Consider the following 72,089-nt stretch of genomic DNA (forward strand, 5'->3'; position numbering starts at 1 on the left):
CGGACAACTCGTGGAAATCCTTGTCGCATTTATCTGCTAAAGCAAAACTTCCTTTGACTTTATTGGGCCCTTGGGTCCAGGGATCCTCCATAACAGGTATGTATAATGCGACACATCCATGAATCTAGCATATGCGGGTCGTCCTAAGAGGGCATGATATTGCGACGGCCAGTCGATAACCTCGAACTCCAGCTTCTCCTTCCCGAAGTTTTCTCGTGTTCCAAACTGTACATCTAGTGCAATCTTACCCAAAGGGTAGTTTGGTTTCTCAGGTGCAATGCCATGAAAACGCGTGTCTGTTGGTGTCAAGTTTGCTAAAGAAATATTCATCTTCCTCAGCGTATCTACGTATATCAGATTTAGATTGCTTCCTCCATCTATGAATATGCGGGAGACCTCAAATCCCGCGATGACTGATACGCGTGAAGCACACGTCCGTTGGGAACCCCAAGAGGAAGGTGTGATGCGTACATCAGCAAGTTTTCCCTCAGAAAGAAACCAAGGTTATCGAACCAGTAGGAGCCAAGAAGCACGTGAAGGTTGTTGGTGGAGGAGTGTAGTGCGGCGCAACACCAGTGAAACCGGCGCCAACGTGGAACCTGCACAACACAATCAAGATACTTTGCCCCAACGTAACGGTGAGGTTGTCAATCTCACCGGCTTGCTGAAAACAAAGGATTAAACGTATCGAGTGGAAGATGGTGTTTGTTTGCAAAGAACGATAAAGAACAATGATTGCAATAGATTGTATTCAGATGTAAAAGAATGGACCGGGGTCCACAGTTCACTAGTGGTGTCTCTCCAATAAGATAACTAGCATGCTGGGTGAACAAATTACAGGTGGGCAATTGACAAATAAAGATTCAATACATATCAATGATGATTACTATGAGATTTAATCGGGGCATTACGACAAAGTACATAGACCGCTATCCAGCATGCATCTATGCCTAAATAATCCACCTTCGGGTTAGCATCCGCACCCCCTCCAGTATTAAGTTGAAAAAAACAGATAATTGCATTAAGTATGGTGCGTAATGTAATCAACACAAATATCCTTAGACAAAGCATCGATGTTTTATCCCTAGTAGCAACAGCACATCCACAACCTTAGAACTTTCTGTCACTGTCCCAGATTAAATGGAGGCATGAACCCACTATCGAGCATAAATACCCCCTCTTGGAGTTACAAGTATCAACTTGGCCGAGCCTCTACTAGCAACGGAGAGCATGCAAGAACATAAACAACACATATATGATAGATTGATAATCAACTTGACATAATATTCTAGATTTATCGGATCCCACCAAACACAACATGTAGCATTACAAATAGATGATCTTGATCATGTTAGGCAGCTCACAAGATCTAAACAATGATAGCACAAGCGGAGAAGACAACCATCTAGCTACTGCTATGGACCCATAGTCCAAGGATGAACTACTCACGCATCAATCCGGAGGCGGGCATGATGATGTAGAGCCCCTCCGGTGATGATTCCCCTCTCCGGCAGGGTGCCGGAGGCGATCTCCTGAATCCCCCGAGATGGGATTGGCGGCGGCGTCGTCTCAGTAAGGTTTTCTGTATCGTGGCTCTCGGTACAGAGGGTTTCGCGACGAAGGCTTTAAGTAGGCGGAAGGGTAGGTCAGGGGGCGACACGAGGGCCCCACACGCCAGGGCCGCGCGGCCAGGGGCCAGGCCGTGCCGCCCTGTTGTGTCGGCGCCTCGTGGCCCCACTTCGTATCTCCTCCGGTCTTCTGGAAGCTTCGTGGAAAAATAAGACCCCTGGGCGTTGATTTCGTCCAATTCCGAGAATATTTCCTTTGTAGGATTTACGAAACCAAAAACAGCGAGAACAACGACAGCGGCACTTCGGCATCTTGTTAATAGGTTAGTGCTGGAAAATGTATAATAATGATGTAAAGTATGTATAAAACATTCAAGTATTGTCATATAAGTAGCATGGAACATAAGAAATTATAGATACGTTTGAGACGTATCAAGCATCCCCAAGCTTAGTTCCTACTCGCCCTCGAGTAGGTAAACGATAACACAAATAATTTCTGAAGTGACATGCTACCAACATAACCTTGATCAACATTATTGTAAATCATATGAGATGGATGGAGTGATCTGAAGCAAAATATTGCTAACAAAAGATGATGACTAAACAAATGAATCATATAGCAAAACTTTTCATGAATAGTACTTTCAAGACAAGTATCAACAAGACTTGCATAAGAGCTAACTCATAAGCAATAAATTCAAAGTAGAATACATATATTGAAGCAACACAAAGGATGATTAAGTTTCAACAATTGCTTTCAACTTGTAACATGTATATCTCATGGATATTTGTCAACATAGAGTAATATAACAGGTGCAATAAGTAAACATGTAAGAATCAATGCACACAGTTAACACAAGTGTTTGCTTCTAAGATAGAAAGAAGTAGGTAAAGCCGACTCGACATAAAGTAAAAGAATGGCCCTTCGCGAGAGGAAGCATGGATTACTATTTTTGTGCTAGAGCTTTTATTTTGAAAACATAGAAACAATTTTGTCAACGGTAGTAATAATTCATATGTGCTATGCATAATACTTCCTACAAGTTGCAAGTCTCATGCATAGAGTACTAATAGTGCTCGCACCTTGTCCTAATCAGCTCGGATAACACAGATTATCATTGCATGACATATGTTTCAACCAAGTGTCACAAAGGGGTACCTCTATGCCGCCTGTACAAAGGTCCTTGGATTTTAATTGCATTTGATTTCTCGTTTTTAACAGATCTCAACTTAGAACATCCATACCGGGACAACATAGACAACAGATAATGGACTCCACTTTTAATGCTTAAGCATTCAACAACAGATAATATTCTCATAAGAGATTGAGGTTGTATGTCCAAACTGAAAACTTCCACCATGATACATGGCTTTCGTTAGCGGCCCAATGTTCTTCTCTAACACATGCATACTCAAACCATTTGATCATGAAATCACACTTACTTCAGACAAGACGAACATGCATAGCATCTCACATGATATCCAACAAAGGTAAAAAGTTGACGGCGTCCCCAGAAACATGGTTACCGCTCAACAAGCAACTTATAAGAATTAAGACACATAACTACATATTCATCACCACAATAGTTTTTAAGCTATTTGTCCCATGAGCTATATATTGCAAAGATAAAGGAATGAAATTTAAAGGTAGCACTCAAGTAATTTACTTTGGAATGGCAGAAAAATACCACATAATAGGTAGATATGGTGGACACAAATGGCATGGGTTTTGGCTCAAAGTGTTTGGATGCACGAGAAGCATTTCCTCTCAGTACAAGGTTTGGGCTAGCAAGGTTGTTTGAAGCAAACACAAGTATGAACAGGTACAATAAAACTTACACAAGAACATATTGCAAGCAGTATAAAACTCTACATTGTCTTACTTGTTGTTCAAACACTTTACCAGAAAATATCTAGACTTAGAGAGACCAATCATGCAAACCAAATTTTAACAAGCTCTACGGTAGTTCTCCATTAATAGATTAAACTACATGATGCAAGAGCTTAAACATGATCTATGAGAGCTCAAAACAATTGCCAAGTTATTCCAAACCATATGAAGCATTTTCTGATTCCAACAAAATAGCAATCAACGAAGCAATTTTCAGCCTTCGCCATGAACATTAAAGCACAACTAAGAACACAAGTGTTCAATATGAAACAGCGGAGCGTAATATCTCCAATATAAGGATGGTGGGATCCAACTTTATTCAAACCAAAACAAAAATAAAAGCAAAAGACGCTCCAAGTAAAGAACATAAGATGTGACGGAATAAAAATATAGTTTCAGTAGAAGTGACCTGATAAGTTGTCGATGAAGAAGGGGATGCCTTGGGCATCCCCAAGCTTAGATGATTGAGTCTTCTTAAAATATGCAGGGATGAACCACCGGGGCATCCCCAAGCTTAGACTTTTCACTCTTCTTAATCATATTGTATCATCCTCTTCTCTTGACCCTTGAAAACTTCCTCCACACCAAACTTCAAGCAAACTCATTAGAGGGTTAGTGCATAATAAAAAATTCATACATTCAGAGGTGACATAATCAATCTTAACACTTCTGGACATTGCACAAAGCTTCTGAAAGTTAATGGAACAAAGAAACTCATTCAACATAGCAAAAGCGGCAATGCGAAATAAAAGGCAGAATCTGTCAAAACAGAACAGTCCGTAAAGACGAGTTTTACAGAGGCACTTAACTTGCTCAAACGGAAAAACTCAAAACTAATGAAAGTTGCGTACATATCTTAGGATCACGCACGTAAATTGGCAGATTTTTTTTATTTTTTTACAGAGAGTTCTGCGCGAATTTGTAACAGACAGCAATTTTGTTTCTGCGCAGCAATCCAAATCTAGCATCAACTTTACCATAGAGACTTTACTTGGCACAAAAACATGATAAGGAGAGTTTGCTACAGTAGTAACAACTTCCAAGACTCAACAATACAGTAGTAAAATAAAAACATGGGTTATCTCCCAAGAAGTGCTTTTCTTTAACGCCTTTTAGCTAGGCGCAGAAAGTGCAAATCAAGTAACATCAAGAGAAGAAGCATCAACATCATAATTTGTTCTAATAATAGAATCAAAAGGCAACTTCATTCTCTTTCTAGGGAAATGTTCCATACCTTTCTTGAGAAGAAATTGATACTTAATATTTCCTTCTTTCATATCAATAACAGCACCAACAGTTCGAAGAAAAGGTCTTCCCAACACAATAGGACAGGATGCATTGCATTCAATATCCAAGACAACAAAATCAATGGGGAAAGGTTTCTTTTTAGAATTTTCAGCAAGATTAACATCCAAATAACAATTTTTCAATGGTGGCAAGTCAAGCATGTCATAAATTTTCTTAGGCATAACAGAAATACTTGCACCAAGATCACATAAAGCATTACATTCAAAATCATTGAATTTCATATTAATGATGGGCTCCCAACCATTTTCTAACTTCCTAGGAATAGAAGCTTCAAGTTTTAATTTCTCTTCCCTAGCTTTAATGAGAGCATTTGTAATATGTTTTGTAAAGGCTAAATTTATAGCACTAGCATTAGGACTTCTAGCAAGTTTTTGTAAGAACTTTATAACTTCAGTAATATGACAATCATCAAAATATAAACCATTATGATCTACAGCAATGGGGTCATTGTCCCCAATATTTTGAAAAATTTCAGCAGTTTTATCACAAGCAGTTTCAGGCAATTTTGCACGCTTTGCACTAGGAGTAGAAACATTGCCAACACCAATTATTTTACCATTGATTGTAGGAGGTGTAGCAACATGTGTAGAATCATCATTACTAGTGGTGGTAATAGTCCAAACTTTAGCTACATTATTCTCTTTAGCAAGTTTTCTTTTTCTTCTCTATCCCACCTAGCATGCAATTCAGCCAACATTCTAATATTATCATTAATTTGTACTTGGATGGCATTTGTTTTAGCAAACCTAGCATCTTTAACTTCCTCAGGCATAACTTTCAGTTTTAAGAGATCAACATCAAGAGCAAGACTATCAACCTTAGAAGCAAGAACATCAATTTTACCAAGCTTTTCTTCAACAGTTTTATTAAAAGCAGTTTGTGTACTAATAAATTATTTAAGCATGACTTCAAGACCAGATGGTACACTCTTATTATTGTTGTAAGAATTACCATAAGAATTACCATAACCACTACCATTATTAGAAGGATATGGCCTATAGTTGTTGTTACCATAATTATTCCTATAATCATTATTGTTGAAATTATTATTCTTAATGAAATTCACATCAACATTTTCTTCTTGAGCAACCAATGAAGCTAAAGGAACATTATTAGGATCAATATGAGATCTACCATTTGCAAGCACAGACATAATAGCATCAATCTTATCACCCAAAGAAGAGGTTTCTTCAACAGAATTTACCTTCTTACCTTGAGGAGTTCTTTCAGTGTGCCATTCAGAGTAATTGATCATCATATCATCAAGAAGCTTCGTCGCGGCGTCCAAGGTGATGGACATAAAAGTACCTCCAGCAGACTGAATCCAATAGGTTCCTCGAGGAAAAATTCAATCCTGCATAAAAGGTTTGGATGATCATCCAAGTAGTCGATCCATGGGTAGGGCAATTCTTTACCAAAGATTTCATTCTCTCCCATGCTTGAGAAACATGTTCATTATCAAATTGTTTAAAATTCATAATGCTACTTCTCAAAGATATAATCTTAGCAGGAGGATAATATTTACCAATAAAAACATCTTTACATTTAGTCTATGAATCAATTTTATTCTTAGGCAAAGAAAGCAACCAATCTTTAGCTCTTCCTCTTAATGAGAAAGGAAACAATTTTAGTTTTATAATATCACCATCTATATCCTTATACTTTTGCATTTCACAAAGTTCAACAAAATTATTAAGATGGGCAGCAGACATCATCGGTATTAACACCGAGAAAATTGCTCTCTCATAACAAGATTCGATAAAGCAGGTTTAATCTCATAAAATTCAGCGATAGTAGCAGGTGGAGCAATAGGAGTACTTATAAAATCATTATTATTTGTGCTAGTGAAATCACACAACTTAGTATTTTCAGGAGTACCCATTGTAGCAGTAATAAAGTAACTAAGCAAATAGAATAAAGTAAAGACAAGTAACTATTTTTTTTGTATTTTTGATATAGAGCTAGTAAACAATACAGAAAGTAAAGCAACTAATTTTTTTGTTTAATATGAAGCAAACAAGACAGTAAATAAAATAAAGTAAAGCAAGACAAAAACAAAGTAAAGAGATTGGATGTGGAGACTCCCCTTGCAGCGTGTCTTGATCTCCCCGGCAACTGCGCCAGAAAAAGAGCTTGATACGCGTGAAGCACACGTCCGTTGGGAACCCAAAGAGGAAGGTGTGATGCGTACAGCAGCAAGTTTTCCCTCAGAAAGAAACCAAGGTTATCGAACCAGTAGGAGCCAAGAAGCACGTGAAGGTTGTTGGTGGAGGAGTGTAGTGCGGCGCAACACCGGTGGAAACCGGCGCCAACGTGGAACCTGCACAACACAATCAAGATACTTTGCCCCAACGTAACAGTGAGGTTGTCAATCTCACCGGCTTGCTGAAAACAAAGGATTAAACATATCGAGTGGAAGATGGTGTTTGTTTGCAAAGAACAGTAAAGAACAATGATTGGAGTAGATTGTATTCAGATGTAAAAGAATGGACCGGGGTCCAAAGTTCACTAGTGGTGTCTCTCCAATAAGATAACTAGCATGCTGGGTGAACAAATTACAGGTGGGCAATTGACAAATAAAGATTCAATACATATCAATGATGATTACTATGAGATTTAATCAGGGCATTATGACAAAGTACATAGACCGCTATCCAGCATGCATCTATGCCTAAATAATCCACCTTCGGGTTATCATCCGCACCCGCTCCAGTATTAAGTTGTAAACAACAGATAATTGCATTAAGTATGGTGTGTAATGTAATCAACACAAATATCCTTAGACAAAGCATCGATGTTTTATCCCTAGTAGCAACAGCACATCCACAACCTTAGAACTTTACATCACTTGTCCCAGATTAAATGGAGGCATGAACCCACTATCGAGCATAAATACCCCCTCTTGGAGTTACAAGTATCAACTTGGCCAGAGCCTCTACTAGCAACGGAGAGCATGCAAGAACATAAACAACACATATATGATAGATTGATAATAAACTTGACATAATATTCTAGATTAATCGGATCCCACCAAACACAACATGTAGCATTACAAATAGATGATCTTGATCATGTTAGGCAGCTCACAAGATCTAAACAATGATAGCACAAGCGGAGAAGACAACCATCTAGCTACTGCTATGGACCCATAGTCCAAGGATGAACTACTCACGCATCAATCCGGAGGCGGGCATGATGATGTAGAGCCCCTTCGGTGATGATTCCCCTCTCCAGACGGGGTGCCGGAGGCGATCTCCTGAATCCCCCGAGATGGGATTGGCGGCGGCGGCGTCTCAGTAAGGTTTTCCGTATCGTGGCTCTCGGTACAGAGGGTTTCGCGACGAAGGCTTTAAGTAGGCGGAAGGGTAGGTCAGGGGGCGACACGAGGGCCCCACACGCCAGGGCCGCGCGGCCAGGGGCCAGGCCGCGCCACCCTGTTGTGTCGGCGCCTCGTGGCCCCACTTCGTATCTCCTCCGGTCTTCTGGAAGCTTCGTGGAAAAATAAGACCACGGGCGTTGATTTCGTCCAATTCCGAGAATATTTCCTTTATAGGATTTCTGAAACCAAAAACAGCAGAAAACAGCAACTGGCACTTCGGCATCTTGTTAATAGGTTAGTGCCGGAAAATATATAATAATGCTGTAAAGTATGTATAAAACATTCAAGTATTATCATAAAAGTAGCATGCAACATAAGAAATTATACATACGTTTGAGACGTATCAATGACCGCCGGCAGAATCATAGCTGATTGCCCTGGTCATGGAACTTGAGGTGGATGATCCTCTTGAGTTAATCCTAGTGGATGTCCCGGCCAATTGAGGTACTCAACGATTGGTGGAGGCGACTTTTCCGCCATGTACACCTATCGTGAAAATTATCTTCTGCGCTCTATTGGAGGGTCTGCCTTTATGTATCATCGAGACTGCTCCCGTTGTATCTATGAAGTCGCCATTGTTGCTCGGAGAAGGTGCCGCAAGTTGCAACTGATGCTGGTTCCCACTGGTAATTGCGGGTGGTGGTGGCATGTGAACTTCACTCCTTGGCCCCTGCACGTATCCCCTGCTTGCTGCTTGGGTGTTTGCGTTCTCCGTATATCTATGCAAAGCTTGGAAAGTTCAGCAGTCCTTCTGAAGATGACCCGACTGTCTCTTTCCATCATTGTCTAGGTAAAATGCATATGGCACGGCCCATTCAGCATATCTTCGGGTGACACGTTGTATGGCCTTGGAAACCTTGCCCGGTTATTTTGTCTGCTGCAACTCGGTGCATCTCTATGATCGTTGTGCTAATCGTTACTCCTTTGGTAATTGTCCCGATGATTTCCTCCACTGTTTCCTTGGAAGCCAGCCGCTACTTGGCTGGGACCATCATAATCTGTGAAGTGGCGAAAACGTCGCCTATTTTGATTGTTATTTCTGTTGCGATCTTCTTCGGGTGACCTCTGCCGTTTGTTGTGAACAACATCCTCTCCATCAGCCCAGCGATTCTCTATTTCCATGAGGTCTGCTATCATCCTGGGGTTGGACCTTCCCAACTTTTCAATTAAATCTCTTCTTCGGATTCCTGCAACAAACGCGTCGATTTCCCTTTCATCGGACACGTTCTCAGCCGAATTTTTTATGATACTCCACCTTTGGATGTACATCCTCATCGATTCATCAGACTTCTGCTTGCAAGTCCTTAACTGCTCTATTGATGCAAGTTTCTTGCACGTGGAACAGAAATTCCTCACGAACAAGTCTTCAAAAGTTTCCCAGCTGTCGATGGATCCTTCCGCTAACTTCTTCAACCAGGATCTTACGGCTCCGCTGAGGTGGACCTGAATACTCTGCATGGTTGTTGCCCTGGCTCCACCCATCAACTTCACTGTCTCTAGATAATCGACTAGCCAATCCTCTGGATCTTGCAACCCGTCGAACTTTTTATAGTTGTCAGGTAACTTGAAGCTAGAGGGCACTCGATTTTTTCGAACCCGTCGGGTAAAGCAAGGGAGTCCGCACAAGTCTTCATCACTAACTTCTGGTGAGTGTCGACGTTCTCGTGTTCTATTTTCACGATTCCTCTCCTCTCGTGCTCTGTCGACTCGAGTCTGGGTCACCGTGTTCCTCGCGTCACCATCTCTTGGAGGGTCTAGCGCCGCCACCGAGTGGGTGGAGGACTATTTTGTCTTAGACTATTTCTGCGTAGAGCACTTTCGGGTTGTGGTGCAACTTCTCTTCCTACTATTGCTGCCCCATAATACTGACTCCTGCCATAGCCATATGGTACAATGACTCTCTGGGATCTCCTTGAGGTGGTTTTGATGCCATTATGTAAGCGTGTGTCGCCATATACCCTGCCTTCGAGGTTTTCGAGATGATGTTCCCTCTCGTATCTATTGACATAAAGGACATGTCGAGGTTCTGGATTAAGTTCTCCCAATCTGCCTCGGGCATGTTTGCTAGTCGAGATCTTGCTCTTGAACGGGTGTTCCTGTGACTATCTCCCGAAGTTCCCGAGTGTCGACTCAGGTTGGCCCTGCGCTCACTTGACGCAGCAGATGTAGCTCTTTTTTCATCGAGTATCAAAATTTGTTTTTCTAGCTCTCGTTTAGAACGAGCGATTTTATATTGATAAGCTTGCAACACCTGCAGCGTAGCTGTAGTGGTCATCGCCTCCGTGCCATCCATGGCTTTCTGAGCTCTATCCCATGCTTCCTACGGTAGCTGCACTTTTTCTCGCGGCGTGGTTCCGATGTACTTGTTGCCGGTTCCACGTGTGAGATCTGTGGGATCGATGTAAGGATTGCCCAAATCATTGAATGCCTCAGACGCTTCATCCTCTTGTCTGCTTGTTCCACCGATTGCACAGATTTGGTGATATATTGCAGTTGTGTTCTCATCATCCTCAGGGTCGGTGACACCGTCATATAGATCGGCGAAGACCTCCCTACTATCAGCAGAGGTGTCGATGAAGTCGAAGTTAGTGAAGCCAGAAGTCATTGTTGTTGAAGCTTTCCGAGTCACTTTCCAGATCGGAATCCGTGAACGACCCGAAAGTCATATCACCAAACAGATCGGTGAGTGCCCCGTCGTCGGCGGGCTTGGTGAACCATGACGGCAAAACTTCCTCGTCGCCTGACTCGACAGATGATGTTGACGATCCCGAGAAATCAGATCCGGCCGCTAACGGTCCCGAAAAAATCGGTGCCGCGAGACGATGCGATCCTTCTTTCCCGACGAGGAAGCGGAAGCTCCCGAACGTCATCTCCGTCAACTCCTCCAGATCGGCATATGCATGCAAACTGACGGGAGGTTGAGGAACAAAATTGGCGAGATCAGGTTGGACTCGTTTACTTCCGTCCATCCTGTTTGCTTGCAGTAGATGATGATGTTGATGATGCCATCGAAATCACGACCTTCCGACCTCCAATTCCCACAGACGGTGCCAATTGACAAGGTATTAACTTGTCAATGCCTACATATTGTAGACTTGGGTTTCGTAAGAAGTAGAGGGCAAGTAGATCTCGAAGGTTTCAACCGACAAAGGTGTTTCGACTAAAGTTATGGTGGTTCTGTTGACAATGAATCGATCCTTTCCTCTTCCCTCGACTCCCCTTTATATAGGAGGTGGAGCCGAGGGATTTCGTGCCGTATAAGTTACAAACTGCGAGAAGGATTATTGGGACTTTCCTGTATCGTTACATAATTCTTAATATAACTCTATATTCCTTATCCGAAATTCTCTGGACTTCTGGGCCTTCAAAGTTTTGGGTTGTGGGCCTCACATCCTCGCCAGATAACCCGGGTACTTTATTCGGCATGCTTATTCGGCATGTCTATGTCACTAAGAGTAACAAACACATCTGATTTAAGCAACATCATATTCTCATGTATGTGAGGAATAGTTCCAAGAAACGAAAGTACCTGATAGTTAAGTTGTTTGGCACGAGCTTGAGTGATTGGTCCTTGTATTTGTGTGGCTGTAGGTACAACGGTTGTATCAATAGATGGGATGTCCTCATAAAAAATGATACATAGTTCGGCTGATTTTAGGCCAAAAGTGACGCATAGTTCGGCATACGAAGTAATATGATGCAAATAGTTCAACAAAATGAGCTCATAATCTAACAAGTTTGTAAACACAAATTGGAACACATCAAACAAGTTGCTGCCTCTGCGGCTCCACCGGTGCTCAACCATAGCCTCTTACAATTGGTCATGCATAATGGGGTCTGGGATCTCCACACGTATGGTGAGGAAGGCAACCCAAGATGTCGGTACCTGGTGATCAGGCTCTACAAGAGAACCCTGTCTGAAATATGGTTCCTCGCTCTCAAACTCTAGGTAGTCATCGGGTGTGTCACTCGGAGCTCCATATGCGAGCAGTCTCATAGCTATCGTACACTTCTGGAGTGAGGAAGATCCTACCATACCGGTGCAGTCCTTCTTGCATTTGAAGTAGGGATCGTAAACATGAAGAGCCTCCACAATCCGGCGGAAGAGCGGCCAGCTCATCCTAAAACGCCGCTGAAACACCGCCGTGTCGTGCAACAGATCATCGGCTAAGTAATCGGCGTACAACATGTCGTACCTCTCCATGCGCTGCCTTGGCTTGAACTTCCGGTGACCTCGCGCCGAGCCGCCATGGTGAGGCTTCTCATTCTGCACACAGGCCGGCCAAGCAGATGAGGATCTGCATATGCTCCTCGTCCTCTACGGCGTCTGCCCAGGCCTCCTCTTCCATCAGCTCGGCGAAAGCCTTCTCGTCGTCGTCGTCGGAGCCCCATTCCATGGCCAAGCAAAAAGCCGAACACCTCAGGGGCATGGAGTTTCTGCGCCGGCGAACAGTCGCGGAGCCGCGGGCAGCAGTGAGGAGGTTGGCGCGGCGGCGAACAACTATTCTAGGGATGGGTGAGAAGCGGAGGGCAGGCGGTGGTGGAGGCGGTGGCGCGGTGGCGAAGAGTCCGGCAAAGAGGTGAGAAGAGCAAATCTAGGGAAGAAAGTGCGATGTGACGTTGATAGGACTGCCCCACTAGCCCTTTACTTCCGCCGGAGCCCCCGAATGCCCTTCCCCCAAGATCGTTGGGTTTGGCCTGGGATCGTCGGGCGAAAAAATGGCCCAATCCGGCGAAAATTGGGCTCTTGGGGGCGAGTGGGAGAAAAGGGCAAGAGGCGGAATTTCAGATGCCTACTGTCCCAACTCGCAGTGCATGCCGCAAGGCGTGATGGTAAAGACCTTGATCAACGCGAAGCTCTGGAACTAGGAGTCGTGGCACTTGTTTTTTCGTGTGTATATCTGGAGAGGTGCAACCTCTCTTTTATAGGCACATAGGAGGAGGCGAACATGATGTGTTGGGAGATGAAACAAACGAACGAAAAACAAACTGAACATAATACAAAACGTTTCAGCTTATGTGCAACCATTCATGTATGAAAAAAATGAGAAGAAGTCTCGGCTCGAGGCATTCTCACAAACCGCAAAGCGCGTATCATGGCGCGAGGAGGAGGAGGGCGCGTGTAGGATTCCTCTTCTCATGCACATATCACAAGTGAAGCATCCCCTTATGAGGAGGCCCAACTCTCTCTAAACTAGCAAGATACGACTAAACTTTTGTCTCAACCCTTGCCTTGCATGAATGGACTAACTGGACCTTCAGAATTTTTCAGGAACTATGGACTAAATAAATGGGTTGGTCGTATATTAGGCAGAAATTCCAACATATTTTATCTTCGTCAACATGTTCTTGGTTTACTACTCTATTTAATGGTTTGAAGCCTCAAAATGATCTATGTTTCTCTATTTTTGCCATGGTCATCAATCTTCTGCTTGAATCATCATGTATCCGTACTCTGAATATAAAGTATATGCTTGAAGCTTCAGCATTATTTAATAATTTGCAGGGATTTTTTGTAAACACCTACAAACCCCCACTTTAGTCGTCATATCTGATCTTTCAATTAAGATACATGAAGAGAACTCTAAGGAGATCATGTTAATGTGTTTAAGGTATCATTTTTCAACAAACATCAATGAGCATTATACTTGAATATCGTTCAATCATCCTCAAAGACTTGTTGGTGTAATTCCATTAAAATAAGTCATACTACTTTATAAAATAAGATCAAAGTAGATTAAGTAGAAATTGACATTATGAAATGTTGGTTTTGCGATGCAAATGTGAATATCATACGTCGATACTCATCAGTATGGGCATCATTTTACACACATATGGATATCTTCTAGGATAGGCGGCAGTCACCTTTATGGGCATGGCTATTACATTGTTCAATTTGTGTGTAAGCTGACCTATTGCCATATTTGCATGAGTCTCTATGTTTTTTCGCGTCGTACAATTAAACGATTAGTCAAACAGATCATTAGAAAGATATAATACTCAAAAGTTGAGACATATATTTGGCGAGAACATGTATCGCACATGACACTCTAACCTATGGCGTAGCTGCCCCCCTTTCAATATAAAACGTCCATCGGCTCTCCACACCCCCCTGGTATACCTCAGCCGATCGCCCCCTTCCCAACTCACTCCCCACCCCCACCCCACCCCGCCCACCCTCTCAAGATCTTTCCTATCGGTCCACCACGATCGATAAACCCCTCCCCTTGCTCGCCACCGACATTGTTGCCATATTTGCATGAGGCTCTACATTTTTTCGCATCGTAGAATTAAACGGTCGGTCAAATATATCTTTGGAAAGATATTATACTCAAATGTTGAGACATATATTTGGCAAGCACATGCGTCACGCATGACGCATGAGACTCCAACCTAAGGCATACCGCCCATCCCCTTTCAGTATAAAATGTGCATCGATGTAGTCCATCGGCTCTCCATCCCCCCTCCCCTCTCTTAAGACCTTGCTATCGGTCTACCACAATCACCTCCTCCCGGCTCTCCAACCCCTCCCCCCTCCGCCCACCCTCTGAAGAGCTTCCTACCGGTCTACCATTGTTGGTTAGCCCCCTCCCCTTGCTCCGTACCAGCATCGCTGGCAGCCTTTGCACCTCTTGCATGCACGATCGGTGGCGTTGTTCGTTGCCGCTGTCACCCTGGCGTAAGAGAAGATGGTGAGTCAGCTAGATCTAGAGTTTCATTTTTATATATTTTTTTTTTGCATTGTTAAGTGAAAGATGAAGTTCAAAATTTCTATACTTGGAACATCTGTGGAGTTAATGGTTGGTTTCAATTGAAATCATATGACAACTTTGGTGAAAAGTTGGTTCACGCTAAGTTTAGAGCTCCGCGGCTATTGTATAAAGTCGCAACTCTTTCATGTTGGAAGATCTAGTAATGGATGTGACTTGACCAATGGCGAACTTCTTGAGCCACGATCTCTAAAAGTGGACCCTTTTGTGGCCCCACTTATATTGTCTAATCACCGAAGGATAACTAGAGGCATACTTAATTATATCTTATTCACTAATATTGAGGAATTAATTCCTGCCAAACAATAGTTTGAAATTATTTGCTGCCATCAAACAATAATGTTGGAAAGTTATTTTCTTACAAACAATGTTGCGGAATGAATTTCACGATATTGGTTGGCATAAAATAATTGTGCAACATTAATATTTAGTAGCCTTAGTTGATTTCACAACAATTGTTTGGCAGAAAGTAATTCGCTCTAGGTGGATAATGATGTGGAATAAATCTCTAAAAAAATTGCTGTGAAAATATTTGCTGTTATTAAACATTAACTTTGCAAAATCAGTTTCTTCCAAACAATGTTGCATATTAATTGCACAACATTCTTTGGAAGAAAAGATTATGCAAATACACTGTTTGGTAATAGGGAGTAATTTTGCGTCATTTTTTGGTAGAAAGTAATTTCACATCATTAGCTTCCGAGAGAGGATTTAATTTCTGCCAAAGAATTGTTGTGATATCAATTGCTGCAACCAAACAATAATGATGCACAATTATTTTCTGCCAAAAATGTTATGAAATTTATTTTGCAACTTTTTTTTGGAAGAAAGTAATTGTGCAACACTAATGTTTGATAGCAGAAAATAATTTTGCAACAGTTATTTGGTAGGAATTAATTTCACAACATTAGTGATTAAGAGGTAATTAAGTCTACCTCTACTTATCCTTAGTGATTAGATTATATAAGTGGGACCACGAGGGGGTCCACAATTCGTGACGCTGGGTTGAGTAGTCCGTCGTTAATCAAGTCACCTCCTTCCTCCTCCCGACATTTCCACCATGCCAACCCTGCCGCCTCTAGATATGAGCAGGTGACGCTAATGGATCAAGTTTGTGGCAGTGGCCTGGCTGTAGAGTTTGATGACCAGCTCGTGACGTTGCGCCATGATACCCGAGAGAAGATGTAAGCTCTTGTTTCTTTAATGTTCTCCAATTGGTATGAATAGAAGTTTACCCGTTTTTAGGTAAGCTCATGACCGTTTGATTCATAGTGAAAAGTTGACCATTTTCTTTATTTTCAAGAGAAAAGCCCGGAAAAGAGGGCCAAGCCCAGTAACCCGTGAACTGCTGGGCCAACGGATCCCAAGAAACGGCCCAACAACTCGACCAGCCTGTACTCGGCCCCGATCAGAACAGAGCAAAGCCGAACACAGCTACACGACCTCCGAAGCAGAGGAGACAGGAGGAGCAACCCACGAGACGAAGCAGAGGCGCTCCAATCCAATCTAATCCAGCATGTAAGCGAGCCAATCGATTCCCTGCTGTTCGTGCGCGCATCCCGCGATTAAGCCCCCGAGCCACCAATCAGTTCGTGGGCGTTGCTACTTTCTCAAGAATTTGTGGGTTTCCCGGCCCGATTTTGATGCGACGGGGCGATGATTTTATTGTTGTTGTTGGGGGTGTGCATGCAGGAGGGCGTCGATTAACCGGCCGCCGACGCCGAATCAGGAGGAGGATGAGGACGAGGAACGGAAGGAGGTTCCTCTTAGCGAAATCATCAACCTCAAGGTACTGCCTGTCCCCATCGCCCCTGCTGAAATCGTGCAGGAAATTTGCGGTCGCGTCTCGGCGTATTGCTTGGGATTAGGGTTATTGGTGTATTGTAAGCATGCGGTAGTGTTGAAGCTGCTCGTATCATCCGGGTGGGTGGTCATGATTCGATCTGGTTAGGGTTTGGTAGGAAGAGAGAGGAGATGACGGTTTTTAGGGTTCTTTTCTCTGTTTATGCTGTCATTGAGTGAGGCGAGTTTTTGGTCTCTGAAGTTGGTAGAGAGTGGCGAGAAGGAGAGGCTGATGGAGCTTCTCCGGGAGCGGCTAGTCGAGTGTGGCTGGAAGGATGACATGAAGGCTCTCTGCAGGTTTGTCTCCTTGTACATCTAATTACAGTATAATTGGTGGCATGTGTCTGTTTGGTGGGCATATGATGCTCACAATTAATACTAAAAAATCTTGACAACGCAAACTCACAGTAGGCTTGTCACTTTTTGACCTCTGAGTAAATGGATACCAGTCTATGACATCTGCCCTGATTTACATGTTTTATTTCTTGTGTGTTCTAATGCAAAAAATCCGGAGGTACAAGTAGCACAGGCAGCATGTGTGCTTTAAGGCATGGTTTTCATCCATCATCACTTTAACCATTATGTTTTTGCAGAGAATATGGCTATGCAGTTCACCAGTTCTTTATTATTTAAAACAACTCCCGAATAATTCTAAATTACTGAATGCCCTGAACTACAAGTCACGAACCCGTCTGCTTCCTTAAGTTGTCACACTAGAGCATTCTGAAATTTGTGTTATGTTGCACACACCATTTGTCTGGAATTAAGACGCTAGGGTTTTCCCTGAAGAATCTAATCTATCGTCCTTGTGGTCGCTGTTAACTGACGTCAGTTTGTTTTATCTAGGGCCTATGCAAGGAAGAAAGGGAGAAATAATGTAACAATAGATGATCTTATTCATGTTATTACTCCAAAAGGAAGAGGTCAGTGATTTTTATTTGCCCAATTAATTAATTTCTGGTTGCAAAAGGAATGATATTTTGTTCGACTGCACAACAGGTTACTTAGTTCTACTTCTTATGAGATACGAGTCGGACTGTTGGAAGGATCAGTACAAAATATGTAGCCTTTCCATGCATATTTCCATTGTTCTATTTGTATAAGTTGAATGCTTGCCTATTGCAACAGGATTTTGGACTAAGAGAATGTACTTATTTGCACTTGCTTCCCTCATATGTTTTTTTTAGACTTGTCTGTTGCTGCGCAATGTTAGGATGATAAGAAAGTGTTTCTTTCATGATTATCATTGTCTCCTTTTTTTTTCTGAAACAGCCGCGGTGCCTGGTCCAGTGAAGGCGGAGTTGCTGCAGCGCATCCGATCCTTTCTCATGTCTTCCTCGCTTTGGTAGTTTATTTTTATACTGTTCAGAACTAGCGTGTAGGAAGGTCAAATCACCGATCTCGCAAGGGGTAATGCAACAAATCCAAGAATATGTAACGGATCTGGTGATCTCTATGATGCTGTAGACATGTTTCTCGGTCAGGCAGATTGTTGGGCCTGTTGTCTGGCTGTACCATTACCGCGTTGTATTCGTAAATCTAACCTCCCAGCGTGTAATACCACATTGTGTTGTTGCTTCAATGCCACTTGGCGATCTTAATTAGTACTCATGTGTCAAATGTCAAACCTTATTGAGTGATTGTGTTGTGAAGGCCCTATAATGTTGTCCAGTACTAGTATTTTCTGTATCCTGCTTTATTGATTGGACACGCATGTGCTGCCAAAAATGATCTTATTTGCTGTCGCTTACTCTTTTTTGGGGCCAAGCAAGAACACACACCACTTTTTGGTTGTGTTGTGAAGGCCTTATAATGTTGTCTGATTGTAGTATTTTCTGTATGCTGCTTTATTGATTGTACATATATGTGCTGCCAAAATCAATTTTATTGGGTGTGATTACTCTTTTTTGGGTTCATTTGAACCTCTAAATAATTGGTTCACAGTAGGGTAAAGAAAGATATTTAACAGGACTGTTGATTTAAGTTTGTGTTGCTTTCATTTGAAATCATCAAATCAGTAACGTTTCTGATATTTTCTGTAGCTTCTCTGTACTGCTTCCGTATATTTGTTCGTGCTGCCAAAAATCATAGTACTTATTTGCTGTTGATAATACTTTTTGGTTCATCTGAACCTCTTGTAATATGGTGTAGGTTAAAACTGCTGGCTGTTATTTAAGCTTTCTGTTGCATTCTTGTTAGGCTTGAATATAAAACCGTCATATTAAGCCAAACATCATCAAGGTAGTGGTGTATAATCACCAAAATATCCTGGGCAGCTACCATGTCCTTGTCATCAGTTGGATCAAAGCACTGCATAAGCACGTAAGCAAAATACCCAACTAACTACGTGTCTGGTGGCTCGATTTGTGCCGCCGATGCCACCAAATCACAGATGCTGCTCAGTCTTGCCGTGATCCGCGGCAGAATTGCCAATGGAGAAAAACAAAAAGGTCCTGGACAATTGGCATCTGGATACAGAAGAAATCCATTTGTCTAGCATAACCATTTAACCAAGTTGGCCTAAAAAAGGTAGCCAGAAATAGACCAGCCAATCACACTGAACCCCTGAAGAACATGACATGGTAGGTAGGCACCCCGCATGACATGCCACATGCACCCAATATCTGACCAATTGCTGGCAACTGAAAAACACATCCATGGAGATCAGAGGAAATAATATATGCACAGCATTTCTCAAGCCAGATTCTAGATACAGCACATGAATTCCCGGAGTAACTATTCTCTTGATTATTACAAGGATATAGCACTCTCAGCAACTTGGCTTTCTTTACAGTAATTCGATTCAGGGGCCGCATCAGGTAGTAGTACCATAGATGATACAGCTCGGAGAGGGGGCACACTGGAGGCAGCAGCGCTGTCAAACAGCAACAGGCCCAGGGCCCATCTTCTGCCTCCCCTCATCTTCTTCCAAGGTCATGCTGTGGACAAAGGTCGGCAGGCAGCAGTGGCCGGTGTACCAGGACCTCTCCTTCCGGATCCTGGCTTCTCTGGCGGGCGTCGGTTCGGTGCTGCAGCCTGTGCTCGACTCAGACACCGGCTTCTCAGCAGCGTCAACGGGTTGCGGCTGCTGCTTGCTGCTATCTGGTTCTCCGGTGGCGGTGTCAGTGTTCTCTTCGTGGGCGTTCTGCATCGCCTCTTGCAGGAGCTCGGATAGTTTCCTTCGTCCAGTTGGTGAAGGCTCTGATGATTTAGAGTCATGTTCGTTGGGTCCCTGTTCGTTGTTAGGCAGAAAAACGTTGCTCATCACAGTATTTGCTCTAGGTTGATAATTCGGAGTGCTGCCACGGGATGGAGTGAAATCTGCGTAGTACAAAGAAAGCATAATGTTATGATTATGGTTGTTTCACGGATTGAACAGATCATGTTATCTGGTAGAAGATCTAGTAATCCACTAAGAGAACCTCCGAGGTCGTCATAAATGACAAGCATGAGTGTCATATATTCTCAAGATTTGGCAACGAGTTATATAAAATTAAGGACCACATGGGATAGGCTAGTCCAACTGAAAGTTGGGGGGTCCAATGCAGCTCATAACCTATGTGATTATGGGTGTTGCGCGGATTGAACAAATCATATTATCTTGTACAAAATCTAATTATCCACTAACAGAACATCTGAGGACGTCATAAATAGCAGGCTTAAGTGTCATATATGCTCAAGATTTGGCAAGTGGTTATATAAAATTAAGGACCACATGGGATAGGTCAGGTGCAGCTGAAAGTGGGGGGTCCAATGCAGCTCATAACTGTTGGATGCCAAGAAGCATGATCATGCCAAACCACGAAATCAAAGGTCTCAACCGCTTGTCTCAAGATGCAATCGGTGCCTAAAATAAGCCCCTTGGATTCTAGTGTGACAAATAAAAGTTGCATCATCAGTTCGTCATGAGCTCAATCATCAGAGAACATGCAGTTTGGACAGAACATAGAGAGCAAACAAACCACGTGCTACCATGCTAGAGATGATATTATATAACAGCCTCAAAAGGGAACAGCATGAACCAAAGCACCGGCACAATTGTAATGCCAGCATGAATAGATGGCATTATTTGGCTGCAATATTATAGCACTCTAGCCGTAGAATGGAATCATTTTAGATAATTGATAAAGCATGCCTAGCTATGTGATTACCTCCATTCACGCTGTGAAAGTCATCCTCACAGTCAGAATCTAACCACCCTCGAGACTCGAAGAACATTTCGTCCTTGCTACCTGCAAATGAAGTTCTGTTAGCTCCACCCTTCATAGAACAGAAACAAACAAAAGTAGGTATTGATTGGCTCGATCAAGAATATTGCATTAACATTAACTATCAAGAAAGACAGCAGATTCAGCTAAATGATTTTAAAAAAAACTTCCTCAGAGTAAAGAATGCACAAAACCAAGAATTTACATACTTAACAGACGATTCACAATTCATGGCAAAGATTAGATCTCAGATAAAGTGGTACCAAAGCCGAACCCAGTGCTCTCAGGATATTCAAATAGGAGTACCTACGAAGCAAGCTCCTGATTTGGAGCAACAAGGAAAGACATACGGGAGGGGAACTTTATATTGGCAATTTTAAGGCTCAATCAGAAAATAAGGACAAACTCATGTCCTAAGATAAGAAACTGGCTACAATAATAACAGAGCTATCAGATACAGTCTTTCCATATCTGCAGCCTGCAGCAAATAGAACATCCTAATTCAGTGAAGTGCCTGGTTTCTAGGGGCAGGATAAACCGTGACAAGGATTCAGAGAAGTTTTGCTAGAACTTCAGATAACCTCTGCTGAATCCAGACAGAACAAGTCTATTTTTTCCTTTGTTCCGGTTATTAATTAAGCAAATTCAGAACTGGTCCGTCTGCGTGGATAAAAGTTTCTTCCTGTCAACCATCAGCACTTACTGGAACAAATCCTTGAAGGGGTCATAATAAATCATGATCCACAGCCCCTTATTACAACTGAACACCAGTATCCTTCGCTATCAAATCCTTTGAACGCAGACGCGAGTAATAAACCAATAAAGAAACCCAAAAGGGCCCTTTCCACATAAAGGACCGACTACCCGTATGATATGATGGATTCTTTTACCCTGGTGAAAGATTAACTTTATGTAACTGATGATCAAGCACGCAAGAATCTGAAAAGACCGACTTTGGAAGAAGAGGGGGAGGAGGAGGGGGGTGGACCGCCGTACCAGAATCGGGGCTCCTGCTGTGGCCGAACCCCGCCTGCCCCTCCTCAATCTTGCGCTTGAGATCAACGAGGACGTCGCCGACCGCGGCGCCGCCCTTCCCGTCCACCGCCCCCTCCTTGGGGAGCAGCTTCTGCGGCGTCCCGACGTCGTCCTTGTGAACCGACGCGCAAGAACCCATCTCCTGTTCTTCTCCTCTTCCCTCCGCTCTTCAGACCACCGCAAGAACAAGAAACATTCCCGTGCACGCAGAGCAAGGCAGGGATGGTGCTGACGCGAGAAAAGAATCAAGAAAGTGGAGGAGGGCGAGGGAGCACGAGTTCTTGGGGGGAGGGGAGAGGGAATGGCAGAGGAGGGAGGGCGTGGGAGTGGGGAGTGGGTTTTTTCTTTACTGGAAATACTGCGGTGGTATCGGAGCAGCCATGGTCGCTCGGGTCTCGGGATGTGGACGGCGAGAGAGAGACAGAAACTGAACCGGCGTGGCGCTGATGGACGACCGCTCGCGGTTCTCCGGCGAAATATAACAACACACACGAGAAGGCGAAAATTTCAGAAAAGACTTGTTTTAGTCGATAGAAAAAACTGGGCCTCATGTAAAAAAAACTAGGTCTCATGTCAAAAAGAAAAACTGGGTCTGCTCGCGAGAAGACGTAGTATCGCAGCGTGTACCTAACTTCCGACGCGTAGCTGACGGCGAACTAGAGTTGACACGAGATACAATCATTTAGCTTTGGCGTCTCGAATTTCCTATGACCTCTTCGATTGAGGTGGTATTTCTTTGTGTTTGTCATGAGAAAAATCTTCTTGGTGATGCACACGGCAACGACAACGTGAATCCGGTGCTGGAGATCAAGAAGACGAGCTCCTCCTCTAGGGAACGAGAAGGGGTGTGGTGCAAGAATGGAACGAATCTACCTGAGGGATAGATCTACGTCCCCACCGCCACCGGTGTCAAAGGGGGGTAATGGGGATTTTTGGTTGGGGCTAATGGAGGAGGTGACCCACAGCTTTGCCGCGCAAGGCTGCTGGAATTTCATGATCTCCTACCATCTCGCGCCGAGCTCCCGCGAACATGGCGTTGCCACCTGATCCTAGAAAAAATGTTGTTTAGGCCATTCCTACCGGATGGAGTCTTTAAGACCTGTGTAGGTCATAACGCAGACCCTATCCAACCATCCGATCACTCTGTTTTCGTTTTCAACAGACCTATTTGGAGGGGATACGAGATACTAAACGCGCCCCAAACACATATACGACATCTGTTGGAGCAGTTATCTGACCTAGGCGATGCAAAGTAAAGTTAGTTTTTAGAGCATTATCCCTATTATACATCAGAACGACTCCTGCTAAATAACAACACATGGCAGAGAAAGAAAATTCAGAAGAGAGTTGTTTTAATGGATAAAAGATAGATTCTGCTCACGAGAAGATGCATTTTCGTGGCATACCTAACTACTGGACGGGTAGCTGACGGCGAGCTAGAGTTGACACGACGCGATTAAACCATATATTTCTATATGGCACCTAAATTTTTATATGACGTCTCCAACGAGGTGGTATTTCTTTTGTGTTTCTCATGAGAAAAATCTTGTTTTGGAAAACGGGGGAGCAGTTAGGTCGTACACGGGAGAAAGCGAGGTTTATTACTACGGGGTTTGGGTTCATTGACATTTCTTCTGCCAGGACTGTCCTACTCCTCTCCTCTCTCTTTCCTTGTAGAACGGTGACGGGGGCCGTGAGACTTTGACATTTTGGAACACTTTGGAGTGTGAGCAATTGGCTAGCTTGTCCAACTATGGTTATAGTACCAGTGGCACTGTAGCGGCCTATCTATAGTTTTCAGACAACATGGAGAAATTGGCGAGATGTGCGTGACTCTTTGGGATAGGACCACCGAGAAGATATTGCTTCAGCTAGCAAGGAGCAACGTGCTGTACGTCCATAGACAGGAACTCCCTCCAACCTCAGTTCAAAACTCCAGCTAGTACCATTCTTGTGTACTCCGCATGCGTGTGAGTAGATATCTTTCACGTCAGTGACTCGGCGCCCGATCGTCCAGCCACGCCTGTAGCCGCACGTCTCATAGGTTTATTATTATAGCAATATTTGACCTACTAATAAAATTGACCTAAGAAATTTTTTCAAAGGGTGATGTAGCACCCCAAAAAAGTGTTGTATAGGACACCTTGGACAAAAACTCGCTCCAACATGTGATACAAAAAAAATTAAAGGGCAATTTTTTAGACGAGCGCCTTCAAATATACTTTTGGTGCCGCCCATATACAACACCAGGGCCTACTGCAAAACAAAATACGACACCCCGCGGTTCGTCATTTTGTCATTTCCTAGCTCCTCCCTCGTGCAAACTTCCTGCCTAACGCCGGCCGCATCCTGCCTAAATCCGGCCCGCTAGCTCCGGGGATTCACTAGTCATTGTTGTATGGTCGCGCTTCGGCCCTGACCCGCCCCGCCTCCTTCGGCAACCTGAGATGGCTGGAACGACCTGTCGCCATCGTGAAAACCCGCAGACCACCGACCCAATTCCGGCTCGCCACCGCCCTCTGTCAGTCGTGTGTGGGGCCACGCCACCTCGAAGAGCGTCGATTTGACGGCCGAGAGGTTCTGCGAGGCCCAGGTCCGATAGATCAACGGGTCAACCGACCGCCTCCGCCGCGACACCCAACCTCTGGCCATGTACCACGCAACCTCTGCACCATCGTCGATGCATCGAGGCTACTACAAGCCTAGCTCCACTGAGGCTCTGACCTGCCGTCAACAAGGTCTCCAGTAGCGGTGCCAGGACCATATTACTGTGATGTCAAACTCATTGTATCTATCTATTTTACATATTTTTCTTAGGATTTTTCTAATACATACAAAGGATTTGCCCCAATCCTGTGTAGTCAATTGACTACACAGAAACCCTCTGGCTCCGCCACTGAAGGTCTCCTACCGCCACCGGCCAACGACCTCTGCCTTGCACACGAGCTGTTTAGACACTTTGTGTCAAAGGTAAGTTCTTTCTTCTTCTTTACCAAATTTTTGTCCTAAAACTGCTCTTTTGTGCCCTATTTTCATATCACCTGCTGAAGATGCTCTACCTGGTTGGTTTGGCCTACTAAATATATCACGGTGTAGATTTTTCTCTATCACCAGAGACAAAAACACAAGAGGAAATATCTCATTACATAGTGCCTGGACTGATCGCTGCAGCCACTAAGTCGCAAAATATGTTTGTGTAGTCCTCGATGATAATAGACGTGCGTTTTGTTCGTAGCACGTAACGTGCACGTCCATTTCTTCAACAGAACCACTGCATGTTGTTAGAAGAGTCAATAATATCCTCTTGGGTGTAACAATCCCCCCCACGCATCCCATTGGCTCGTACCGCAAAACAATATTGTTCCCTGACGGGTACCTTTTGTCTCCATATGAGAAACGGGAAGGAAACGACACGAAGAAGGAAATTTGAGATAGATACGAAGACTGAAAAGTTGCTCTTTTCCGCACATTTTATATATCAACATGTGTGTAAAGTAAAGTTGGAATAGGATATATATTGTTTTAAAAAGGTTGGAATATGGTGCTTCCAATCCGAACGAACAAAGGTCTAAATACAAACTTCTAAGAGTGAATTCCACTATTTACCGGGCATTCATGTCTTGTGTGCAAACTTTTACCAAATTTAAAAATATGTATGCATATTTTATCAAAAGTTAAGAGCTGTTATCACTCACGTTACCAGACCGGTTCTAAGATTTCTTATGAGCATAATTTTGTTAACTTTATCCAGCTTTGAGAGCAATAGAGGCTCGATGATATCTCACGGTAAACTGTTATCAGGTTCCCATTGTATAGCTATGGTCTTCATTCTTCAAGATTACCCCTTCGTCTGTATTTAATGACGTTCATGTATTTCGTATTTTTTAAGTTGAAGTAATTTTAGCAATGATATATGAAAAAATGTGCCATGAAGCGTGTACCATTGGAAATATTTCTTGAATATGATTCTACTTTACAACAAAATCCACACTTTGTTGGTCAAGATTGAATCCTAAAATATGTACGTGTGCACCATGTGCTTAGAGATGGATGGAGTAATACTATAACCTCATGCTGCCACTCATTTACTTACAAGTATTATTTTCATTTATTGCCTCATATTTACTCGCTGGTTTTTGTTTTGTACATATCAAATATTCTGTATTATCATGCTTTAGAAGTCCTCATTTACTGATATTTTGGCAACAAAACATCTATGTCATATATCTGAAATTTCTAGATAATTCGTTACCGAACATGAAATTCTGCAACCATCGATATATATATATAATATATGTGTCTGCATCTTTCAGTTTAAGATGCATTTGTTTTTATTTAAAAATGTGTGCCTGGCCTGATCTCAATTGTTTGTAGTTTTATTTTGAACTAACCCTTTTGGGAGCGTTGTTGTGGATATCCACCCGCAGTACAACTCCGGGTGAAAACCCTAGACCTGGCGATCTCGACGGCGGCGGTGCAGTGTATCGTTACCCTCTTGGGGGCATCATCATGGAGCCCCAATTCGACTTGGTCTCGCGTCAACGTCTTCGGTGGCAACCTTGGGTTTTCTATGTTTTTATTGTTTTTTCTTTGATATGTTTTGTAAAAGGTTCTCCTGTGTATGTTGTATCGATTCAGTCGTTGCAACTTTATTTATAAAGCGCAACCAAAGTTATTTCGAGGGGGAGGCAAATTTACACAAATCTATGACAACTTTTATAAGACAGAGTGAGTACCATAAACTCCTCAACATGAAAATAACAGCGCTTTCTGCATAGAAAGCATCAGACGAAGATCAGGGAAAAGAATGCGCATGACACGTAACCTCAAATAAAAAACGCATGATAGTACGTAGCGGAAGAAGGGTGACACGCAATGTCGGCAATGAAAGTGATACCGACGGGACCGGCGTGATAAGCTGCATACGTGCGCGTCCATACCGCGGGAAACGGCGCCAGTCGGCGTGCCACTTGCACGGCCCGGTTTAGGCCGGAATATAGGCTCAGTCTTGATGGAAAACGACCCATGAATGGTGTTTTTATCCTGAAGAGTCGAAAATATATAAACAATGGCTCATGTATACACACTGGAATACGTTGTACATACCGCATGCCGGAAATAAATATTTAAAAAAGTGTACTTCCTCCGGTTCATATTAATGGACTCTACTTTATCTAAATTTGTATGTATCTAGTTAAGATTTTAACTAGATGCATTCATGCATATGCATCTAGATAAAGTTGAGTCTATTAATAAGAACCGGAGAAATTACTTCTATCTTTTATCCTTATTAAAAAAATAAAATTTGATAAACTTTATAAAAAAAGTAGCAAAATATTTATCATTAAACTGCTATATTATGAAACAATATTTAAAAATATATTTGTTGATATTAATTTAGTGTCATACGTACTGCTACTTTCATTAGATCCACGCACTATGTGTATGCGGTTTAAGATAAAGATGCAGTTGGTGGTCTTTTACTGCTATGTGTGACATCGGTTCAAAGCATAGATAGGACCCATCCAACAGATGTGTAAAAGTCTTCCTCCACGATTGGTTACATGGTGTTCACTGCTGATTGGCTTTGCATGTGACATGTCAGAATAGAAACCTTATTTTCATAGAGAAATCCAACTTGAACCAAACCAAGACACTGATTCGGTCTTCTATGCTGAAACTATGAATCGATTCGCTTCTATATATTGTATTGAACCGGTTCATAGAGCTCTTTGAATCACTTTTCCACCACATGGTGGCTGGCCTTATAAGTTGATCGAATTTCTCAAAAGATTTAACTTAAAACTAAAAATACATTTATCTGAGGATGGAGGGGGAATAGAAAATGCAAATTCACAAACCAAACGTCACGGCTCATGAATCCAGATGTTTCATAACCTGCACTTGAGGGAAGACGAGACGGCGACATCGTACACCTGTAGCCAAAAACCAAAACCATCGCACTCAAGTCTCGAGCACTTGACCCGCTGATCATCATTTGAAAGAGAGAAAACTGTTCCACGCTCGATTGCTATTGTTAACATTTTTCTTCGAGGGCCTTGTTTTCTAAGGAATCTGTTGGGCTTAAGGAAATGCCACCTTAAGGCTCAATTAGAACGGTGCCCAGGTCGCGAGGTTAAGCCCACTATAGTGATATACTGGCCCAAGTCAACAACAAAAAAATGCCTCCCTTAGCGGCCCGCGACAGTACTTTCTGCATTTTCAGTCCAGTGAATGTACCAGGATAATAGACCCTGAATGGAACATGTCATTATAGGCTCATCATCTGAAATTGGACAGAACGACCTAGCTTCTTCGATAAATTACAAGAAAACTACTGGACAAATACAGATGCACAACATAAGTTGTCCCAATGACATGATCCCTCTAACGGTAATATAACCGAAATATCCAACCAGATCTACAGCCAAAAGAACCATCCCCATTGCTGCACCTTCATCAGCATTGGCAGCTTGTACGGGGGCGTATCAGGTGGAAACGTTCAGATCCTGAAAATCTGCAAATTTTCGCTCAGGGCCATTGGATCATGTACCAGCGGTTCAGATCTCAAGTGTGCCTGGTCACAGTTATTTTGCAAGAAAGCGCCCGCACCCACGAGTAACCATTTGTAAAAAGGCCCTTCGTAGCTGTTCGCTCTTAAAAAATAAGGCTCAGTAGTACAGATCGTTCTCACATTCATGTACCCTTTTGGTCTTTCCCGTGCCAATCTTTATTCATTGTTGTGAGAATTTTGGCTACAGAGAAATACCTGATTTTTCTTTACGTTTTCAAAAAAATTGAATAAAACAAGTTGTGTGTATGTGATAAAAGATTTTCTTTAGTTATAGTGTCATAGAGAACTGAATAATTAAACTATACAATTTCTTTAGGGCACTGCACAATCTAGATATTATAAAAAGTGCATTAATCTCCATCCATAGATAGAAGCATCAATTATTCTGAAAAAAAAAGAGATAAAAGCATCAATTAAGCATTAGATCTCCAGCACGGCAGCACATGTGTGCTTTACAGTTCTGAAACCATCATGGAATGCAGCATGACATTAGCAACCACATGGGCTGTACAAAGCTTCATATGTATTAGTTCTAGGAATATAAAATATAAGATAACTTCCAGATGATATATACATATTTCAAATAGTGCAAGAGAACAGCTATCCCGCTACATCATCTGCTTCTGAATGGATGCGGGGAGTGCATTGATGTTCTTCAAATATCTGCATGTAAAACTCAAAAGTTTACTGAATATGACCTGGCAGTGGAAATCCTTTAAATTCCAGTGGATTTTCTATGTTACTTGCAGAAAAAAGGTAAATGCTTAGTAGCACGTATTATGAGCAGGCAAGTATCCTTTTAACTCTAAAAGAAGGATAACATAAATGATTAAGTGATCTATTCTTCTCCAATCTCTGATGAAATTAAATTAGAGACATCCTACCCACCAAGTCACCGTTCTACCGTTTCTGTACTACATAAGTACATATGTTTACTTGCTGTAATTTAATTTAACAGTCACAAACAGTGAAGACGAGTTCAATCAGAAATCAGGCTTGGAATGTTCCGAGTATATTCTTATGCTGAATCAACAACACATATATGTACTACAACCATCATCAAATTAACATGGAGTTTTTTCTGAATGTAATAAGGTTACTCGCTGCATAACAATTTCCATAGCCAGTAAAATAAAATTGCATGCCAAAATTAGCTTGCACAGATATTCAGAAATGAGCAATGAGTTGATATACTCGTGGACATATATTGGCCAAACTTTTGAGATATTAGCATGAACAGATTTTCGGAAATGAGCAGCTTGCATGAACATTTGATACCGAATCTGAATTCTACTTGCAGTGTGCTAGCTTATGATCCTGCTATTATGGTAGGAAATGAAGATGTTAGCCACAAAGACTTGGGATGAAGAGTTAAGTACATGATTATTTATATGAACCGATACTCATCACAACTTGATGAAAGCCTGGAGCTATATATTCTGCTGCAAAAGCAAGTTATTTGGGGTAACATACGTGTTCAGACAGAATTTTGTTTTTGCTAACAAAAGACAGCATTTTGACACATCAGAAAGATTCACAGGGCAGTGCTTTATAACCACTACCAATTTTAACTTTCTCATTGCATCTCACATCAAGTGTCTGAAGCCTTTGCAGATGACTCCATCATTGACCAGTCCAAACTCATAACAGAAAAGTATCAAATAAAGCCTAGTTTTTCCCCAGATTAAACATACACCAAACAAACGTGCAAACCCAAATTGCGCAGCGTGAGTGCATCTTGCATGTTGATGCTGATTGGCAACACTAAATAATCATATGGTTCAATGGAGCATGGCTAAACAACAAATAGCGATTGCACAGCAAGAAATTTCTACAAGACTAAACTCACCTCGAGGTGGACGAACTGAATAGAAAACCCTAGCTAGGTTCAGGTGTCCATGCGTAGATCTTGCTGCGCGGCGAGGACCAAGCAGCAAGCGGCGGGGGAGAAATGAGGCAGCGAACTTCCCAGCTGAGAGAGATGGGTAAAGGAATGGGGAATTCGATTGCTGTACCTGTACGATTGGTGTGAGAGCAATAATGTGTAGGGGCTTTGTATAAAGTGCAGGTTGGCTCAGTGGTAGGGAGACCGGACCACTCGTAACTGATCCAACGGTTCTGGCGGTATTTGCAGATTTGCAGAAACTGATGCATTTTCAGGTGATACGTTCCCCAGCTTGTACCTGCATAGAAAAACCAGATGACCACCTGGTACCATAGAAATGTGAACTAAGAACACCGGTTCATAACAGACCTCTCGTAAAGATGCACATAGCCTATGTACTTTCTTAATCGCTTTCTGACATGTTTACATGAGAGGCCTAGCAGAGTAGCAGTAGTAAAAAAATAATTACCAGTAAACATGTTACTGACTTACACTGATCACTCCCTAGGTGCAACCTCAGGTCGAGCCCTGCCATATAACTTCCATAAAGAGCAATAGTGGCAAGCAAAGTTATGAAACATCCCGACGAGAAGAAAAAAAAAGGGGGTACATAACTGTTGTTTCCTAAAAAAAAATGGTTGCTTCAACAAACCATCTGCAAATAATTGGCATAAAATAATGGCTATGCGGAACTGTTTCTGTTGATTAGTTTTCAAATTATATCATGTCTGGTAATTGGGAATACCTACTGTTCCTCTTTTTTGCTTCACATCCCAGCTTCTCTTTACTGAAAGCCAACAGGATCATCACGAAACTACTAACTGGAGACTCCTGTTTACCATGACGGCCTGCGACAATAACAATAAATATTGGAACCTAGCTTGACAGGTACAAATCAATGTCAATTCTGACAAAATAACATGTACACGTGTGCAGGTGAACCGTGTCGTCAGTTGCCTATCCTCACAATTGTAGATTCATTCTTAGCACCCTATGATGTGTGATGGCAGTGATCCATTTGATTACTGTGTATTTCCTTCCCATATAACTTTACTGCTCTAGTACAATTAATAATTACAGACTTACAGCATAGTTCTTCAATTCCATAATCTGTTAGGGAATCAAGCTTATCTAGTGTCTGCCATAAGAAAATTCCTGCCAGTTATTTCTCATTTATCAATTGATCTCATATACCCCGTGTATGAAACTACTCCCTTTTTTGGCACAATGTTTCACGAAAAATGGGGCGCAGGATCCTTCAGGCAAATTTATCAGGCCTATAATATAACACATTTTGTTCCTACTCGGCCATTCAGGCATCTTCTTGCAGTTTGTATAGAATGAAGGGAGATTTTGAAGCCGTGATGCTTTGAACAGGGAGAGGTGACGTGTGAACTGATGATAAAAGATAGTCATTAAATAATTGCAAGGAGCTCCTCCCCGTTGATTAGCTGAAAATCAGTTGAGGACTGTATGATGTCTAGCTCTAATGTACATTTTTTGTCCGACTACGTCGACATTTCGATTAGTTTACAGACTTCAAGATCTGGAGGAAATGATGCCTATGGTGTGCACCTACCGATAAACGCCTTAGTAACTCTAGCCCTTGCAAACAATAATTAGTTTTACAGTTATGACAAACTTCCTGCTGTTTTTCAGAAATAAGGGAAGATTTTGAACATATGCAATTTACAATAGGGAGAGGCGCGGTATGCACTGATGATACAAGGTACAGTCATTCAATAATTGCAAGGATCTATTTTATGTCGATTAGGCTGTATCCTTTTTTCAATCTTTCTTCTCTTTAATAACATGCAAGCAGAAAAAACATGGGCCATAAGAGTGTGTAGTGTTTCATTGCACATGTCAGGGTATTTTACTGATCAGTAGCCTTGATACACAGTTTTTTCAGATTGCGTTGATGTTTTGGATTAGTATACAGATTAGAAGATGTAGAGGAAGTAATACCTGGTGTGTGAATTCAAATAGACACATAGTTACTCTATCTCTTGAACTAGTAATTAATTTCAGAGCTCTGACCAGTTAGCATGTGTACTGGAGAGTGGCGCTATCTTTCAGTCCTTTTCTCTAATTGGGAAAATCAGACAAGAATGAAGAATAAGAAGTGGCTGATTTCCTGCCTAGAAGTATTACTTATGAGGCCATCCAGGTCCCATGCCAGATTTGATTTTCAACTATTCTAACTTCTAGATGATACGCATTGTGCAGACATCCAATCATTATTTTGTAGGAATCATTATGCTACTAACACTGTAGCGGACATATCAAGGCACAAGGCTCCTTGATAAATGATGATATGGTGGATTGTCACTTGCTTGGTGATGTCAATAAAAGATGTTGACAAATTGCATTGTAGGCATATACATTCAGGTTCCTGTTCTGTGATACTCCTCCTATACTAGTTGAGCTACAGCTCCTTGAAGACAGTAGGCCAAATAAAGAAAGCTCACTTGCATTTACATGATTGGCGAGTTAAATAGTATGAGATTATTCATAATATATTTTTCCCACTGAATCTTTACTGATTCATGTCTGCATAAAGAAATGCAACTTTCCTGTGGGTTAAAGTTACCCAAATTTACTACAGCCCGCTGTATACGTTTGCCAAAAAATAAGCTCTAGTTTACAGGGTCAGTGGCAATCTGAATAGTTACAATATGCCAGGCTTGCTGCAGCATAGAAAACACACTACTGGAAGGGCAGATATCTTCCAGAAACTTGATGCCATATTCAAGTTCTAAGATCATAGCATGAACTGTTAACCATCACAGATTGGACATACATAATACATGATCTAACATAGATATCAAAAGAATTGGTATCTAACAAGCACCTTACTCATGTCAACATCGTCAGCAGCAGCAGCTGCGGTTCGCATAGTGCACCCGTATGTTCCTACCATCAAGCACCTGAAAATCAAACAATTATCATCATGTAGGAAAGTTGTGTTAGCGAAAGGATAAAAACTTCATTAGGCGCAATATTATCCTGCAGGACTTGACAGCAGATGTATGGAACACATTTCACCTCATTGATCATCTTCTCCAACGCAGTGGCTGCTTCATTTTCCAAAGAGAACCTGACGAACCCATATCCTTTCGATCTCCCTGTCACCGGGTGGCATATCACTTTCACTGTCACACACATCCATCAGTTTTATTGGTCAATCTCTAATCAACCAAAATCACAGATCGACCACCAATAACAGAACAGATTGATCAGTACCTTCGACAACATCGCCGTGCTGAGAGAAAGTATCTTGAGAGCGATCTCGTTGGTGTCATAGGAGAGACCTGCAACTCAACATTCAGTGACACAAATAGCAGGGCATCAGGAAATCCTGAACTATATCAACCTCCACAATCTTCCTACTCCCTCCGATCCATATTAATTGACTTCAATATGAATATATCTAGAACTAAAATGTGTCTGGATACATCCATATTAGAGTCAATTAATATGAACCGGAGGGAGTAAGTAGGTTTGTAAAATACAGGAAGCCTTACTGTTACAGCATCAAACAAAATGAGACCACAAACTAAACAGCAGGAGTATGCACAGACCTGTAACTCAAGTCAGTGGAACAAATACCAGGGCATCAACAAATCCTCAACCATATCAAAGTTCCCAATCTAGCATGAAACCAGAATTAATTCACAGATTCTTCCTAACAGTTACATTTCGGTTAAAACTGGACGAAGTCAGTGGAACAAATACCAGGGCATCAACAAATCCTCAACCATACATAGTTCCCAATTTAGCGTGAAACCAGAATTAGTTCACAGATTCTTCCAAACATTTACATTTCGGTCAAAACTGGAGGCAATATCTGCAGAAAAATCACCAGAATAACGCAATCAGATGCAGGAGGGTTCACAAACTAGAACTTCCTCTGGTCCAAAATACTAGTCCTAAAAATGAACGAATCTACAAGGTTGGTTAACAAAATCTACCATGCATCGCCATTGGATCTCAAAGAGAGAATAGATTCGACTCCAAACGACAACAAAATTGGCCAGAAACTGAATAAAAAGGGGGCAAGAGACAAACGAAATCGTACATGACACAAACAGTCTGGAGCATGAGAGAGTGGCGCTCTGATTCAGGAGCTTCTCGATTGGAATCGCAGCATGGATCGAGACTTTCCTTCTCAGATCAAATATCGTCTACTAACCTAGAAATAATCCCCAAATCCCTAGTAGGTACACTAGATTCACATCGCCCGATTTCATGCCGCCCTTGCTAGATGACAATTCGCACCCAACAAGAACAGAACAGATTGATCGGTACCTTCGACAACATCACCGTGCTGAGAGAACTTATCCTTGAGAGCGGTCTTGTTGGTATCATAGGAGAGACCTGCAACTCAACATTCAGTGGCACAAATAGCAGGCCATCAGGAAATCCTGAACTATATCACCATCCACAATCTAGCATGAAACCAGAATGATTTACACAGAATCTTCAAACCAGGTGGTTCACAAGCTAGCACGGAAATCATCTTCCTAACTAGGTTCGTAAAATACAGGAAGCCTTACTGTTACAGCATCAAACAAAATGAGACCACAAACTGAACAGCAGGAGTATGCACGGACCTGTAACTCAAGTCAGTGGAACAAATACCAGAGCATCAACAAATCCTCAACCATATCAAAGTTCCCAATCTAGCATGAAACCAGAATTAATTCACAGATTCTTCCTAACAGTTACATTTCGGTTAAAACTGGAGGAAGTCAGTGGAACAGATACCAGGGCAACAACAAATCCTCAACCATACCGTAGTTCCCAATCTAGCGTGAAACCAGAATTAATTCACAGATTCTTCCTAACATTTACATTTCGGTTGAAACTGGAGGCAATATTTGCAGAAAAAACACCAGAATAATGCAACCAGATGTAGGATGGTTCACACAATCTAGTACTTCCTCTGGTCCAAAATACTTGTCCTAAAAATGAGCGAATCTGCAAGGAAGGTTAACAAAATCTGCCATGCATCGCCATTGGATCTCAAAGAGAGAAGAGATTCGACTCCAAACGACAACAAAATTGGCCAGAAACTGAATGAAAAGGGGGCAAGAGACAAACGAAATCGTACATGACACAAACAGTCTGGAGCATGAGAGAGTGGCGCTCTGATTCAGGAGCTTCTCGATTGGAATCGCAGCATGGATCGAGACTTTCCTTCTCAGATCAAACATCGCCTACTAACATAAAAAAAAATCCCCAAATCCCTAAATACACTCGATTCACATCGCGCGATTCCATGCCACCCTTGCTAAATGACAATTTGCACCCAGATGAAGCTAATTATATCAATATCATCCTCAACAGTACGAAACAAAAACTGACAACTCGAGATCCAATCAAGTAAACAACATTTGGAACGCAGGAAATTCAGAGGACAGTTTGCCAACGCAGATAATCGATTCAGTTTTCAGATTCCATTAGCAAGAAACTCAACACGAAACAACCAGAGGTTGTCTTGGTGACACAGGATTACATACACCAATCTAACCGAAAACACACTACACCCTCTAGCACTGAGATGTTCCCTCCCACCACCTATTCATCACTGCTGGAAGCCTACGCCTTCTTGGGGGTCTTGACGGCAGTCTTCTTCTTGGGCGACTTGGGCGACTTCTCGGCCTTCTCCGCCTTCTCGGCGGCCTTCTTGGGGAGCAGGACGGAGTGGATGTTGGGGAGGACGCCGCCGTGGGCGATAGTGACTCCCGCCAGCAGCTTGCCGAGCTCCTGGTCGTTGCGGATGGCGAGCAGCAGGTGGCGCGGCACGATGCGGGACTTCTTGTTGTCCTTGGCAGCGTTGCCGGCGAGCTCAAGGACCTGCGGGCGGAGAAGACGTGGGGGATCAGTCGAGTGAAACATAGAATTCAGGAAACCAGAGCGGGAATCGATTCGGGAGAGCGGGAAGTGGTGGTTGCGTACCTCGGCGGCGAGGTACTCGAGGACGGCGGCGAGGTAGACGGGGGCGCCGGAGCCGACGCGCTGCGCGTAGCGGCCCTTCTTGAGGAAGCGCCCGATGCGGCCGACGGGGAACTGGAGCCCGGCCTTGACGGAGCGGGTCACCGACTTCTTCCTGTCGCCTCCCTTCCTTCCGGCCATCTTCTCCGGCGAACTGGAACTGCTGCTCGGGATGCGGCGGCGGGATTGGAATGGAGCGCGCGCTGATGCTGTGTGTGTGTGCGGTGAGATGGTTTGAGCGGGGAGGGCGGGGGATTTTATAGGAACCGGCGGTGAGCGGGCGGGAGGTCGATCCGCGTGATGTGGGGTGTCTGCCGTCGGATCTGGGAAGGACAGGCGGTGGGGATCGGCTCGGGGGACACGATCCGTGGGAGCGGCTGATGGACCAATCACAGCGCAGGAGTTTTCGATGGACTCCCGCTTCTTCTTCTTTTCGTTTCGCTTCGTATCTTTTTCTTTTCGCGGTTTCTGGGTGTGTGAAATGAAGATGGAAAATTCGTGCGCGGCAATAGGGAAAATCCGAAATCTATTTCTTGTCTGGCCACCGTCCTAACTTACGGTGCGATTGGTAGGTTGCAGGTTTTTTTTTGAGCTTTCGGAGTCTATGCGCACGGGCTATGACAGGTGAAAATCAAACAAAAGCCAACTTCTATATTGAAGTCATTTCTTCTTTGGTGCTTCAATATGCTCTAAAAAAACTGAATAATATCATCATCAATATTAAATTCATCAGCAGTTTATTTTACTTTACCGCTTTTCTTATTCTACTTCTGTTTCACCTCCGCCTGCTAAATCAAATCCTGAAGTTTCTCTATTACGAAAAAATCTTTCCAAAAGTTTCCAACCTTGTGTGACACTGAATTTCATAAATGCCCACCCGAAATTAAATCAATTTCTCTTTTACACCTCTGGACTCCGGACATGCCAAAGTCTATGCCACAGTTTAGACAAGCTTCCTTTTGCATCACTATAGTCATGAAACATTTTACTCATATTCAACACCAATCAACTTATTTGAAATAGCTCTCGGGAGATGAAAAGCAATATGGACCAGAGAGCTAATCATACACAAATAAAGAATACTAACGAGCTCTGGAAAAAATTCAAGTGAAACAACAAGAGCTAAACGCAGTACCAGAAAACTAGAACACTCGTAGAACAATAAGAGTGAAAACTATAGCGTTCTATGCAATTAAAACGGAGCGTGTCTCTCTCCCACACAATAATTCTATGATACAACCATATGATACAGCAAACAAAACAAACAAAACTAAAAACAAAAAAAAATATGCTCCAAAAACAACACATAGTGTATGAAGCAATAAAAATATAGCGCATAGAGAGATGACATGTTGCTTTGTTGATGAAGAGGGAATGTCTTGGGCATCACCAAGCTTTGACGCTTGTACCTCTTCATTATTTCTTGGGATGTTGGAGCATCCCCAATCTTGAGCCTTTATCCATTCTTCATCTCATTGCATCATTCTTCTCTCCCTACACTTGAAAAACTTCATTCGTACAAAACTTCACACAATTCTTTATTAGCAGCATTAGTACAATCAAAATAGACAAATACACTTGGCTTCAGTTCTAACATATATCAAACATCTATTAAAGCATTGGATACTGCAGCAACTTCTTCAAAAAGCTCTCTGCTCAAAAGAACTCAAAAATAAAGAGATTAAGAGGCAAATGAAAATAGTGGCAGAAATCTATTAAAACATAATATCAGGTAAAGATCGATTTTTCTGAAAAATCTCTGTTGCTCATATCGAAAGTAGTCAACTAACGAAAGTTAGATAATAACCTGGGTCATATGCATAAAAAATTGCAGCTAAAAATTCCCCTCTGGATATTTATACGAATTTTTATGGTGACAGTATAGAATCTGTTTTCAGGACAGCAACTTCCACAAATCTTACTTTATTCCTATTAGAGGCTATTCTTAGCACAAAAACAAAATAAAAATGATAAGAAGAGGTTAGTACAGAGGTAATAACTTCCAAGACTCAAAAAAATAAAAATTACAAAAATAAAACAATGGGTTGTCTCCCATAAGCGCTTTTCTTTAACGTCTTTTAGCTAGGCTTCATAGTTCTAATGATGCTCTCATGGAAATATAAAATGAAGCAAAAGGAGCATCAAGAAGCAAATATAAAACACATTTAAGTCTAACCCACTTATTGTGACGGGTTCTACAATCGAAGGCAGAGTATGTCATTGTTTTGATAATGACTAAGGATGTTTAAGTCAAGGAGTTCTTTGAGAACTTGGTGTAATTTCGACAGTGTCAGAACTTTGAAGCTATATTGTGTGTGACAATATTAGTGACATATTTTAGACCGCGGAATTAAGGTTCCACCAGAAGACTGAACATATATGATTAATGCCGACTCCTTTGGAAAATGAGTGATGCGTTGAGACGCAAATGAATTGCAAAATATATACGTTTCTGAGCATGTCAGGTCCGTTGACTGAAACCTCTCCCGTAAGCAAAACATGATAAGCACCAGAAGGTCAAGGTGTTATATCTTTACAAATGTAAACTAGATTATTGACTCTAGTGCAAGTGGGAGACTGTTGGAGATATGCCCAAGAGGCAATAATAAAATGGTTATTATAATATATCTTTGTGTTTATGATAAATATTTGCATACCATGCTATAATTGTATTAACCGAAACATTGATACATGTGTGTTATGTAAACAACAAGGAGTCCCTAGTAAGCCTCTTGTATAACTAGCTTGTTGATTAATAGATGATCATGGTTTCGTGATCATGAACATTGGATGTTGTTAATAACAAGGTTATGTCATTGGGTGGATGATATAATGGACATACACCCAAATAAGCGTAGCATAAGATCAAGTCATTAAGTTCAAACTTGCTATAAGCTTTCGATACATAGTTACCTAGTCCTTCGACCATGAGATCATGTAAATCACTTACACCGGAAGGGTACTTTGATTACATCAAGCGCCACTGCGTAAATAGGTGGTTATAAAGATGAGATTAAGTATTCGGAAAGTATGAGTTGAGGCATATGGATCAAGAGTGGGATTTGTCCATCCCGATGACGGATAGATATACTCTGGGACCTCTCGGTGGAATGATATCTAATTAGCTTGCAAGCATGTGACTGGTTCACAAGGGATATCATATCACGGTACGAGTAAAGAGTACTTATCGGTAACAAGGTTGAACTAGGTATGGAGATACCGACGATCAAACTTCGGATAAGTAAAATATCGCGTGACAAAGGGAATCGGTATCGTATGTAATTGGTTCTTTCGATCACGAAGTCATCGTTGAATATGTGGGAGCTATTATGGATCTCTAGGTCCCGCTATTAGTTATTGATCGGAGAGGAGTCTCGATCATGTCCGCATAATTCTCGAATCGTAGGGTGACACACTTAAGGTTTGATGTCGTTTTAAGTAGATATGGAATATCGAATGGAGCTCGAATGTTGTTCGGAGTCTTGAATGGGATCCGAGACATCACGAGGAGGTTCGGAATGGTCCGGAGAATAAGATTCATTTATGGGAAGTCATTTTCCGGGGTTCGGAAAAAGTCCGGTATTTTGACTGGAGCTTCTAGAAGGTTTTGGAAGGACCGGAATAGTCTGGAATATTATGGAAGGTTCCGGAAGTGTCTGGGACGACCCGGTATGTCTAAGGAAGTCCGGAGGGTTCCATAATAGGTGCAACCACGTTGCCTTAAGGGAAAAGAAGTCTTTCCTTAATGCAATTTCGGAATTGGCAAAAGAGTCCGAGTAGGACTAGGTTTTCGGAACCGGAAACCTATTGGAACTCAGTCAAACTTGGGGGCAGGTTTATGGACGACCCAAGGGGCTTGGGCACCAATTTAAAGGGACCAAGGGGCACCCTAAGGGCACCTAAATTCGCAGCACAACCCTGCGCCCAAACCCTAGCTACTCCCTCCTCCTCCTTCTTCTCCCGTAGCGCTTGCGGCGAAGCCCTGCCGGAGATCTCCACCACCATCGTCACCATGCCGTCGTGCTAGCGGGATTCCGAGGAGGATCTACTACATCTGCTGCCCGCTGGAACGGGGAGAAGGACGTCGTCATCAACACCGTACGTGTGACCGAGTACGGAGGTGCTGCCCGATTGTGGCACCGTCAAGATCTTCTACGCGCTTTTGAAAGCGGCAAGTGATCGACTACATCCACCACGAGATTTATCTCGTTAAAGCTTAGCGATCTTCGAGGGTATGTTGATCTTCACCTCGTTCTTACCATCTACTAGATTAGATCTTGGCTTGTTATTCGTTCTTGCGGTAGGAAACTTTTTGTTTTCTATGCTACGAATCCCATCAATAAATACTATAAAGCTCTCTAATTTTGTTGTTATTTTCCATTAAGCTTAACTAGTGAAAATAAAAACAAGATACAAAAAGATAAAATTGCAGAATCTGGAGAAAATAACTTCGAGCACTCACCAGCAACTAAAAGACTTAGTAGCCAAAGCATGTGAGTACCTTTTACCTTACCTCCCCGGCAACGGTGCCAGAAAAGAGCTTGATGTCTACGCACGCTTTTATTTTTGTAGACATGTGTTGCCTGCCAAAGCCCACCGGCGAGCAGTGATTAAGCAACACGAAGAGCCGGGAGGCTTCCAAGGCGGCAGCGGGCCCTGGTCCCTCGACGTCGTCCCGCAAATGCTCCGGCACACGACACGGCGGCTGCAAGGGCGTGCCACCGACCTATACCCGGCCGGGAAGGTGTGGATTGCTTCGATTAGTTCCTGCATGGCAGTACACGTAAACATTAAATACGAGCCCTATCGGCTCTCGGGTTGCCACGTGGATCGGCTCAAAGAGCCGATCACCCCATGGTTCATGTTGGATTTTCAATGACATGGGGATCCCGCTTGATCACAACAAAGCTAAACCAATCTACGACAGGTTTAGGGTTTTCACCGTATGATCGGAACATCCTACGCGTAGTTGAGCCTAATAGACACGAAAGATAACGGAAAACTAACCCTAAAAGAGGCCTAAAAACCAACATTACGTTAATTCCCGGAACATCCCTCTTAGGGCTAACAAACCATACCTAACGCACTACCGGATCGTTCAACCCGTTTGCAGGGCCTAACCATACAGATATTAAACTAATCCTTGAAGGCAAGGAGAAACTATAACAGATCGGATCTACTAAGTCACGAACAAGCAAGATGCTGCCCTTACACCTAGATAGGTGTAAGGGCAGCTAGATGTTGAGGGACGGCATAGCTAAGCAGATATATGCAAGAAAAGCATCTATGCAAGCCCCAAAACATCTACGATAAATAGTGCTACTCGCCATCAACAATGCTTCAGTACGAGCAACACAAGGTAAACGAATAAACGTTGTGCTGCCTAGATCGCAATGATGCGTACCCGGGAGAAACCCTCGAAAGAAGGGGTGGCGATGCGCCTGATTTGTGTTTGTTGTGAACGTGATTGTCCTCCTTTTCTGATAACCCTAGATACATATTTATAGTCCAAGGGACTTTCTAATTTGGACGTGCACCTAACCGTGCACGAGTTAAACTCTATCTTTTAATCTAAACTACAATGCGATCTACTATATTACAGATACACGGGCAATCAAGCCCAAACTCTTCGCGCAAGGCCGCTTCAAAGATGCTTCACGTGTATGTCCTTCAAGCCCATCTTCACTTACGGCCCATCTCCTGATTTGGCCAAAATCCGGTGATAACACATGCCCCCCTGGTTTTGGTAATGATAATTTCAAAACCACTCTGTTTTTCCTTCAAGGGGTCATGTCGTGGCAGAGCAGAACCGTCGCAGTATTCTCCATCATGACGTCTTGCCTTCTCACCTTCTCTGCACGATTTGACAACTTTGGCACCACATCCTTGGAAACTGTCCGAGCATTAAATCTCCACTATGTCTTGTTTTATTTAACCGCATCGAACAATTCACCTCTTCTTCCCCCTGCTCCAAACCAGCCATCGGCCAAAAAATCCTCCTCCACTGTAACCATGTCTTCCTCTTCCTCCTCCCAATCCTTTTCCTCGAGTGAGCTGGAGCCAGAGGTCAGCCAGATGGAAGCGTACAATAGGCGCGCTCCCAAGCATTGGGACGAGCAAGAGTTCGACTTCGACTTCGTACCAGAGGGTCGACCCGAGGACCTCGTCTGGTCGGATGGCGACATGCCCCTGACTGACGGGGAAGATGACCTCCGATTCCTGATCGACGGAGAACTGGAGGCGGAGAGTGACGACGACGACCCTCCCTTCCGGGGTAAATTCACCTCCTCCACCAAAGAAGAAGAAGAAGAAGACGAGGACGATGAAGACAAAGACATCTCCTCCGACACGAAGAAGGAACCAGAGGACGATACCTCCTCCGATGAACCGCCGCCAAAGCGCATCCGTGGCTGGGCCTGGTCCGATGAGGAGGCCGATGATGAAGAGGAAGAAACCTCCGCTGAAGGTCACAGTAGCAGCGACGAGGAATTCGTCGACAGTAGCAATGACGGTAGCTACCCCAGCGACGGCGAAGACGGCAACAACCCTTAGAGTAGGGATTTACTAGCATAAGACTAGCAGTAGCAATTTGTTCCCCTTTTGTTGAGCAATCAGCTTTTTCCTTGCAAGAAATCCCCTTTTTAATCAATGAAGATGAATAGATTCTTCCAATTCAATTTCCAATCATCGGAGTTCAGACTTTGCCATTTTCTGATTGTCAAAGGTGGTCAACGCCTTAATGAGACGATGGCAACACATCAGCCTTCCTGGATAAACTCGCGAGACGGGTAAATTCAGTTATCCTTCAAATAATAACCCGCAACCCTTGCCCCAATTCCGATTCTAAAATCGGCAAACCTTAACCATTCCAAAACACCAGGACAACATTGAACAAACTTCCAAGCAACCGCCTGAAAATTTTGAAAATTTGGTCCCCTTCTGGTCAGGCAACTTGCCGATGACGACGGCCCTTGGCAGTTTTACTAATGATCCTTCCCTGCTTCTTCTCAACTGGTACGCTTCCCCAAACAGGGTCATGAAACTGGTCATGGATCTTTAAGTCCACTGCCCCCCGAGCCTCAGCCAGGGTGAGAACAACAAGAAAACAGGTTGCCACCAGGAACTTTGAAAGGGAAGAGTCCCTCTAGGCTTCAGTAACATGCTAGCCATTAATCCTGCTCTTGGAGACCTTTATGAAGATAATCCCAGAGAGGAGACGCAGTCAAGTCGACGAGGCTCAAGCTCGGGCTCCTCTGAGGGCACTGCTACGCGAAACCAGCCGGATGGGCCACCATCGGTTTTCCAGATAAGACCAGCCCTGACTTTGCTATCCTTCTAGCTCATCACAACAGGGCGCCATCTGGACAAGGAACTTCTAGTGGGGATACTGATAAAGCTCTGATGCCCTCCATATTAACGGCGACATTGACCAGGTTACGGCTTGGCCAAACCCCAGACCGAAACGCCACAGCCGATTGTATCGTCATCGGCTGTTCCCATGGCTCTAGGAGAAGTATGCTCCTTCATCGAGCTTAAACTCTGTAATTCCATCGGCTGTTTATCCTTGAGTCGGTGTCCAAGCATCGGCTGTGCTGAATTTTTTTGTATTTTCGATTTTTTATTAGCCGATCGACTCATGAATTGGCTCCCCTGGGTACATACTTCATGGTCTTGTACCTTCTCTGTGTGTATGCCCCCCGAGCCGAATCCTTCAAATGATTGAAGATATCGGCTTTCTAGCCAATTCAAGCTTGTCTCACAAATCACCATGTTAAAAACACGGCAACTAGCAAATGTGGTGAGACTGATTTTAGCCGATTGCTGGAATCGGCTTCCTTTGCAGTTGTTGATCCGACTATCTGCTGATAAATGTTGGTCGTGGCTTATCCCCAGGACCAGTGTCGATCTGTCCATCAGCTGCTGCAAACCCATATCTCAGCTTTCCATTGCCTGCCGAATCAATGATGAACACAGGCACAAGGTAGGTTGAGGCTAATTGTGGCCGATTGCTAGAATCGGCCTCCTTTCCCATTGCAATGTTGAACGAGGGTTTACAACTTCTTGGTACTCTGATATAGCTATGTGGCTTACTTGAGGTGAAATCCTTGCTTTTTATTTTTTGGGGCCGATCGCAGGGATCGGCCTCGCCACGTACGTCCGTAGACTCGGATCTTGCTACTCTGTCAGGCCAGTGGATAAGACCATCCTCACCCCGTTTTTTGTAGCTTCGATGCGCTCACAGTCGTCCAGATTGATTCCAGAGAGCGGCTCTTGGTCGTTTGCTTCCCAGATGTTCATGGCAGCCAAAGAGATATCGACTGAATCATCTGCATGAACAACCTCCACTTCATCTCCATCCCATTGTATGATGCATGTCGACGATGAAGAAGGACGTGGGGATGGTCTTTCGGCCGACAGTTAAGTCCACGTTCAAAACACCCTTGGCTTATGACGGTTGGCCGTTGAAATCGCTTAGCGTGACGTTGGTCTTGATCAGATCTTCAGTAGAACGTCCCAAACGTCGTAACATGGAGTACGGCATTATGTTGACTGCTGCTCCCGTGTCAACCAGCATCTTGCTAATAGGCTGCCCATTGATATAACCCTTCAGGTATAGGGCCTTGAGATGCCTGTAGCTCTTTTCTTTTGGCTTCTCAAAGATAACTGGTCGTGGCACAATCAAACTGTGCCACTGATACCTCCTCATCTCTCGGAGCACAAAACTGCGACGGAGAACGAACACCATGTTTGTATCGGCCGATGCCTCCTGCATCGGCTTTTGTCTGCTTGGGTCGCCACACTTTCTTTAGTGGGCGAGCCTGCGTCTCCGGCGTTTGCTGAATTTTCACGGCCGAGATCGGGCCGTGCTTTCCTCAACGTGTACAGGTACTGCGCCTCGGCTTCTTCCAAGTTCCTTAGCCGCTGCACTCTGCGCTTTTGGGAGTGGTTGAGCCCATCAGGACACCACCTTGGTCGGTGATATCTATCTTCTTCTTTTGACTCGTCGAAGTCTTCATCTTGAGATGACTCAGCTTGTTTGTTCTGAGGTGGGAGAGGTCCTAGTCGCTCGAACACTGAAACTTCATTTGTTCCCCTCCTCTTCTGTCTGCATTCAGGCGGTTCTCGATTGTAGGCAATCGGCTCATTCCTGAGTCCCAGGCAATGTTTGAAGAAAGGACAGTTCCGATGCCTATCCACGTCCTCTCGCTCTCTTGACCTCCTTCTAGCGTGACGCTCATACCCTTCGTGTCGACGGTATTTCCTGTTGTCTGCATCAGACCGACGATATCTATCATCATCTTCGTCGTAGCGCCGACGTCGGTCGTACTGCTGCTCATACTTGTTGAGAAGATGTGCGGAGAGTGGCCGTTGATACCGGACGCTTATCACCTCTTTCTCAGTTAAATACCGTCTGTCATCATGCTGGGGCCGGTCGAGTGGATCGGCCTCCTTCTTATCCTTGCCACGAGAGTGACTACTCTCTGGCTTATCATCTCCATGGCGATCTGCAAGCCCTGCCATATTGATACCAAACGAGAAACCTGGCTCGCGTCCTATGCACTGGCTGAGATCGACCATGTTGACTTCCGGAAACGGCTGCGTGTCAACTCTCATGGCAAACTGACCGAATAGCAATCGGCCTTGTTCTATTGCCATCTGGATCTGTCCGTGCAGAACTTTGCAGTCGTTGGTGGTATGGGTGAACGTGTGATGCCATTTGCAGTATGGCTTGCCGTTCATCTCTTGTGGCGTGGGGATTTTGTGACCTTCGGGTAACTTCAGCTGTTTCTCCTTCAGCAGCAAATCAAAAATCTGCTCCGTTTTGCTCAAATCGAAGTCGAACCCCTTCGCGAGCCCCGGTTGTTTCACCCACTTGCGGGACACGGGTTTTGCCCCCCCCCGAGTCCACTCGGCTACGGCGACCTCCCGATCTCCTGCAGAGTCTTCATCTTCGTCCGTCTCGATCAGGGCGACGCGCTTGTACTTGTCCTGGTACAATTCTGGATGGCGCTGTTCATATGCTGTCAACTTCTGAACCATGTGCGCCAGTGAACTGTACTCCGCTTGGAAGGTCACATCTTTGAGCGGCGCTGATAATCCTGCTATTGCCATCTCGACTGCTTCCTTCTCAGTTAGGCAAACCGAATAACATCGGTTCCTGGCGGTCCTGAACCTCTGGATGTATTCAGATACCGTCTCTCCTCGTCTCTGCCGAACTTGAGTCAGATCGGCAAGGCTAGCTTCCGTGGTTTCTGAATGGTATTGTTCATGGAATTGCTCTTCCAGCTGCTTCCACGTCCGAACCGAGTTTGGTAGCAACGAGGTGTACCACCCAAAGGCTGGACCCGTGAGAGACTGCGAGAAGAACCTCACGCGTAGCTCATCCGAAGCTGAGACCATGCCCAACTGTGCCAAGTATCGGCTCACGTGCTCGATCGAGCTGGTTCCTTCTGATCCACTAAATTTTGTGAAGTCAGGGAGCCGATACTTAGGTGGCAGCGGGATCAGGTCGTAGTCGTTGGGATACGGCTTGGAATAGCCGATCATCCTCTTCTTCGGCAGTATGCCGAACTTGTCTCTCATGATGGCGGTGATCTCATCCACCGTAGGAGCTGCAGAAGCTGATCGTTCATAACTTGTACTGGTGGCATATTTAGTTAGCCACGCCTGTTTCTCAGCATCCGCTCCAGAACTGCTTCCTGCTCCAGCGACTCCTCTGCCGTGGCGATCCTTCCTGCTCGTAACCTGGGTCATCCGAGTCGTTGCGATCCGGCACGTATGTGCACACGTATCCATGTGGAATCTCCTTGGGCGGCTCATACGAGGAATTGGTAGTCGCCAGGATCACCTCCGGTCTTGTAGACAACGTACGCCGGTGAACCTTGCTCGCTGTGGAGCCGCAAACGTGTGTTGCGGTGGTGGCCTTGTGTAGAGCGGTACCTCCCCTTGGTGAGTTCCTAGAGCAGGACCCGACGGAGAGTACTTGTGCTTCGTGACTTCTTGCACCACATTGAGCGCGACACGCTCCGGAGTATTCACCAAGCTCTCGGCATGCCGATGAAGAGAGTGAGCAACGGCATAGTTGACTTCCCGTCGCGGGGCTGCGGTACGTTCGTCCGAAGGGAGAGATAGATCTAGTCCATCCAGCGCGCCTTCGGGTTGGAACCCTTTGAACTTGATCCCGTGCGAACGGGTTTTCTCAAAAGCGCCGATGAGATCGGCTTCTAGGATGGCCTTGAGCTCATCGTATCTCTTCTTATGCTCAGGAGGCAGATCCTCATACTTGACTGGTTCTCCCGCAATCTGAGGTGCAGATGACGACATGGTTGTTGCGGAAGATTGTCCCGATGTCCCACCGGGCGTGCCGAAATGTGTTGCTGCCAAAGCCCACCGGCGAGCGGTGGTTAAGCAACACGAAGAGCGGGGAGGCTTCCAAGGCGGCAGCGGGCCCTGGTCCCTCGACGTCGTCCCGCAAATGCTCCGGCACATGACCTGGCGGCCGCAAGGGCGTGCCACCCGACCTATACCCGGCCGGGAAGGTGTGGATTGCTTCGATTAGTTCCTCGCATGGCGGACACGTAAACATTAAATACGAGCCCTATCGGCTCTCGAGGTTGCCACCGTGGATCGGCTCAAAGAGCCGATCGCCCCATGGTTCATGTTGGATTTTCAATGACATGGGGATCCTGCTTGATCACAACAAAGCTAAACCAATCTACGACAGTTTAGGGTTTTCACCATATGATCGGAACATCCTACGCGTAGTTGAGTGATACGTCTCCGACGTATCGATAATTTCTTATGTTCCATGCCACATTATTGATGATATCTACATGTTTTATGCACACTTTATGTCATATTCGTGCATTTTCTGGAACTAACCTATTAACAAGATGCCGAAGTGCCAGTTCCGTTTTCCTGCTGTTTTTGGTTTCGAAATCCTAGTAACGAAATATTCTCGGAATCGGACGAAATCAACGCCCAGGTTCCTATTTTTCCCGGAACCATCCAGAACACCCGAGAGCCGCCAGAGGGAAGCCCTGGGGGGCCCACACCACACCCTGGCGCGGCCAGAGGGGGGCCGCACCGCCCTATGGTGTGGTGGCCCCAGGCCCCCTCCGAGGCTGCCCTTCCGCCTATTTAAAGCCTCCGTCACGAAAACCCTATTACGTTTGACGAAACCCGAGAAAACCTTCCAGAGCCGCCGCCATCGCGAAATCAAGATTCGGGGGACAGAAGTCTCTGTTCCGGCACGCCGCCGGGACGGGGAATTGCCCCGGAAGCCATCTCCACCGCCATCTTCACCGCCATCGCTGCTCCCATGATGAGGAGGGAGTAATTCTCCCTGGGGCTGAGGGCTCTACCGTAGCTATGTGGTTAATCTCTCTCTGTACTCCAATACAATGATCTCATGAGCTGCTTTACATGATTGAGATCCATATGATGAGCTTTGTATCGCTACTAGTTATGCGCTACTCATGTGATGTTATTAAAGTAGTCTATTCCTCCTGCATGGTGTAAAGGTGCTAGTGTGTGCACCTTGTGGTTCTTGTCGTAGGCTATGATCATGATCTCTTGTGGATGGTGGAGTTAATTATCATTATGATAGTATTGATGTGATCTATTCCTCCTTCATAGTGTAATGTGGACAGTGTGTGCACTATGTTAGTTCTTGGTTTATTTTGCAATGATCTATTATGCTCTAAGGTTACTTGAATATGAATGTCGAATGTTGTGGAGCTTGTTAACTCCGGCATTGAGGTGCTCTCGTAGCCCTACACAACGACTGGTGTTTGTCATCCAACAAAAGAGTGTATGTAGCACATATGAGAAAGAGTTATTTAATATGCGATCAATGTTGAGAGTTGCCACTAGTGAAAGTATGATCCCTAGGCCTTGTTTCCAATACTGCAAACACCGTTTATTTACTGTTCTACTGCATGTTTACTTGCTGCCATATTTTATTCAGATTGCTATTACCACTCATATACATCCATACTACTTGTATTTCACTATCTCTTCGCCGAACTAGTGCACCTATACATCTGACAAGTGTATTAGGTGTGTTGGGGACACAAGAGACTTCTTGCTTTGTGGTTGCGGGGTTGCTTGAGAGGGATATCTTTGACCTCTTCCTCCCCGAGTTCGATAAACCTTGGGTGATCCACTTAAGAGAAACTTGTCTGCAGTTCTACAAACCTCTCGCTCTTGGAGGCCCAACTCTGTCTACAAGAATAGAAGCACCCGTAGACATCAAGCACTTTTCTGGCGCCGTTGCCGAGGAGGAAAGGTAAAAGGTACTCACACTCCGGATCTCGGCTACTAAGCTATTTTCCGGCGCCGTTGTAAGTACTCGAAGCTATTTCCTTTAGACTACGCAATTGCGACATTTGGTTTCTTGTTTACACTAGTTAGGCATAATGGACAACAATGAGCTTCTTATTCTATTTCCTGATTTAAGACATGGATGGTTTGATGCGAAAATTAAAAAACCCATGGAACATATTAATATGAATGCTTTGAACACTATTGTTGCTAATGCTATGGAAAATTCTAAGCTTGGGGAAGCTGGCTTTGATGAGCATGATATTTTTAGTCCCCCAAGCATTGAGGAGAAAATTTACTTTGATGATACTATGCCTCCTATATTTGATGATGAGAATAATAATGATAGCTACTTTGTTGAATTTGCTCCCACTACAACTAATAAAATTGATTATGCCTATGTGGGGAGTAATAATTTTATGCATGAGACTCATGATAAGAATGCTTTATGTGATAGTTATATTGTTGAGTTTGCTCATGTTGCTACTGAAAGTTATTATGAGAGAGGAAAATATGGTTGTAAAAAATTTCATGTTACTAAAACACCTCTCTATGTGCTTGAAATTTTTGAAGCTACACTTGTTTTATCTTCCTATGCTTGTTACTTTGCTCTTCATGAACTTGTTTATTTACAAGATTCCTATGCATAGGAAGCATGCTAGACTTAAATGTGTTTTGAATTTGCCTCTTGATGCTCTCTTTTGCTTCAAATACTATTTCTTGCGAATGCATCATTAAAACTGCTGAGCCCATCTTAATGGCTATAAAGAAAGAACTTCTTGGGAGATAACCCATGTGTTTTTTTTACTACAGCAATTTTTGTTTTGTTGAGTCTTGGAAGTTGTTTACTACTGTAGCAACCTCTCTTTATCATGTTTTTGTGCCAAGTAAAGTTTCTATGTTAAAGTTGATGTTATATTTGGGATCGCTGCGCAGAAACAGCATTGCTGTCTATCACGAATTCAGGCACAAGTCTCTGTAGAAAATTCGAAAAAATCTGCCAATTTACGAGCGTGATCCTCAGATATCTACGCAACTTTCATTAGTTTTGAGTTTTTCCGTTTGAGCAAGTCTGGTGACATTTTAAAATTCGTCTTTACGGACTGTTCTGTTTTTGACAGATTCTGCCTTTTATTTCGCATTGCCGCTTTTGTTAAGTTGAATGAGTTTCTTTGTTCCATTAACTTTCAGAAGTTTTGTGCAATGTCCAGAAGTGTTAAGAATGATTGTGTCACCTCTGAACATGTGAATTTTTGATTATGCACTAACCCTCTAATGAGTTTGCTTGAAGTTTGGTGTGAAGGAAGTTTTCAAGGGTCAAGAGAGGAGTATGATATACTATGATCAAGAGGAGTGAAAGCTCTAAGCTTGGGGATGCCCCGTGGTTCACCCCTGCATATTTAAAGAAGACTCAAGCATCTAAGCTTGGGGATGCCCAAGGCATCCCCTTCTTCATCGACAAAGTATCAAGTTCCTTCTCTTGAAACTATATTTTTATTCGGTCACATCTTATGTACTTTACTTGGAGCGTCTGTGTGCTTTTATTTTTGTTTTTGTTTTGTTATCTTAGTTCTCTGAATAAGTTCATCCTTGTGTGGGAGAGAGACACGCTCCGCTGGTTCGTATGAACACATGTGTTCTTAGCTCATAATATTCATGGCGAAGTTTCCTCTTCGTTAAATTGTTATATGGTTGGAATTGGAAAAATGCTACATGTAGTAATTGGTAAAATGTATTAGATAATGTGATACTTGGCAATTGTTGTGCTCATGTTTAAGCTCTTGCATCATATACTTTGCACCCATTAATGAAGAAATACATAGAGCTTGCTAAAATTTGGTTTGCATAATTGGTCTCTCTAAGGTCTAGATAATTTCTAGTATTGAGTTTTGAACAACAAGGAAGACGGTGTAGAGTCTTATAATGTTTACAATATGTCTTTTATGTGAGTTTTGCTGCACCGGTTCATCCTTGTGTATGTTTCAATAAACCTTGCTAGCCTAAACCTTGTATCGAGAGGGAATACTTCTCATGCATCCAAACCCTTGAGCCAACCACTATGCCATTTGTGTCCACCATACTTACCTACTACATGGTATTTCTCCGCCATTCCAAAGTAAATTGCTTGAGTGCTACCTTTAAACAATTCAAAAGTTATTACCTCTTATTTGTGTCAATGTTTTATAGCTCATGAGGAAGTATGTGGTGTTTATCTTTCAATCTTGTTGGGCAACTTTCACCAATGGACTAGTGGCTTCATCCGCTTATCCAATAACTTTGCAAAAAGAGCTGGCAATGGGATTCTCGAGTCCCAAATTAATTAACAAAAATATACACTCCTCCATGGTATGTGATTGTTGGACTGGCACCCGAAGGATTCGGTTAGCCATGGCTTGAGAAAGCAAAGGTGGGGAGGAGTGTCATCATAATAAAACTAAAATAAAAAGGCACTCCTTCATGGTATGAGATTGTTGGCAGGCACCCGAGGATTCGGTTAGCCATGGTTTGTGAAAGAAAGGTTGGAAGGAGTGCCACCCAAAAATAAAATAAAATGGGAGCCGCTCTTTGAAGGTTTGTCTGGCAAGGGGGTTAGAGTGCCCACTACCATTCGTTGACAACAACAAACACCTCTCAAAACTTTACTTTTATACTCTCTTGATGTTTTCAAAATCAAAGCTCTAGCACAAATATAGAAATCAATGCTTCCCTCTGCGAAGGGCAATTCTTCTACTTTTATTGTTGAGTCAGTTTACCTATCTCTCTCCACCTCAAGAAGCAAACACTTGTGTGAACTGTGCATTGATTCCTACATACTTGCATATTGCACTTATTATATTACTTTGCATTGACAACTATCCATGAGATATACATGTTACAAGTTGAAAGCAACCGCTGAAACTTAATCTTCCATTGTGTTGCTTCAATACCTTTACTTTGATTTATTGCTTTATGAGTTAACTCTTATGCAAGACTTATTGATGCCTGTCTTGAAAGTGCTATTCATGAAAAGTCATTGCTTTATGATTCAGTTGTTTACTCATGTCATTACCATTGTTTTGATCGCTGCATTCATTACATATGTTTACAATATGATCAAGTTTATGACGGCATGTCACTTAAGAAATTATATTTGTTATCATTTTACCTGCTTCAGGACGAGCGGAACTAAGCTTGGGGATGCTGATACGTCTCCGACGTATCGATAATTTCTTATGTTCCATGCCACATTATTGATGATATCTACATGTTTTATGCACACTTTATGTCATATTCGTGCATTTTCCGGAACTAACCTACTAACAAGATGCCGAAGTGCCGGTTCTCGTTCTATCGCTGTTTTTGGTTTCGTAAATCCTAGTAACGAAATATTCTCGGAATCGGACGAAATCAACGCCCGGGTTCCTATTTTTCCCGAACCATCCGAACACCCGAGAGCCGCCAAAGGGAAGCCACCGGGGGCCCACACCACACCCTCGGCGCAGCCGAGGGGGCCGCGCCGCCCTATGGTGTGGTGGCCCCAGGCCCCCTCCGAGGCTGCCCTTCCGCCTATTTAAAGCCTTCGTCATGAAAACCCTATTACGTTTGACGAAACCCGAGAAAACCTTCCAGAGCCGCCGCCATCGCGAAATCAAGATTCGGGGGACAGAAGTCTCTGTTCCGGCACGCCGCCGGGACGGGGAATTGCCCCCGGAAGCCATCTCCACCGCCATCTTCACCGCCATCGCTGCTCCCATGATGAGGAGGGGTAATTCTCCCACTGAGGCTGAGGGCTCTACCGTAGCTATGTGGTTAATCTCTCTCTCTGTACTCCAATACAATGATCTCATGAGTTGCTTTACATGATTGAGATCCATATGATGAGCTTTGTATCGCTACTAGTTATGTGATACTCATGTGATGTTATTAAAGTAGTCTATTCCTCCTGCATGGTGTAAAGGTGCTAGTGTGTGCACCTTGTGGTTCTTGTCGTAGGCTATGATCATGATCTCTTGTGGATGGTGGAGTTAATTATCATTATGATAGTATTGATGTGATCTATTCCTCCTTCATAGTGTAATGTGGACAGTGTGTGCACTATGTTAGTTCTTGGTTTATTTTGCAATGATCTATTATGCTCTAAGGTTACTTGAATATGAATGTCGAATGTTGTGGAGCTTGTTAACTCCGGCATTGAGGTGCTCTCGTAGCCCTACACAACGACTGGTGTTTGTCATCCAACAAAAGAGTGTATGTAGCACATATGAGAAAGAGTTATTTAATATGCGATCAATGTTGAGAGTTGCCACTAGTGAAAGTATGATCCCTAGGCCTTGTTTTCCAATACTGCAAACACCGTTTATTTACTGTTCTACTACATGTTTACTTGCTGCCATATTTTATTCAGATTGCTATTACCACTCATATACATCCATACTACTTGTATTTCACTATCTCTTCGCCGAACTAGTGCACCTATACATCTGACAAGTGTATTAGGTGTGTTGGGGACACAAGAGACTTCTTGCTTTGTGGTTGCAGGGTTGCTTGAGAGGGATATCTTTGACCTCTTCCTCCCCGAGTTCGATAAACCTTGGGTGATCCACTTAAGGGAAACTTGCTGCTGTTCTACAAACCTCTGCTCTTGGAGGCCCAACACTGTCTACAAGAATAGAAGCACCCGTAGACATCATTGAGCCTAATAGACACGAAAGATAACGGAAAACTAACCCTAAAAGAGGCCTAAAAACCAACATTACGTTAATTCCCGGAACATCCCTCTTAGGGCTAACAAACCATACCTAACGCACTACCGGATCATTCAACCCGTTTGCAGGGCCTAACCATACAGATATTAAACTAATCCTTGACGACAAGGAGCAACTATAACAGATCGGATCTACTAAGTCACGAACAAGCAAGATGCTGCCCTTACACCTAGATAGGTGTAAGGGCAGCTAGATGTTGAGGGACGGCATAACTAAGCAGATATATGCAAAAAAAAGCATCTATGCAAGCCCCAAAACATCTACGATAAATAGTGCTACTCGCCATCAACAATGCTTCAGTACGAGCAACACAAGGTAAACGAATACACGTTGTGCTGCCTAGATCGCAAGATGCGATCTAGGCAGCATGATGCTTACCCGGGAGAAACCCTCGAAAGAAGGGGTGGCGATGCGCCTGATTTGTGTTTGTTGTGAACGTGATTGTCCTCCTTTTCCGATAACCCTAGATACATATTTATAGTCCAAGGGACTTTCTAATTTGGACGTGCACCTAACCGTGCACGAGTTAAACTCTATCTTTTAATCTAAACTACAATGCGATCTACTATATTACGTATACACGGGCAATCAAGCCCAAACTCTTCGCGCAAGGCCGCTTCAAAGATGCTTCACGTGTATGTCCTTCAAGCCCATCTTCACTTACGGCCCATCTCCTGATTTGGCCAAAATCCGGTGATAACAACATGTTGGGCCTCCAAGTGCAGAGGTTTGTAGAACATCAACAAGTTTTCCTTAAGTGGATCACCCAAGGTTTATCGAACTCAGGGAGGTAGAGGTCAAAGATATCCCTCTCAAGCAACTCTGCAATTACGATACAAGAAGTCTCTTCTGTCCCCAACACACCCAATACACTTTTCAGTTGTATAGGTGCACTAGTTCGGCGAAGAGATAGTAAAATGCAAGTGATATGGATGAATATGAGTGGCAATAACAATCTGAAATAAGTATGGTAGCAAGTAAACATGCAGTAAAACAGTAAATAAACGGTGATTCGATGTTTGGAAACATGGCCTAGGGATCATACTTTCACTAGTGGTCACTCTCAACAATGATATCATAAAGGAATATAAATATAAGCACTTCACTATGCTACTCTGAACTACTCTCCGGTTGGATAACGGACACTAATTCACCGCGAAGGGTTGCAAAAGCAAACCTTAAAGATGTATTCCCAAGTACTAATGAACACCCCACGCTGTCACTTTGAGCATTCATAGGAGGCACTAACATACCACAATTTCATAGAGACATCCAACTCAAATCATAATTCAGTGAACAAGTATTCTGTGAAATATAGCCTAAGAGACCCACACGGTGCACACACTATCACCTTTACACACGTGGGACAAGGAGTCTCCGGAGATCACTGATACGTCTCAAACGTATCTATAATTTCTTATGTTCCATGCTACTTTATTGATGATACCTACATGTTTTATACACATTATATGTCATTATTATGCGTTTTCCGGAACTAACCTATTGACGAGATGCCGAAGGGCCAGTTCCTGTTTTCGCTGTTTTTGGTTCAGAAATCCTAGTAAGGAAATATTCTCGGAATCGGACGAAATCAATGCCCAGCATCCTATTTTTCCACGAAGCTTCTAGAACACCCGAGAGCCACCAGAGGGGCCCTGGTGGGCCCAGATGATAGGGCGGCGCGGCCAGGGCTGGGCCCGCGCCCCCCTAGTGTGTCGTCGCCTCGTCAGCCCTCCGACTCCGCCTCTTCGCCTATATAAAGGTCCCTAACCTAAAACCCGAGACGAATAAGCCACGGTACGAGAAAAGTTCCAGAGCCGCCGCCATCGTGAAGCCAAGATCTGGGGGACAGGAGTCTCTGTTCCGGCACGCCGCCGGGACGGGGAAGTGCCCCCGGAAGGCTTCTCCATCGACACCGCTGCCATCTCCACCGCCATCTTCATCACCGCCGTCGCTCCCATGAGGAGGAGTAGTTCTCCATCGAGGCTCTGGGCTGTACCGGTAGCTATGTGGTTCATCTCTCTCCTATGTACTTCAATACAATAATCTCATGAGCTGCTTTACATGATTGAGATTCATATGATGATGCTTGTAATCTAGATGTCATTATGCTAGTCAAGTGGGTTTTACTTATGTGATCTCCAGGAGACTCCTTGTCCCACGTGTGTAAAGGTGACAAGTGTGTGCACCGTGTGGGTCTCTTAGGCTATATTTCACAGAATACTTATTCAACGTTATGAATGGCATAGTGAAGTGCTTATTTATATCCCTTTATGATTGCAATGTGTTTTGTATCACTATTTATCTATGTGCTACTCATGTGATGTTATTAAAGTAGTCTATTCCTCCTCGCATGATGTAATGGTGACAGTGTGTGCATTGTGTAGTTCTTGTCGTAGATTATGATCATAATCTCTTGTAGGTTATGGAGTTGATTATCGCTATGATAGTATTGATGTGATCTATGCCTCCTTCATAGTGTGATGGTGACGAGTGTGCATGCTATGTTAGTACTTGGTCTATTTTGCAAAGATCTATTATACTCTAAGGTTACTTAAACATGAATATCGAATGTTGTGGAGCTTGTTAACTCCGCATTGAGGGTTCGTGTAATCCTACGCAACGAATGGTGTTCATTATCAAACAAGAGTATATGTAGCACATATGAGAAAGAGTTATTTATTATGCGATCAATGTTGAGAGTGTCCACTAGTGAAAGTATGATCCCTAGGCCTTGTTTCCATCACAAAGAATTGCTTCCCACGCCAGCAAGCTATTTTCACGGCGCCGCTTGTTTATCGTTTTACTGCATCTTTACTTTCTGCAATATTACCACCATCTATACCACCTGTGTTTTACTATCTCTTCGCCGAACTAGTGCACCTATACATCTGACAAGTGTATTAGGTGTGTTGGGGACACAAGAGACTTCTTGCTTTGTGATTGCAGGGTTGCTTGAGAGGGATATCTTTGACCTCTTCCTCCCTGAGTTCGATAAACCTTGGGTGATCCACTTAAGGGAAAACTTGCTGTTGTTCTACAAACCTCTGCTCTTGGAGGCCCAACACTGTCTACAAGAATAGAAGCACCCGTAGACATCAATCACATAAGTAAAATCCACTTGAATAGCATAAGGACATCTAGATTACCAACTCATGATCACATAAATATCACACCATGGGAGAGAGAGATAAACCACATAGCTACCGGTAGATCCCTCAGCCCCGGGGGAGAACTACTCCCTCATCATCACGGGAGTCAGCAACGGCGATGGAGATGGCGGTGCAGTCGATGGAGATGGCTCCGGGGGCAATTCCCCGTCCCGGCAGGGTGCCGGAACAGAGACTTATATCCCCTAGATCTTGTATGCGACGGCGGCGGAGCTACGGAACTTTTCGTGGGCGGAGGCTGATTGATTTAGGATTTTGTGTCGGGAGCTTTATATAGGCAGAAGGGCGAGTTCGGTGGAGGCCGGGGTGGCCCACACCACCCCTAGGCGCGGGCCAGGGCCAGGCCGCGCCTAGGCCAGGTGTGGCCGCCCTGCTCCCCCCCTCGACTCCCCTCTGGACTCAGTCTTTGTTACGGTAAAATATTGACTTTGGATTTTGTTTCGTCCAATTCCGAGAATATTTCTTGTACTACTTTTATGAAATACAAAAACAACAAAAAACAGGGAACTGATACTGTGGCGTCTTGTCAATAGGTTAGTGCCGGAAAATGTATAAAAGTGCAACCAAGTGTAAGCAAAACATATATAAATTGGTGTAAAACAAGCATGATGCATAAAAAATTATAGATATGTTTACGACGTATCAATTGATCTTCTTCATCAGGAAATTGCTAATGAAGAGAAGCACTCCTTTGTCTCTCGTCACCATGTCAAGTTGTTGCAGGATTATGAATAGGCGGTGAACGTCAAGTACATCAGGAACATGGAGACCAGTTCTGCAGCCTGCATGGAGACCATTGAAAGGCTGGAGGAGAAAGTCAACTGGTACAAGACCAAATGGATGGTACAATTTGAAGCCAATCAAAGGTTGCATGCATCCTTGACAATCATAAGAAGTGCCACCGATGAGGAGATTATGAGAAGAATTACCTAAAGACCTTCATCGACACTCAAGCTTGGGGGAGTTATATCAAAGCTTTTATGCTTTTCAGTTTATCATATTGTTTTTAGTTCGTCATCTTAGTTTGGTTTTGCTTTCATCGAGTAGTATCAAGTCTCTTATAGTTTGGAGAGCTCTTAGAGCATTATGATCTATCTTTGGTAAAGTGGTTTTTAATGAAATTTGAAGTATGGTGTCATCCATGATTATTTTGTATGAAGATTTATGGGTAACACTCATGCAGATGTGTTCGTCATATTTAGAAATTTCAATCACATCTTATATTTAACTCAATTAACTTGAACATGTCGGACATGCATTGAATTTTGTAAGTATGGCTTGCAACAAAGGAAATATTCAGCAAGCAGTACTAAGCATTATAAGAAAAACAAAAGTACCTTGAAGTTGTGTTGGAGATGTGGTATTGGAGAACAAATAGTTAGGAAGAGGAGATGACAAGGAAGTATAAGATATTCTTGTGCTACTTGGTAATCAACGGGTAAATTGATGCCATGGGTATTTCAATACATATCCTCCAACAAGTTTGTGAAAGAAAAGGCCGGCATCCGAGGATTTGGTTAGCCATGGAAAGTGAAAGACAAAGGTGGATGTAAAGCATATGACATGATTGAAAGATCCATGCATAAGGTTTATATTGGTTACTAAGGGGCAAGACTATTAACTGATCATATAAAGGAAAAGGCAAAGTGTTTGATGAACATCAAACTTCATGCTCTTCTTGTCATTTAAAAAATCCTCTTCTTGTAACTAGCTAGTTGTTGTATGAGAGTTTATCTTCAGTGCAAAGGAAGAGTAAAATAATAACAAACTGGTAAAAGGCCAAGCATAGAAGTGATCTATACTTATAGACACACATGAAGCATTGTTCAATTGTCCAACATGCAATAATAGCTGATCTTGTTCAAACAGTAAGAGGTAATTGCTAGAGTTTCTATTATGAAGTTCATGTTTGTATGATTGTTGGTTCAGAAATATTTCTTTACAATTGAATATGCATAAGTAGATGATGAAATGCTCATATTTATTTTATCGACTGTAAGCTCATTCATATATGATATGATCTATTCGCTTATTTGCTCGAGGACGAGCAAAGTTTTAAGCTTGGGGGAGTTGATACGTGCATTTTGCATCATCATTATTGCTACATATAGGATTAGTTTTCATTGTTATTTGCCTTCATACATTGTTATTTATGTATTTTTAGACGATTTATGGGACTTTCCTACAAAGTCCCCTTCATTGGTATTTAATTCCTCGGAGGCATAAAACCTCCCTTTTCATATTTTATTTGTTTTAGGAATTCCTGGATCGCTAAAAATGAAGGGGAAAATACCTGATCAGTTTTTCACCCGAAGAAAGGCCGTGAGCGAAAGAACCACACGAGAGGGGCTACGAGGTGCGAACGTCACCAAGTGGCGCACCCCAACATATAGGGCGCGCCACCCAAGTCCGTTCGCTCCTCGAGCGTCGCCTCGGGGCCCCTTTATACCAGAAACTCTGTTTCGCCTAAAAACCTAAGACATATTTCCCCGAGATTTATTGAGGCGGCAACGAAGGCGAAAGTCCTATCCTACTCCGGGACAGGGCAGATCCTGATGCACCGGTGCCTCTGGTGAAGGGGAAATCGATGCCATTGACATCCCCACTCCTCCTTGGCTTGGGAGAAGGCATCTCCATCAACATCTCCAACAGCACCAGCATCACCACCATCTCCATCTACGATATCAACATCATCCTCCTCATAGTTTGTGTTGAATTGAACCCCGGATATTGTTTTTAATGCTATTGCATGCTCGCGATTGGTACTTTTTTATTATTTGGTGGGGATATTATATATTCAGATTGTGTTGTACTCATTATTGTTGGAGATATGCCCAAGTGGCAATAATAAAGTGGTTATTATAATATCTTTGTGTTTATGATAAATGTTTACATACCATGCTATAATTGTATTAACCGAAACATTGATACATGTGTGTTATGTAAACAACAAGGAGCCCCTAGTAAGCCTCTTGTATAACTAGCTTGTTGATTAATGGATGATCATGGTTTCGTGATCATGAACATTGGATGTTATTAATAACAAGGTTATGTCATTAGTTGAATGATATAATGGACACACACCCAAATGAGCGTAGCATAAGATCAAGTCATTAAGTTCAATTTGCTATAAGCTTTCGATACATAGTTGCCTTAGTCCTTCGACCATGAGATCATGTAAATCACTTACACCGGAAGGGTACTTTGATTACATCAAACGCCATTGCGTAAATGGGTGGTTATAAAGATGGGATTAAGTATTTGGAAAGTGTGAGTTGAGGCATATGGATCAATAGTGGGATTTGTCCATCCTAATGACTGATAGATATACTCTGGGCCCTCTCGGTGGAACGTCATCTGATTAGCTTGGAAGCATATGAATGGTTCATAAGAGATCACATACCACGGTACGAGTAAAGAGTACTTGTCGGTAACGAGGTTGAACAAGGTATGGAGATACCGATGATCGAACCTCGGACAAGTAAAATATCGCGAGACAAAGGGAATCGACATCGTATGTAAATGGTTCAATCGATCACTAAGTCATCGTTGAATATGTGGGAGCCATTATGGATCTCCAGATCTCGCTATTGGTTATTGCTCGGAGAGGAGTCTCGACCATGTCTGCATAGTTCGCGAACCGTAGGGTGACGCGCTTAAGGTTCGATGTTGCATAAGTAGATGAATATGGTATGGAGACGAAGTTTGTTCGGAGTCTTGGATGTGATCCAGGATGTCACGAGGAGGTTCGAAATAGTCCGGAGAATAAGATTCATATAAGGGAAGTTGATTTCTGGATTTTGGAAATGTTCGGGATTTTTCCGGTGGTTGACTGGAAGGTTCTAGAAGGTTCCGGAGGGGTCCACCATGGGGCCCACGACCTAGGAGGCCTAGCATGGGCCGAGGGGATGCTCCCTGGCCTAATGGGCCAGGGGCACATGCCCCCCAAGGCCCAGGCCGGCCAACCCCCTAGGGTTTCCCTAGGGGGGGATCAACTTGGGGGAGGGGAAATCCCTCTCCCCCCTTTGGCCGCTGCCCCCCTAACCCTATATGGGAAGGGGGGCCACCCCAGCCGACTGGCACCCTATATAAAGAGGGGAGGGGGTGGCCGGCCACCACACCCAATTATTGCCCCTCCTCTGGCCGCCTCTCTCCTCCACCATACGCTGCTCCGGCTTAGGCGAATCCCTACAGCTTTTCTTCCTCCACCTCGACCACCATGCCGTCGTGCTGCTGGAACTTGGAGGAGATCTACCACACCTCCGCTGCCCGCTGGAACGGGAGAGGAAGGAACTTCATCGACACCGTACGCGCGATCGAGTACGGAAGTGCTGCCGGATTGCAGCACCGGGGATGATCGTCTACACCAACAACGAGATTAATCTCGTAGGCTTTGGAATCTTCGAGGGTTAGTCTCATCTTCATCTCGTGCTTAGATCTTGTAGATTAGATCTTGGGTGTTCCATAGATTAGATCTGTTGGTTTTATTCGTCTACCGGTAGGAAATTTTTTGTTTTCTATGCAACGAACCCCATCAGTGGTATCAGAGCCACGTCTATGCATAGATCTGTTGCACGAGTAGAACACAATGGTTTTGTGGGAGGTGATGCTTTTGTTGCTTTAGTTTGTGTACTTTGCATCTTGCGGGATGGTGGGATGAAGCGGCCCGGGCTAACTTTACATGACCGCGTCTCATGAGACTTGCTCCACGCTTGACATGCAACTTGTATTGCATAAGTGGCTTTGCGGGTGTCTGTCTCTCCCACCATAGTAAAGATTACAATTTGCACTTTCTATTGTCAACACTAGTATCATCGTTGTGGTTCATGTTCGTAGGTAGATAGGATCTTACTCGAAAACCCTAAACCACGTAAAATATGCAAACCAAATTAGAGGCGTCTAACTTGTTTTTGCAGGGTTTGGTGATGTGATATGGCCATGATGTGATGATGATTATATTTGATGTATGAGATGTTCATTATTGCATTATGGCAACCGGCAGGAGCCTAATGGTTGTCTTTAATTTTTGTTAAAGACCTGCGTGTCTATTCATCATGTAATAGCTTTATTTCAAGTAGTTGTTATAGTAGTTATAAGTGATGGACAACCATGAAGCGGCGCCACTGACCTTGACGTCATGCTGGTGATGATGGAGATCATGTCCGTGCTTTGGAGATGGAGATCAAAAGCACAAGAAGAAAGGCCATATCATATCACACATTATGAATTGCATGTGATGTTAATCCTTTTATGCATCTTATTTTGCTTAGATCGCTACGGTAGCATTATAAGATGATCCCTCTCACTAAATATCAAGATAATGAAGTGTTCATCCTTAGTATGCACCGTTGCTAAGACTTGTCGTTTCGAAGCATCTCGTGATGATCGGGTGTGATAGACTCTACATGTGCATACAACGGGTGCAAGCCGGATTTGCACACGCGGATACTAAGGTTGCCTTGACGAGCCTAGCATGTACAGACATGGTCTCGGAACACGGGATACCGAAAGGTAGAGCATGAGTCATATGAATGATATGATGAACACTTTGAGTGTTCGCCTTTGAAGCTACATCTTTTCTCGTGAAGATCGGACTTGGTGTAGTGGATTTGGTTCGTGTAATCACTAAGACAATGCGAGGGATGTTGTTTTGAGTGGGAGTTCACCTAGTTAATTTAAGAATTAAAATTGAACTCATTTTATCATAAACTTAGTCTAAACTCTTTGCAAATATGTTGTAGATCATGGCGCCCCCTCCATCAATTTTAACCAGTTCCTAGAGAAAGAAAAGCTTAAGGGAAATGGTAGCAACTTCACCGATTGGTTCCAGTCATGTGAGGATTTTCCTCACTCGGTGGAAGCCTTGCAATATGTGCTCGATGCACCGCTAAGTCCCCCACCACCTCCTGCAGTATCCGAGGACATAAAGAATGTTTATGAGACTCGGGTAACTCGATACTCCGAAGTTCAGTGTGCCATCCTATGCAGCTTAGAGGCAGAGCTGCAAAAGCGTTTTGAACACCACGACCCTTGTGATATGATGCGTGAGCTCAAACTTATCTTTGAAACTCATGCGGCCGTGGAGAGCTATGAGGCCTCGAAACAGTTCTTTAGCTGCATGATGGAAGAGGGCAGCTATGTTAGTGAGCACATGTTCGCCATGTCCGGACATGCGAAGAAGCTCAGTGACATGGGGATGATGATCCCTAACCAAATTTGGGTATTCATCGTGTCCTTCAATCACCGCCACCAAGTTACAAGAACTTCGTGATGAACTACAACATGCAGAACATGAATAAAGATTTACCTGAACTCTTTTCCATGCTGAAATCTGCTGAAGTAGAGATAAAGAAGGAGAATCAAGTGTTGATGGTCAACAAGACCACCAGTTTCAAGAAGCAGGGCAAGCCTAACAAGGGCAACTTTAAGAAGGGCGGCAAGAAAGTTGCAGCGCCTCCTGAGAAGCCTAAGACTGGTCCTAAGCCTGAGACTGTGTGTTACTACTGCCAGGGGAAGGGGCACTAGAAGCGTAATTGCTCCAAATACTTGTCCGATCTGAAGAACGGCCACGTCAAGAAGAAAGATATATCTGATATACATGTTATTGATGTCTATCTTACTGGTTCTCGTAGTAGTGCCTGGATATTTGATACTGGTTCGGTTGCTCACATTTGTAACTCGAATCAGGAACTGCGGAATAAACGAAGCCTGGCGAGGGACGAGGTGACGATGCGCGTTGGAAATGGATCCAAAGTCGATGTGATCGCCGTCGGCACGCTCCCCCTACATCTACCTTCGGGATTAGTTTTAAACCTTAATAATTGTTATTTGGTACTGCGTTGAGCATGAACATTATATCCGGATCTTGTTTGATGCAAGACAGTTATTCGTTTAAGTCCGAGAATAATGGTTGTTCGATTTATATGAGTAATGTCTTTTATGGCCATGCACCCGAGATGAATGGTTTATTCTTGTTAAATCTCGATAGTAGTGATACACATGTTCATAACATTGATGCTAAGCGAATTAAATTGAATGATAATTCTACTTATATGTGGCATCTGTCGTCTTGGTCATATTGGAGTGAAGCGCATGAAGAAACTCCATTCCGATGGACTTCTTGAGTCACTTGACTTTGAGTCACTTGACAGATGCGAGGCATGTCTAATGGGAAAAATGACTAAGACTCCATTCTCTGGTACAATGGAGCGAGCTGCAGACTTACTGGAAATCATACATACCGATGTGTGCGGACTAATGAGTGTAGCATCGCGCGGTGGTTATCGTTATGTTCTAACCTTCACGGATGATTTGAGTAGATATGGATATATTTACTTTATGAAACATAAGTCCGAGACTTTTGAGAAGTTCAAGGAATTCCAAAGTGAAGTAGAAAATCAACGTAACAAGAAGATTAAGTTTCTACGTTCTGATCGCGGAGGCGAATATCTGAGTTATGAGTTTGGCATGCATTTAAAGAAATGCGGAATACTTTCACAGTTGACACCGCCGGGAACACCACAACGCAATGGTGTGTCCGAACGTCGTAATCGAACTCTCTTAGATATGGTTCGTTCTATGATGTCTCTTACCGATTTGCCATTATCGTTTTGGGGTTATGCATTAGAGACAGCCACATTCACTTTAAATAGGGCACCATCTAAATCCGTTGAAACGACACCGTATGAATTATGGTTTGGGGAAAAACCTAAGCTGTCGTTCCTTAAAGTTTGGGGTTGCGAAGCTTATGTAAAAAAGTTACAACCTGACAAGCTAGAACCCAAAGCGGAGAAATGCGTCTTCATAGGATACCCTAAAGAAACTATTGGGTATACTTTCTATCACAGATCCGAAGGCAAAATCTTTGTTGCCAAGAACGGATCCTTTTTTGAGAAGGATTTTCTCACTAAAGAAGTGACTGGAAGAAAAGTAGAACTCGATGAGGTTAATGAACCTTCTCTCATAGATCAGAGTAGCGTAGTGCCGGAAGAAGTTCCTGCGCATCCTGCACCGATAGGAGAGGAAGCAAATGATGATGATCATGAAACTTCGAACGAGGAAGCTACTGAACCTCGCAGATCGACGAGGGAACGTACCACTCCTGATTGGTATGATCCCTGTCTAAATTTCATGATTGTGGACGACAATGATGAAGACCCTGCGACGTATGAAGAAGCAATGATGAGCCCAGATTCCAACAAATGACAAGAAGCCATGAAATCCAAAATGGGATCCATGTATGATAATAAAGTATGGACTTTGGTAGACTTACCTGATAGCCGCAAGGCTGTCGAGAATAAATGGATCTTCAAGAGAAAAACAGATGCTGATGGTAATATTACTGTCTATAAAGCTCGACTTGTCGCAAAGGGGTTCCGACAAATTCAAGGAGTTGACTACGATGATACTTTCTCACCTATAGCGAAGCTAAAGTCTGTGAGGATTTTGTTAGCAATAGCTGCATTTTTCGATTATGAGATTTGGCAGATGGATGTCAAAACGGTGTTCCTTAATGGAGATATTGAGGAAGAGTTGTATATGGTACAACCCAAAGGTTTTGTCGATCCTAAAAATGTTGACAAGGTATGCAAACTTCAGCGTTCCATTTATGCATGGACCGAAGCAAGCATCCCGAAGTTGGAACCTACGCTTTGATAGAGTGATCAAAGATTTCGGTTTTATACAGACTCATGGTGAGGCCTGTATTTACAAGAAAGTGAGTGGGAGCTACGTAGCTTTCCCGATATTATATGTAGATGACATATTATTGATTGGGAATGATATAGAACTATTAAGCAGCGTTAAAGGTTATTTGAATAAGTCTTTTTCAATGAAAGACCTTGGTGAAGCAGACATACATTTTAGGCATCAAGATTTATAGAGATAGATCAAGACGCCTAATAGGCCTTTCACGAGTACATACCTGGACAAGATTCTAAAGAAGTTTAGAATGGATGAAAGCAATAAAGGGTCCTTGCCTATGTTGCCAGGTAAGGTCTTGAGTAAGACTCAAGGTCCAGCTACGGCAGATGAAAGAGAGAGGACGAGCAAGATCCCCTATGCTTCGGCAGTAGGCTCTATCATGTACGCCATGCTGTGTACTAGACCAGATATCGCACATGTTGTTAGTTTGACCAGCAGATATCAAAGTGATCCAGGAAGGGAACACTGGACAGCGGTCAAGAATATCCTGAAGTACTTGAAAAGGACTAAGGATATGTTTCTTTGTTATGGCGGTGACCAAGAGCTCGTTGTAACCAGTTACACCGATGCAAGTTGGAACACCGATCCTGATGACTCTAAGTCTCAGTCTGGGTACGTGTTTATATTGAATGGTGCGGCGGTAAGCTGGAGCAGTTCCAAGCAGTGCACGGTGGCGAAATCTTCAACATAATCTGAATATATAGCGGCTTCAGAGGCTTCATCGGAAGCGGTATGGATGTAGAGGTTCATTGTTGAGCTTGGTGTGGTTCCTAGTGCATTGGACCCGCTAGTCATTTATTGTGACAACACGGGTGCCATCGCCAATGCAAAGGAACCAAGGTCACACAAGAAGCTAAAACATATCAAGCTGCGTTTTCATTCGATTCGCGAGTACATCGAAGATGGTGAAGTAGAGATTTGCAAAGTACACACGGATCCGAATGTTGCGGATCCGTTGACTAAAGCTCTCCCTAGGGCAAAGCATGACCAACACCGGAATGCCATGGGTGTTAGGTACCTTACAATGTAATCTAGATTATTGACTCTAGTGCAAGTGGGAGACTCGTTGGAGATATGCCCAAGAGGCAATAATAAAGTGGTTATTACAATATCTTTGTGTTTATGATAAATGTTTACATACCATGCTATAATTGTATTAACCGAAACATTGATACATGTGTGTTATGTAAACAACAAGGAGTCCCTAGTAAGCCTCTTGTATAACTAGCTTGTTGATTAATGGATGATCATGGTTTCGTGATCATGAACGTTGGATGTTATTAATAACAAGGTTATGTCATTAATTGAATGATATAATGGACACACACCCAAATGAGCGTAGCATAAGATCAAGTCATTAAGTTCAATTTGCTATAAGCTTTCGATACATAGTTGCCTTAGTCCTTCGACCAAGAGATCATGTAAATCACTTACACCGGAAGGGTACTTTGATTACATCAAACGCCATTGCGTAAATGGGTGGTTATAAAGATGGGATTAAGTATTTGGAAAGTGTGAGTTGAGGCATATGGATCAATAGTGGGATTTGTCCATCCTAATGACGGATAGATATACTCTAGGCCCTCTCGGTGGAATGTCATTGATACGTCTCCAACGTATCAATAATTTCTTATGTTCCATGCTACTTTATTGATGATACCTACATGTTTTATGCACATTATATGTCGTATTTACGCATTTTATGGAACTAACCTATTAACAAGATGTCGAAGAGCCGATTCTTTGTTTCTAGCTGTTTTTGGTTTCGAAATCCTAGTAAGGAAATATTCTCGGAATTGGACGAAATCACCGCCCGGGGTCCTATTTTTGCACGGAGCTTCCGGAAGACCGAAGGAGAGTCGAAGTGGGGCCACGAGGTGGCCAGGTGACAGGCGGCGCGGCCCGGGCCCCGGCCGCGCCGGCCTGCCCCCGGGCCCCTCGTGCCGCCTCTTGACCCGCCCTTTCGCCTACTTATAGCCTCCGTCGCGAAACCCCCGAGCACCGAGAGCCACGATACGGAAAACCTTCCGGAGACGCCGCCGCCGCGAATCCCATCTCGGGGGATTCAGGAGATCGCCTTCGGCACCCTGCCGGAGAGGGGATTCATCTCCCGGAGGACTCTTCATCGCCATGATCGCCTCCGGAGTGATGAGTGAGTAGTTTACCCCTGGACTATGGGTCCATAGCAGTAGCTAGATGGTCGTCTTCTCCTCATGTGCTTCATTGTTGGATCTTGTGAGCTGCCTAACATGATCAAGATCATCTATCTGTAATACTATATGTTGTGTTTGTCGGGATCCGATGGATAGAGAATGCTATGTTATGATGATTATCAATCTATTGTTTATGTGTTGTTTATGATCTTGCATGCTCTCCGTTATTAGTAGAGGCTCTGGCCAAGTTTTTACTCTTAACTCCAAGAGGGAGTATTTATGCTCGATAGTGGGTTCATGCCTTCATTGACACCGGGACATTGACAGTAAAGTTCTAAGGTTGTGATGTGCTTGTTGCCACTAGGGATAAAACATTGATTCTATGTCTAAGGATGTAGTTGTCGATTACATTACGCACCATACTTAATGCAATTGTCCGTTGCTTTGCGACTTAATACCGAATGGGGTTCGGATGATAACTCTGAAGGTGGACTTTTTAGGCATAGATGCAGTTGGATGGCGGTCTATGTACTTTGTCGTAATGCCCGGATTAAATCTCACTATATTTATCATATCATGTATATGCATTGTTATGCCTTCCTCTATTTGTCAATTGCCCGACTGTAATTTGTTTACCCAACATGCTTTTATCTTATGGGAGAGACACCTCTAGTGAACTGTGGACCCCGGTCCTATTCTTTACATAGCATACAATCTACTTGCAATACTTGTTTTACTTGTTTTCTTGCAAACAATCATCTTCCACACAATACGGTTAATCCTTTGTTACAGCAAGCCGGTGAGATTGACAACCTCACTGTTTCGTTGGGGCAAAGTACTTGGGTTGTGTTGTGCGGGTTCCACGTTGGCGCCGAATCCCTGTTGTTGCGCCGTATCACATTTCGCCACCATCAACCTTCAACGTGCTTCTTGGCTCCTCCCGGTTCGATTAAACCTTGGTTTCTTTCGAGGGAAAACTCGGTACTCGTGCGCATCATACCTTCCTCTTGGGGTTCCCAACGAACGTGTGAGTTACACGCCATCAAGCTCTTTTTCCGGCGCCGTTGCCGGGGAGATCAAGACACGCCGCAAGGGGAGTCTCCACTTCCCAATCTCTTTACTTTGTTTTTGTCTTGCTTTATTTTATTTACTACTTTGTTTGCTGCACTTAAACAAAACACACAAAAATTAGTTGCTAGCTTTACTTTATTTACTGTCTTGTTCTATATCAAAACACAAAAAATTAGTTACTTGCATTTAATTTATTTTTTTATCATGTCTAGTCCTGTACTTGTTTTTATTTTCACTAGTTAGGCATAATGGAAAACAACAAAAAAATAGAGATCTTTATGAAATTTATCTTGAATTAGGACATGATGTGTTTGAAGAAAAAATTAAAAAACCCATGGAACTTTGTTTGCAAAATAGTTGTAGCAAGGTTATTAGCATGAACTCTTTGAACACTATTATTGCTAAAGCTATGGAAGAATTTAAGCTTGGGGAAGCTGGTTGTGATATTTTTAGTCCCCCAAGCATGGAGGAGAAAATTTACTTTGATAATACTTTACCTCCTATATATGATGCTTGCAATGATGAATATGATATTTTCAGTCCACCTACTATTGAGGAGAAAATTAATTGTGATTACAATATGCCTCCTATGTATGATGATTATGGTGATGAGAATAATAATGATAGCTATTTTATTGAATTTGCTCCCACTACAACTAATAAAATTGATTATGCTTATGTGGAGAGTAATAATTTTATGCATGTAGCTCATGACAAGAATGTTGTATGTGATAGTTATATTGTTGAGTTTGTTCATGATGATACTGAAAGTTATTATGAGAGAGGGAAACATGGTTATATGCATCTTAATAATATTAAGTTTCCCCTCTTTATGTTGAGAATCTTGAAATTGCACTTGTGTTGCTTTTCTATGCTTGCCACTTTGTTCTTCATGAATCTGTTTGTGTACAAGATTCCTTTTCATAGGAAGTGGGTTAGGCTTAAATGTGTTTTGAATTTGCTTTTTGATGCTCTCTTTTGCTTCAACTCTTATTACTGAGCCCATCTTAATGGCTATAAAGAAAGAACTTCTTGGGAGATAACCCATGTGTTTATTTTACTACAGCAATTTTTGTTTTGTTGAGTCTTGGAAGTTGTTTACTACTGTAGCAACCTCTCCTTATCATGTTTTTGTGCCAAGAAAAGTTTCTATGTTAAAGTTGATGTTATATTTGGGATCGCTGCGCAGAAACAAGCATTGTCATGTCTGTCACGAATCTGGGCACAAGTCTCTGTAGAAAATTCTAAAAAATCTGCCAATTTACGAGCGTGATCCTCAGATATGTACGCAACTTTCATTAGTTTTGAGTTTTTCCATTTGAGCAAGTCTGGTGCCATTTTAAAATTCGTCTTTACGGACTGTTCGTTTTTGAGAGATTCTGCCTTTTATTTCGCATTGCCTCTTTTGCTATGTTGGATGAATTTCTTTGATCCATTAATGTCCAGTAGCTTTATGCAATGTCCAGAAGTGAAAAGAATGATTGTGTCACCTCTGAATGTGTGAATTATTAATTGTGCACTAACCCTCTATTGAGTTTGCTTGAAGTTTGGTGTGAAGGAAGTTTTCAAGGGTCAAGAGAGGAGTATGATATACTATGATCAAGAGGAGTGAAAGCTCTAAGCTTGGGGATGCCCCCGTGGTTCATCCCTGCATATTTTAAGAAGACTCAAGCTGTCTAAGCTTGGGGATGCCCAAGGCATCCCCTTCTTCATCGACAACATCATCGGGTTCCTCCCCTGAAACTATATTTTTATTCAATCACATCTTGTGTTCTTTGCTTGGAGCGTCGGTTTGTTTTTGTTTTTGTTTTTGTTTGAATAAAATGGATCCTAGCATTCACTTTGTGGGAGAGAGACACGCTCCGCTGTTGCATATGGACAAATATGTTCTTAGGCTTTACTCATAATGTTCAAGGCGAAGTTTCTTCTTCGTTAAATTGTTATATGGTTGGAATTGGAAAATGCTACATGTAGTAATTCTAAAATGTCTTGGATAATGTGATACTTGGCAATTGTTGTGCTCATGTTTAAGCTCTTGCATCATATGCTTTGCACCCATTAATGAAGAAATACATAGAGCTTGCTAAAATTTGGTTTGCATAATTGGTCTCTCTAAGGTCTAGATAATTTCTAGTATTGAGTTTTGAACAACAAGGAAGACGGTGTAGAGTCTTATAATGTTTACAATATGTCTTTATGTGAGTTTTGCTGCACCGGTTCATCCTTGAGTTTGCTTCAAATAACCTTGCTAGCCTAAACCTTGTATCGAGAGGGAATACTTCTCATGCATCCAAATCCTTGAGCCAACCACTATGCCATTTGTGTCCACCATACCTACCTACTACATGGTATTTCTCCGCCATTCCAAAGTAAATTGCTTGAGTGCTACCTTTAAACAATTCAAAAGTTATTACCTCTTATTTGTGTCAATGTTTTATAGCTCATGAGGAAGTATGTGGTG

At 43.2% G+C, this 72,089-nt stretch overlaps 3 protein-coding genes across 3 annotated transcripts; 1 reads left to right on the forward strand and 2 right to left on the reverse strand.

The window, feature by feature from the left end:
- Window positions 1–16,339: 16,339 nt before the first annotated feature.
- LOC124662213 (transcription and mRNA export factor ENY2-like) lies at window positions 16,340–18,429 on the forward strand. Its single transcript, XM_047200080.1, has 5 exons — window positions 16,340–16,434; window positions 16,609–16,705; window positions 16,961–17,055; window positions 17,605–17,681; window positions 18,031–18,429. Coding segments are annotated over exons 1-5 (348 nt in total). The 5' UTR covers window positions 16,340–16,432; the 3' UTR covers window positions 18,108–18,429.
- A 993-nt stretch (window positions 18,430–19,422) lies between these two features.
- LOC124661898 (uncharacterized protein At3g27210-like) lies at window positions 19,423–22,380 on the reverse strand. The gene is made up of 3 exons (XM_047199785.1): window positions 21,963–22,380; window positions 20,910–20,990; window positions 19,423–20,079 (listed from the first exon to the last, which is right to left on the reverse strand). The coding sequence occupies exons 1-3, from the start codon at window positions 22,138–22,140 to the stop codon at window positions 19,637–19,639; spliced, it is 702 nt and encodes a 233-aa protein (XP_047055741.1). The 5' UTR covers window positions 22,141–22,380; the 3' UTR covers window positions 19,423–19,636.
- A 13,667-nt stretch (window positions 22,381–36,047) lies between these two features.
- LOC124668246 (protein H2A.6-like) lies at window positions 36,048–36,632 on the reverse strand. The gene is made up of 2 exons (XM_047205419.1): window positions 36,425–36,632; window positions 36,048–36,322 (listed from the first exon to the last, which is right to left on the reverse strand). Exons 1-2 carry the CDS (start codon window positions 36,599–36,601, stop codon window positions 36,065–36,067), a joined length of 435 nt encoding a protein of 144 aa, XP_047061375.1. The 5' UTR covers window positions 36,602–36,632; the 3' UTR covers window positions 36,048–36,064.
- Window positions 36,633–72,089: the final 35,457 nt, after the last annotated feature.

The sequence above is a fragment of the Lolium rigidum genome, chromosome 6, assembly GCF_022539505.1.
Source record: "Lolium rigidum isolate FL_2022 chromosome 6, APGP_CSIRO_Lrig_0.1, whole genome shotgun sequence".
Lineage (NCBI taxonomy): Eukaryota > Viridiplantae > Streptophyta > Magnoliopsida > Poales > Poaceae > Lolium > Lolium rigidum.

What these genes read in the sequence shown, in the direction of transcription:
- LOC124662213 (XM_047200080.1), top strand. An exon ending in GCGAAATCATCAACCTCAAG is followed by an intron (nt 16,706 to 16,960) that starts GTACTGCCTGTC and finishes TGGTCTCTGAAG; the next exon opens with TTGGTAGAGAGTGGCGAGAA. An exon ending in TATTACTCCAAAAGGAAGAG is followed by an intron (nt 17,682 to 18,030) that starts GTCAGTGATTTT and finishes TTTCTGAAACAG; the next exon opens with CCGCGGTGCCTGGTCCAGTG.
- LOC124661898 (XM_047199785.1), bottom strand. Translation starts at nt 22,140, where the DNA reads ATGGGTTCTTGCGCGTCGGTTCACAAGGACGACGTCGGGACGCCGCAG. An exon ending in CAGCAGGAGCCCCGATTCTG is followed by an intron (nt 20,991 to 21,962) that starts GTACGGCGGTCC and finishes CTTCATTTGCAG; the next exon opens with GTAGCAAGGACGAAATGTTC. An exon ending in CTTTCACAGCGTGAATGGAG is followed by an intron (nt 20,080 to 20,909) that starts GTAATCACATAG and finishes TGTACTACGCAG; the next exon opens with ATTTCACTCCATCCCGTGGC.
- LOC124668246 (XM_047205419.1), bottom strand. Translation starts at nt 36,601, where the DNA reads ATGGCCGGAAGGAAGGGAGGCGACAGGAAGAAGTCGGTGACCCGCTCC. An exon ending in TCGAGTACCTCGCCGCCGAG is followed by an intron (nt 36,323 to 36,424) that starts GTACGCAACCAC and finishes CTCCGCCCGCAG; the next exon opens with GTCCTTGAGCTCGCCGGCAA.